The sequence below is a fragment of the Macadamia integrifolia genome, chromosome 8 (assembly GCF_013358625.1).
Source record: "Macadamia integrifolia cultivar HAES 741 chromosome 8, SCU_Mint_v3, whole genome shotgun sequence".
NCBI lineage: Eukaryota > Viridiplantae > Streptophyta > Magnoliopsida > Proteales > Proteaceae > Macadamia > Macadamia integrifolia.
Genome location: NC_056564.1, coordinates 22327353 through 22399441, shown reverse-complemented (window position 1 = coordinate 22399441; position 72089 = coordinate 22327353). Strand labels below are relative to the sequence as shown.

Sequence of the window (72089 nt, the reverse complement as noted above, 5' to 3'; positions counted from 1 at the left end):
TCATCATCCAATCCATATTGACAAGAAAAGCCTATATCATATGTTCTTGCAGCGCAACCAATTTTAATTCACAAGAAGTTTTTTATGGAAAACATTGCCATAATGTTGTCTGTACATCATGAATTAGAACATGTGTTTTCACATAGTAAATATGAAGGTCCATTTTTCTTCCAGAAAACATAACCTAGTTATGCTGTGCAAGATAATGATTGATCATGTCATTACTTTCTATAACAAATTAATTGATCTTCTAGATGATCTAATGAGCAGCTCAGGAAAAACATATTACTGTTTCTTTAATGTTAAATTCTTCCATATCTGAAAGATCTTCCACCATCTGTTAGTGATTTGATTATGTAGCGGACTCCCTTAAAAGCCAATAAGCAAAAGGGTATGAAGACATAGGAAGATTCATAACAAAAATATGGGAGCAATAGAAAAAAAAAAAAGGGGGGGGGGGAGAAGAGAAATATCAGGAATTAGGAATGGAAACTAATCATAATCCCATGAACTACGCTAGAGAACTTTCATAGTAAATAAGTAACTAGTGATAATGGTTACATAAACAGATAACAGAGAATAACCTTGAAACCTTTCACTCATACCTGATGGTATCAAACTGTCAGAAATACCTGACAAGTCCCAACAATTATTGGATGGCAGCGATATACAGTGACATAAAAGAACAACACTGTATGTGTCAAAAAGTCTGCACAATCAGAATAAATGTTCCCTATTCATATACTGGTGAGAGACATAATAAAAGGGAAAATATGATTATGATCCACTAAAAACTTCTAGATGTTCAACCTTCAGATGGACCCAAAAAACACGTTAGCCACTTTGTTTAGATATTGATAACCCCCGATTCAAATGCACTGGTAGAACTTGAAGATCTCAAGAAACAGTTTCCGTATCCCTACTCAAAGAGAAGGGGAACATGGAAGTAATTGATAGCCCCACTAGCAAGCCACACTCTCTGACATCTGTTCAGTGGTGATAAAATCATCTGGTACCCCTCCCCTACTGGTGTCTTCTCCTCCTTGGCTTGGGATCTAATCTGGAACCACAACTCGCCTTCCCCTTGGCACAAAATTATCTAATTTAAAGGCCATATTTCTTGCCATAACTTCATCACCTAGAGAGCCCTCTCCAACTGCCTCCCCACGCAGTCATTCCTCATCCACCATCACATTCACATCCCTCAAGCTTGCTGCATATGTTGGAATGGGGTAGAGGATTCAGACTCTTCTTCAGTTGCCCTTTCTCTTCTAATATTTGGAGAGAAGTCTTCAGTAGTTGTTGGCCCTCGAGAAGGCGTATCCTTCCCCTCCTGAGAGAATGGCTTTGGATTAACAAGACCTTTTCTTGGAACTCCACTTGTGACACCATTGGCAATTTTGCCTTTTGTGCAACAGTCAACCACATATAGATGGAACAAAATCTTCAAAAATGGACCTCTAACTCCCGTTCTTATATATGATTTGGAAAGCCATCTACTTTGATGTCAGTTCTAATCTCCATGTGCTTCCCTACAAATATGTTTGAGATTTCCCAAAGAACAGGCTCACTATTGTGTCCTGCTATCCATCCTCTCCCTGACACCCCCCCCCTTGACAGGCTGCTGCTGTGTTGTACTGGATTCCTATTCTATTGCCTTCGCAGGCTGTGGGTAGTTCATTTTTTCTTTTCTTTCCCTTCCAGGCTGTATATTCCCCCCCCCCCTTTCTTCTTAATGCATTTCTTATTCACCCAAAAAAAAAAAAAAAATTGATACTCTTGGACATGGAGCTATAGAGCATGAAACAGTGGGGCCCTTGTACCTCGCTATTATATTTCATCATACAAGGATCAGGACTGACTTTTAGATGGAGTCACCTAAGTAATAAACTAGACTGAAAATCATGTTCAAGAGATCATCCACACCTTGTATTTTTGTTAAGTATTAATCTAAATGGTCTACCCCGCGACCCCGCCCCCAAAAAGACATCTGTTAGAGCTTCAAAGAGCACATAAGAAATTCAAAGACATCTGATCATGCTACTTTCAGTCTGTGTAAGGTATTATCTGATCGATCAAATACTAGGTCTTGACCTTGTGAAAATGAGACTTAGTAACCACACCTGGGCCTGGAAATCTTGGCATGTTTGGTTGCATTTTGGAGCAAAATCTAACAAACAGGTTAACTGGTATAAATATTCTCAAACATTTAATGATTTGTTGATGGTTTCATGGTGCAACCTGTTTAACATAGTGGTAAAAACGATCAACCCAGAACCCACTAAACCCATGAGTGGGTCAGGTCAGAAAGAGGATTTTTGAGCTGAGACTTGATCACCAGGTATCATTGTAGGAGCTTTGTGGTGGGGAAGGCCAAGATAGGATCTCTAAGATTTCTTTTGCTGATTGAAGTGAAACACCACTATAGGTATAATGGCAATGCAGTTAGGAATTGAAGTAGCTATTTTGGAAGGTGATCTGTAAAACATCTAAATGATCCAACATGAGGATAACCATGTTGGGAATTTTTTTTTGTGTTTCAAGGCGGCATACATGAAGGAAAGGTGCAAGAAGCAGCAAATTAAATTACAGCCCATGGTAAAGAAATCCACCTAGAGTTTTTTTATAATGTCATTTAAGCTTTACCTTTTGGGAGAGCCAGTTGGCAATCTTCAGCATGTCTGAGTTCAATGTGTTATATGCTTGTTGTGTTTTGTCTTTTTGTTTTTTTTTTTTTTTTTTTTGATGAATTTCCTCTTAAATAGTGGTAATGTGACATTAGAATCACAAGTGATCCTAATCCCAGGCAAGATCTGTAAATTCTTGCTGAATAGGAAGAAATATGAGATCTCACCAACCGTAGCTTAGAGGGAGCTGAAAATTGGAGCAGATGAAGGTCCTATATGAGTCAGCAAGCCCTCAAAAGTTGAGCCTTAACTGATAGCTAGTTGGGAAGTTATACTTGAAAAATGAAAAGGAAAACTTTATGGAATTATGCAGTAACAACTATAGGCCTTCAACTGGTCTTTTGATGGAACTTCTGAACTTCAACAAGCTTGTAATGATCACTCAAACACTCTCTCACAGCAAACAAATAAAAGGAAAATAAAGACAATTGATGGAGGGTTGAGAAGGATGGGAGAAGAATTAGGGAATGGGCATCTCATCCCTCAAGTTTTGGGCATCTCACCACTCAAGGTAATAGCTATCTCAGCCACGAGTAGACACTCAATTTTCATGAACTTCAATTCTTTTTTTGTCATTATGATCAATGGGCTTTAAATAGCCTGACATAACTTGGACATAAAGCAGTAATAGAAAAGGAAACTAATGGACTGAAATAAGACTTTTTAATTTTTGTTTAACTTGCTAACCAAGCTTACAAAATTAGAAACTAACTAATTTAAAAAAGGAAACTAACCTAAGTTACAAAATAGAAACTTTTTTGACTAATAAAATAGGAAACTAACCAACTCATTAAGAAAATAGAAACTAACTAAAGTAAACTAAATAGGAAACTAAGAATAGAAGATTTTGACACAAAGTATTGTTCAAGTGAACAATGTTTACTGTTCATGTGAACAGTGTTTTCTGACTTGTTTTTTTTCTCTTCATCTTCAAGCTTTGATCTACATCAAGGGGTGCCAAAACATTGGATGAGATCAGGTCCGTGATGGTGTCCATGACTGTCAATCCAGACCAGGATTTGAGATATGTCCGTAATTCCAAGTCCATCCTGGTTTTGGTTCATATTGTTCATATGTAACTGAATGTGTCCAAATTAAAGCATACTATAAACCATCTTTATTATTGAAACATTGACTATAAATATTCAAAGCATTACATAGAGTATTTAAGAGATAAAAAACAAAACCACTATATTGGACAAGAAAAGCGTACACTACAAAGCAAAACATGAATTTAATGTTTTTTAGTTCTTTTTTCTTTCCCGTTTGAATTCAAAAATTTATTTAGAAAAAATAAGATGGATCATAGATGTGCCTCGGAATAGTTAAGAGGTTTGCTCCAAGCAGACATATAATGCAAAAATAAGCCACTAAGTCAAAGAAGTTGCACTCTCCATGTGTATGCATTAGGTAGACTTCCCGATCATAATGGAGGATCTAAATAACTCAACAGAAAAGAATGTCAAGCATCCAAAGATCTGAGCTGTAATATTTGAATGGAGGCAAAATCACTTCCCAGTATGACCTTTTAGGCTCTAGGTTTCTAAGCCAGTTGTAATCCATTTATTACATGTTGACACTCCAAGTTTTTCAGGTAGTGCAATTGCAATAAGGTGTTCAAAAAGAACGCAAAGAATTCAAAATGTTACGGTTCACATTTTCGTCATAGTAACTGACATGTAATATCATTAAAATAGGTAGAAAATAATCACTGTTTGACTCTCATCTCCTTTTCTTTGAAAACCAATTATGCACATTTTTTAACATATTTCCAATAGTATTCAATTTTTTCTATTGCATAAAACATCGAACTAAACACTCTAGTGACAAAATATTGATAAAAGTAGCAACCAAGGTAGCTACACAACAAAGTTAAGTAACTGTCAGATGGCTCGAGAGAGCGAGAAAGAAGAAGCTCTCAATCAGCGTGAGCTATTACGCATTCTTTCAAGGATAGCTGCTTCTAGGCAAGCCTCCTGGTTATCTCTGCACCCCTACCTCCTTTATCACTGAGCGGTCATTTAGGGGCCTCTTCCTTCTTTGCCTTCAATCACATTTGAAAATGACTTGCAAACTTTATTATGACCATCCCTCATTGGTTGTCCACGGATCCCATTATCAAGAAGTGTATCCACGGCTTCTTGTATCACTTTCTCCAAACACATTACTAATTCCCCTGGCGTAGATCTACTTGTTCTTAATAAATCGGTGATGGGGGCAACCAAATGGATGTTTTGGATGGACCATGCAATGTGCCATTTGTGAGAATTGTATCCATCAAATTACTCAATAAAGTGTTTATCTAAATTAATTATTGCACGATATTGATGGATTTTTTATTGTTCCCCAAGTCCTTGCCTAGAATTATTCACATATAGGGATAGAATTGGGCATTATATTCATATGATTATCACATGTATGCTCTCAAGGATGTTGATTCCAAGACATAAGTATGAGTAAAGATACATGTGTACATTGAACTGGATCACATGGAAGCTTGAATGGAATGTTGTCAGTCGTTTTAAGAGAAGATTTTCATTGGTAGCTTATAATTGGTCCCTAGACTTGAGAGGTCCTTGTCGTTGCAGCTAGACACTATAGGTTTTTATGTACCAAATGTTAATGTCTCCCGTACTATATATCGGGGTGATGGATTCATGATGTTTGGCGGTGAAAGAAAGAGATGGTCGCAAAGGAGCACTTACTTCAGGGGAGAATATGAAATAAAGAGACTGTCGAAATATGAGTTGAACAAATCTGGAACCGGTGGCAAATTTTAGAAATTGTTTATAAAATGTTTTGATAATATTAATTACTAATAATATTTATTTTATAAATTATTTACAAATATTTTGGTGATCCAATCAACAGTTTAAATTCTTAGTACATGAAACTACGACGAACTAGGGTGGTGATAGTAATTAATTTCATGCCTTAAAGGTCTACAACGTGATATTGTTAAGCAGAGAAGCCTAAGCTCATTAACAACCACTTTGAGAGATATAAGAGTTATATTTATCTTAGATGTATATATTTTTTTAAATCCTTGATTGGGAATTAAGGATATTATTCAATATGATATTTTACGTAGATATCCCAATAGGATCCTATCTCTTCCTTATTATAGAAACATTGGAACTCTTTAGTAGCATTATCTATAAAAAATATTATTGCAGCAACATGATTCTTTAATGATAGAGATAAGGAAAAGATAGTGTTATGATAGAGAGAGAGGTTGAGCATAAATAAGGAAACTCCTTTTAGAGTTTTCAATTTAATAAATAAGGGTAAGAAGCTTGGTTGACCAAGCTTGTTGCCACCGGCCTTTCCACCCTCTTACATTTATTGCTAAAAGGAGAGAGATAGTCAATAATAAGGAAACTCTTTTAGAGTTCCATCTCAATAAATAAAAGTGAAGGGGAGGAGAGTGTTACATGCACTACAAAACTAGCCCTTCTCTTATCCTCTCATCTTCACTAGGGTTTCTTTTCCTCTTCACACAACAGTGAAGCAACGGTTTTGAACCCTAGGAGTGAGTGAGTGCAAGCAACAAAATTGTTATAAGTGTTCCCTATGTTGCTTGGTAATGGATGAGCTAAGTTTCCTTGGAGGTATTGCACTTGTAGGTTTAAGTTACCTATTCCCCCTTTCCATAGGATAGAATTTTTGAATATCCTATTCCCACATAAAACTTGATTACAGGGTCAATATAATTACAAAATTAAAATTACTTTTCATTTGTGTTTGTCAATGAACCCTATTTAATCATTGATTTCAATTAAGAAATCTAAGTTTTAAGGCTAAAACCCTATCCTTCATGAGGGAGACTCTAATACCAGTTTTAATCATTGATTTCAAACCCTATCTCACATGAGAGAGGTTACCAATTTAAAGAAGGGTTTAATAATTGATTTTAATTAAGAAATCTCAACTTTAATACTAAAACCCTATCCTACATGAGGGAGGCTCTAATACCAATTATAATCATTGATGATTTCAATTAAGAAAACTCCATTTCAAGACTGAACCCTCTCTTATATGAGGGAGGTGACCAATTGAAAGAGAGTTTATTGAGAAATGCAACGGAAAAATAAATTCAACTCTCTAATCATATTAACCCTATGACCAATACGCATGTAGTATTAAGGTATTCAAAAATTTCATCACATGGAAAGGTAGAATAGTTAACCTGAACATCACAAGTGCAATGCCACCTAGGGACTTAGCTCTTCCACTACCATCAACACTGGGAACCCTCGTACCAATTTTGTCAGCAACGGTTGCACCAATGTCAAATAAACGGTCTCCTTCACTCACTCCTCAAAACCCTTACTACATTATTGTGTGGAGAGGATAAGAAAAACAACAACTACAATTGAAGAAACCCTAGTGAAGAAGAGTGAGTGAGAAGGAAGGAAAGAGAGTGTGTGTTAAGAGAGATGAGAGGAGAGAAAATAAATCTAAGACGAGGAGCTGGTTGTAGTGCACAACACACTCTCCTCCCCTTCCTTTTTATTTATTGACTTCCTCTTTCCTCTTAGCAAAAAATATAGGAACTCTAAAAAAGTCTACATTATTAATGACTACCTCTCTCTTCGTAGCAATAAATGTTGTAGGGTGGAGAGGATGGTGCCAACAAACTCGGACGACCAAGCCTCCTACCCTACTTATTTATAAAATTAAAAACTCCAAAAAGAGTTTTCTAATTAATGACAACTTCTCTTCTCTCTCTTATCACTATCCAGCTATAACTATTGTAATATATTTCCTTTATCTTATCATTGTAGAATCACGTTGCTACAATAATTCGTGTTAATGAGAATTGTTAGATCAAACACCAAGAAACACGAATAAAGAAAGACAATAGATCCGTACGACACAGAGATTTAACGAGGTTCACACACCAGGGTGGTGTGCTACGTCCTCGGGTGAAGAAGAAGATGATTCACTATGCAGAAGAAGGATTACACCCTAGCAGCGGCGAGGAAGAACTCGCCCTGAAACCCTAGCTTCGTGAAAACCCTAGAATACAATGACTCTCAACAAGCAACAGTACATTATATATATATACTCCAAATAGCGGTTCGACCCATCGGGTCGAGGTCGATCCGGTCAAACCATACCGCGGGGGCGTAGCCCCCGCACCCCCATACAAGATCAGTGATGGGCTCCGATAGGCCCAAGCCCTCTGCTTCCATCACAGATCTCAGAAAATTTCCCATTCGGGTCGCCACCAAAATATGTCGGATCGGGTCAATCTTCAAAACGGGTCAAGAATTCGAGACAAACTTAACAAGAATAATACTAAATAGTCCGAAGGTTGCTACGATAGGGAAGAGGTAGTATCCTATTAGAGTATCTACATAAAATATAATATAGGATAATATCTTTAATTCTTGAATTAAAGATATTATCTAATACATACATCTAAGGTAGATATAACTCTTATCTCTTCCAAAATAGGAGGTTACTTATGCTTAGGTCTCTCCACTTAACAATACCATGTAATAGACCTTAGGGCATGGAATTAATTACTGTCATCATCCTACCTCGTTGTAATCCATTTACAAAGAATTTGAACCATTAATTGGATCACTAAAAAAATTTCAAATAATTTATAAAATATAAAATAATACCTTTCTAAATAATTTACAAAACAAGCTTCTGGATCCAGATCTTTATCCAATCATGTTAAGACAATCTCTCTCTTTGATATTCTCCCTAAAAGAAATAGACTCCTTATCGAGCATCCCTTTCTCTCACAAACATAACATCATGAATCCAACACACCGATATATATTCCGATAGATCACCTATTGGCACACCAAGACCCATAATGTCTAATTGCAATGATAATGATCTCTCACATTTAGGGACCAATCATAAGGCTACCAATGAGAATCTTGTTCTTAAAACGACTGAAGTCACTGAATAAACTCCATTCAAGATTCCCATTTGATCATCTTCAATGTACACAGTAGCACATGTATGTACAATCATACCTATGTGTCGAAATCAATATCAATGAGATCACATAGTGTGACAACCATATGAAAGGAATGCCCAATTATGTCCATAGTCTTTTTTTTGGTAACTAATTATTTCCATAGTCAGGAACAATTCTAGGGAAGGACCTAGAAGCAATAAAAAAAAACCCCATTAATATCATGCAATCATTAATTCAAATAATGATTTGATTATGTGATTTGATGGACACAGTTCCAATACCATCTACCTGAGAGAGATGGCCTGGATCAGCCACGTCAATTTGTCAAACCAATGTGGCAAAAAGTCATCTTGGAAAGAGCCAAATACATAGAAAGTATTTTCCTTAATAAACAATAGATATGTCCGGCATGCTAAGATTGATCAATGAGGGACAGAATGTTGCTCAGATAAATGCCAGAAACAAGGAACTTTTCAAAGTTTTACTTAGGCAAGAAACTGACCATCAGGCACAAATCTAGAATTGCTGCTAATCTGTTAACAGCCTACTGATGTTTCATAGGTGTTTCTATATCATAAACCAATGTGTCAACCCATCAAACACAGCTTACCATTTAAGTAATTGGGACCACACGAATCAAAAATTAATAAATAAATAATGCCATTGGTCCCCTTGTCATACCAACTTCTCATCAATGATGCAATGAATAAATTTGGAGTATATCCTTGGAAAAATTAACAGAAAACACAGACCAGACAAAGCATGGCATATAATGCGTATGAGCTTCAAATGGCGTTACTATAGACTAACAAACAAATACAATCTATAGTGTGCAAGTCCAATGACCACACAGCTGTATTCCATAGAAAAAGGGGCCCATCAGAATAAAAGTTTAAGAAGCATAACAGTGATATCAATTAAGTTCTAAAACTGTGAATGAAAGGGAAAGATCCAAGAAGAGATCGATGGAATACCGAGAGCGCGGGACATGGCAAGGATTCCGAGCACTCGAGCTCCATTAAGGTAAATAACACGGCCGCCGGCTGCTTCAATTCTTCGTAGTTCATCAGGCCTGTCAGGCTGTAACAAGATTAAAAACCCGTATCTGAAAATAAAAATTGCATCAATTAAAAAAAAAATAACGCAGATTTCAATCTTCATTCTTCAATAACAATGTCTTCCCTTTGGAGAATTTTGAAACCGTTCCGTTTTGGTATCTCACGGCAATCTGGTCGGAGTCATGTATAATACCATTTTTCTCCCGTCATTGTGAGAACCAGAAATTGAACCGGATGGGCCATCTCGCTAGCGACCTTGAAATTCGAAACTAAAGCCCATTTCTGCGTTCAAATACTAGTAGACCGTACGACGAGCATGTTTGGTAAGGTAAGGACTTTTTTTTTTTTTTTTTTCGTAAGGGGTAAGGTAAGGACAATGGACTGAGTAAAAGTGGACGACTCACGAGCAGAAAAGCGTTGGTTAGGTAGGTCAAACAACAACTAAGTGGGGTCCAGAAACAGTCAACAATCAGATGGCTAAGATTATCTGAGGAAAAGTAGGGAATTGATATCTCGACCCCGCATGTGTGCCACGTGCATGCATTTAAGCAAAACTCCCGGAATAGTTCACTCTTTGTCTTGTCCATGGAAGGAATCAAGGAATCAAATCATCATCGGTCATGGACCATGGAGCTTCGGAGTCTAATGTTCATGTCCTCTCCTCGCCTCGAATCCAGTCTTGATTAACGTTTTATAACGATGAACTAACCTTGTGATCGGTGGAAAGAGGGATAGCTCTCCCACCGCGGCTGAGGACAGCGCGAGAGTCGCCGCAGCTGGCAACGACGATTTTATCAGGGGTGAGAACAGCGACGACGGCGGTGGAGCCCACGATCTCGGACGTCCCTCCGGCTTGTTCGCACCTACATGGATTGGTGACACCCCCGCAAGCACATGAGCTCAAAGCCACCTCGTCCATCCGCTCAAAGCATCTCCCCATCACCGATCTCCACCTCTCCTCCTGTGATTCTTCTTGTTGTGTAGCCGAACTGCTGCCGCCGTCACCGGAGTTTGACGCCAACCGCATCAACTCCTCCTTTAGAAGAACATGCATCCGTTCTTTACAGACTGTGGCCACCTACATAATCATCACACCCGTCCTTAAAGCAGCACAAAAACAATCATTACAGGAAGTTCCAGCTCAGAATCCGTACAAAGAAATTTGAAAAGTTTTTCACATATAGTAATAGGAGCAACAAAATTTACGTGAGAGCCACCATGGCCGTCATAGACGGCGAAGAAGTGCAGCGGTCGGCGGTCTGATATCTCCGGGCGGCAGAAATCCGTATGTACAGATATGGCGTCCTCCATTTCGCGGGATCGTCCTAATACCGATATCGAACCAAAAATCGGCACCAGATCCTTTGCCAGATTATGCCCTAGGGTAATCGACGGCACCGATGCCGGAACTTCTGCTCCTCCTCTTGGTGAAGATTGCGAAGACGATGAAGACGACGATGGCAGAGAGGATGGAGACTCAACGATCTTGGACGTCCTGTTCCGCTTGCCTTCGTCTGAGCGTTCCGAGCTGTCCGGCCTCTTCTCTGGACGCTTTGGAAGAATATTCTCATTTTCCGCTAAAGATGACTGCTCGGTGGCACCTGCGGAGGAGGAACGCCGCATCACCATTCGTCGCCGGCGAGCCTCTCGGCATTTGGCCGGAGACTCATCGTCACTCAACATTTTCCGGTAAACCTCTGCCATAGGGGGAGTCGTTTAGTAGTATGACAATCAGAGAACACAAGATCGAACCCATAAGAAGAGAATCGGTATCTGCCGTCTTTCATTTCCGGCGTAGAAAGAAAACAACAGTGAAGGAAGGAAGAAAGGGCAGAAAAGAAAACTAAACGGCCTGTTTGGAGTTTATATAAGAAAGGCGACATGGTTGGTTTTCTCTTTTTTCCGTGGAAGCAGCGATTTGTGCGTTTTGGCTATCACCGACCACCTGGTGCTAAAATTCGACACGTGTTGATAGTGATGTTCCGTTTTCCATAATCGCAAATCGTAACAAACACTTCCCGGCTCCCCGGTCGTTTTCTTTTCTTGCATTTTCGACACGTGTTGATCATAACGTTTCATTATCCATAATCGCGAAACGCTTGAAACGCTTTCCCGGTGGTTTTCAATTTTAGAGAGAGACAGCAATTCACTTGCTAGCCAACACGTGTCAAAAGAGCTGCCCAACCAATGACTCAAGTTAAATCGGACCACTGATATAGATAGCTCCATGGCCCACCGAATTAAGCCTCGTAATTCCTTCCCTCTACATCTACAGGCCTACAGGGGACATCTCCTCTATTCTTTTTCTCTTATTATACCTTTTCTTGTTTTGATGGAGTCCATACACGTGGTGTGATTTTGATGGACCAGCCACTGTCACCTTGTTGACACAACATTCCATCTCATCAGGCACCATTCCCAAGTTTGGAGAAGAAAACTTTTATTTGGAAAGCCTAATCAGTAGTGATGTGATTTTATAACCAAACTGTTTTTTAAAAATAATTTAATAAATGATGTGGTTATGGTTTCAACTTCAAGACTGATTAGCTAAATGCATTGGGTCAATTTTAATCACAAAACTTGTTGCTTTTAAATCGAATTGAAATCATTTAAACCATTTGAATCGATCCAATTAATCCGCATAATAATAAAATAAAGCAAGGACAGTAATTCTTATAAAAATTAATAATTAAATTAAGTGTACATCCTGTTTTTTTATGATTTATTGCAATGCAGTTCAAGTTTAGATTTTAAATCATGAAGTTGTAATCCATATATATTACTATGTTATTAGTTATCACAAATGGGGTGTTTTGGCTAAACCAACTGTCATTTTAATATTTCATGTTGTAGAAGGCTGGATTTTGATATTGTATGATATTAATTCTATATGTTTGAGAATGGTCATGCAAAGAAATTGCACTAGATTATCAAATTAAGACATACCATCGTTAATATAGATTCTCTTATTTGTGGTTACCAATTATTTTTGGATAAGTTTATGATCTTCAGTCTAAAGATGGTTGCAAGTTATAATAAATCGATTGTGAATCATTTTACAAACCGTATGGAATAAACCAAAATCAAAACCGTTTAAAACCGTGAAACCAACAACATTTAGAAACAGTGGAAATCGAAATCGTTTACTAAACGGTCACGGTTTTAAAAAGTGGAACGATTTAGTAAATGGTGCGGGTTATGGTTTTAGTCAAATAAATGTGAACCGAACCAATCCGCACAGTTTAAACCGAAACCAAACCGATTAACACCCTTAGGCTAATAGTATTGTGGCTATGTCCTATCGATGTTTATATTGAGGTTGGGTATGCCTTGTATTATGTAGTTTTATATGCCAATTAATAGTGTTAATTGATAGGTTTGATCCTATTTGAATTGGATTGAATTGATTTTGATTGGTTATTTTCATAAGGTTTTTTTTCTTCTTCAATTTTAATTTTGGTTCAATTTTTTATGATCTATTTATAATTGGACTATCATTTGGTTTGAATTTACACACACACACACACCACACACACATATATATATATATATATATGAAAAGTGCAGAAGAACTTTATCGATTTGGCATAGAAAACACCAGAGATGTGAACCAATGAGAGTATAGATAGAAGAATCTTCAACACACTTTGGAAGGCGAATATTGTGGTTATTTCATACCTATTGTGTCTCGATGTTACTTACGTTAAATTAACAATTTTTTTTCCATATAAAAATTAGTAAAAAGATTTTTATTTTTCGGATTTTCAATTTCTTATTGGATTGCTATCAGTCTAGTCTCATTTTTCTTATCGGGTTTCATGATTGATCAATGCATTCGATTGTTTCGATCCGACTCAGTTTCAATTTCTATTGGTTTCATACCCCAATCTGAAAGCAAAACCAATAAAAATTCATTTCGATCTAAACCGGCCCGATTGTTTTTCATAGACCTCATATAATGATATGGGTTTATCTTTTGCAAGAGATTTGGTGGGATCGAATTGAACTGGCTGCTACAGATCAACAGAATAGAGATTCTACCGATTCAATTTGGATTCTCGAAACATGGATACAAAGAATTGATTCCATGATCTCGACATATAGAATCCCTTATGACGAGCGGAAGGAGGAAGTACAATCTTTAGGGATATTGGAGATGTAAAATACTCATATCGGAATCTGGTGGAGAATTGGGGGAGACAATTTCGTATCGTGACACGTGGATCAGGACACAAGTCACGATCATATGAGAGATGGAGCACGAAATAGAACTGCGGTGTCTCCCTCCTCCTCCCTTTCATTCGAATGACAAAACTGAATCTTTCTCTTCATTTTGTACAATCTCCTACTTAAAAATAACAACACCCATCATAGCAGCAACGATGGACAAAGGCCAAATAGGGGTAACCCTGAAAACAAAGAATTTCAAAAGTTCAAAAGGAGTCTTCCACCATACAATCTTCTTCTTCCTGCTTTTCCTCCTTTCACCACATTGCAAGATACTACTCCCGTCCCTTCGGTAACTTCACCTCTCTCTACTGCAATATCTCTCATAGAACCTGAATCCGAGTCATTTGATCCCAATGCTCTAATTTCTTGCTCGTAACAGTAAGAGACCAAGCCAGAGTCTCCCTCAGAGTTCTCAACGTTAACAGGGGAAGATCCATCTCTGTCGAAATCACTTACAATGATATTGCAGAGAGAGCAACGAGGCTAGGACGCACAATCGATTATTGTCTTTGCGATTTGGAGAGAGGAGAGGAGGAAGGGAAAAGAAGAAGAGGGGAAAAAAGAAGTTCTAAACTATCGCTTTCAGTCAAAACTCTGTTGCATACTCCATCTCCCATATAATCGTGACATGTGTCATATATGACACGTGTCAGATTCGAAGTCGTCCCACCAGATTCCTCCGTAGAGCTCGATCCAAAATACTCGGGGACCACAAGGGTCACGAATTTAGGATTGATTGAGCTTGTGTTAAAGTGAGCAAATGCAGAGAACGTGGCAGCACCACACAATCCTGATTCAAAACGTGTCCAATTTGAGTAAATCAGGTCACTGTTTGTGTAATCATACATGTTAACTGACCATTGGCGGCAACTGAAGCATTGGAACTAACTGAAAGAGAGGTGTCCTGTTGTCATTGGCAAGGAAAGAATGACGAAAAATGTAGGGGCAACGATTAACTGACAAGTGGCATGCATTTTGGGTTTTTGGGGGTCACAATCTAATATTATTGTGAAAGGGATAGAATTTATGGAAATTCCGTGATGTTTTGATGATTCCCACTACTTAGCATCTTTTGACTTTCATACCAGTTTTGGCCGAACCGGAGTCGGTCCATTTATACTTGATTTATAGAATTTAGACCAGGGTTCTAAGTATCTGTACCGATCAAGGATAAAATTAAAAAAAAATAATAATAATAATAAATAATATTTTGTTTTTTTAATGAAGAATAGAGATAAAACCAACCAATCTAGGTCTATACAAATCAATCGATTCTCGAGATTTAAATCCTTGATTTAGACTGATTATGTTTTATGCCGATCAAATCAATATTAGATTGTTGATTTCCATCGTTTCATATTAGAATTAGGTCATTTCAATTTTGTTTCTACACTAGTTGATTATACTTGATTTCTATAATTATTATGGTTGATTCAGTAATAGAGGTCAATGAAAGATCTCTCTCTTTCTCTCTCAATGCCATGAATGTAGGAGATAGTATCAGTATCTATGTTTATTTTGATTCGATATTAATCCAGAAAGGATCAAATTGGATTGGCATGTATCAGTCGGTTTTGCCTTTCTTTTTCTTTTAGTACAATTTTTCTATTGTTTTACCTTTGAAACGATACGAATAATCGATCAAGGATTAGGGATCGATCTCAATCGATACCAATCCACTTTGATCAATGTGATACTGATACTTGAAACCATGCTCTCTACCCAAATCTTTGGTGTGAGCTTATTTATTTATTATTATTTAGTAAAATAATTGAAAACCAATCAAATTTATTTTGATGATAAAATTCTTAATTTCGTTGGATAAGAAATAAAAAATAGGAGTCATTATATCTTCCTAAAATTCAAATTCTAAGATTTCAATTCACACCGAAGATAATTTGGGTCGATGGATGCGGTGGGGTAGGGTAGGGTAAGGTAGGGTAGGGGAATGGGTATGGGTATCTTGCAAACTTCAAACTTCAAAAGTTCAAACCACCATTTCATCACGGAATCTCGTATGTGATTTGTATCCGTGATTGCTTCTGCCTATTATGTGGACAGGAAACATAGCAGGTCAACTCATATCCCATTTTATGCTTATCGCATCTATAACTTGCATAACTCTCAACAAATTAGGCTGAGGTATTCGTTTATAGAGAAAATGTAATTGTTTTTAAATAAATGATGCGTCTTATTACAATGATAAGATTATTCCATTATGATTTAATGGATGTAAATTTAAATTGCAAAACAATTTCTTGAAAGGAAGACTGTTTCATTTGCGATTTAATGGTTAGAGGTTCAACTTGAAAAACAATCTCTCAGTAAAATGAGAATAGTAATATCGAAAGAATCCTACCTAAATTTCTTGCTATGTATTGAATTGAGATGCAAATTGGATTGGTAAATTCTAACTTTATCATCATATATGATCATGGGTTGGATTGGGTTATTGACTCATTGTATGGCAGAGCGTGAGAAACACTAGCCTAATAATCTTTAAAATACTTGAGTCTTCCATATCATCATCATCTAATCAACCTAAGTTTCAACTCAAATCCATTTTTCTTGTATGGAGGGGTAAAGCTTTGAAAGTGGGTTTAAAAAAAAATTTCTTTCGGTGGGTGGGGTGGTTAAGATTCTTGAGACTTAACATTTAACTAATCCAATAGAAGGGTTGTTTGATCTAAGCGACAATTTGAACGTGACTTAATAAAGGAAGGCACCTAAGACTTAATCTAAACATTGCGGCAAGCAACTCTATACCCTATTTAATCCATAATTATTATGATAAATAAAGGACAAACAATGGTTGGCAATATGAATACAACCTACACCCTATCACAATGAGGGAAAAATGATTGTCTTGCCTCCCGTGACTGATGCCTTGGCTTCTCCTCTCATCAATTCATGCACTAATACAATGTGCATCTAAGCAGATGACAAATTTTTTCCCAACAAAAAAACAGAAAGTGTAGCTCTTTACCTTTATTCTTAAAAGTAATCAAGAAAAAGCATATGGGAATAAATAATTTAAAGTCAACTGATTCAACTTGGGATCGATGACATTGATCCAAGTTATTTGCTTACTAAGTCCAACTGATTCGTATATGATTTAGCACTATTATGTTTATTTGTTATCATTTGATTGTCATATAGTTAATTTACCATATAAAATAAAAGTTTGTGGCAAACATGGCAACATTAGCAACATTAACTTTTAAATCTTTTATTGACTCAGTTTTTTTTTTTCTTTTTGGTGAAGAGAGAATTTATTTAACTGTGAGAATTATTATGCCCATCCATACCACTGTTTTTTCAACCGGCCCTCGTTATACCTTTTGGTGGCGGCGTTTTTTCCCCTTATTTGAAAGTGGTGTTTATCTATCAATGTTAATTTGGAGTATAATATAAATTTTTAATATATAAACCTTTTGCACTGCATTTTTTTTTTCCTTTTTGGAAGTGGTGTTTCTCTCTCAATGTTAATTTTGGAGTCTAATGTAATATCTATATATATATATATATATATATAAACCTTCCGCACCTTTATAAAGGTTTCATTTGTTTCCAACTAAATCATGGTAGAAATTTTAAATTATGTTTGTGTTAAAAATGGAAAATTTCCTTTATCGTGTTTTTTTTTCCCTATAAACAATGGAGAGTTGAATAATTCTTTTTAATTGTGGATTTAAGAAAACATCCATTCAAGCAATCTCTTTGCCAACCTTCTTGTCAATTTTTTCAATACATGATGAAGCAAGCAATATCTTTATCTCAAGTTCCCAAGATCTTAAGCAATGTATCTCTCAAGTGTTAAATCTTGACTACGAATGTCAATTGGCATCTTATCTGATTGTGTGGATTTAATTTCACTTAGTAGGCCTGCGTCCGACAATATAAAGCCAACCAATAATAGGATTGGTTTAGGTTCATATTTTGTTTTTGTTTTCAAATCAATTAGGTTCATTTGTTGTGACCAAATTAGGTATTTGGTCTATTATTGTATGGACTGAGTTGAGGAATTCCTTCACCATGGTCATTGGTACTATCAAAACGCATTGATACCGTTGGATTGCATCGTGAAAATTTGTTAAATTAGCTTTGTAGAAACGCAATCTTAAAACGATGCAGAAAATAATGGAAAAACAAAAACAAACAATGCATGCAGATTTATGAGGTTCAATAAGATTGCTTACGTCTTAGGTAAGATGAGATCTCTGCTTCACTATCAGTGGAGAATATGATTACAACGCTTGTCCTTACACATCTCTTAGATTACTTACAGAGAAAGATAAATTGGACCACGATTCTTTGGGGGCCATGCACCAGTACAACAACAACAACAACCAAGCCGTTTCCCAACTAAATGGGGCCGGCTACATGGATCTGTGATTGGACACAAAATAAAGCCAAATAAAAAAAGGGAAAGTAAACATAACGGCGCAACACCTCCAGGAAATCCCACTTAAATTCGACCGGCAACATAGATCTTCGCCCTCCAAACAGTTATGTTAGAAGTCATACTAGGATTCAAGCGTAGTTTCTGCATGTATTTCATTAGCAACTCTTCGATGGTCATTTTAGGTCTGCCCTTAGCTCTTTTAGCTTATCCCATATGGATTTGATTGTTCTGCCTTACAGGTGCATTTAAAGGTCTACGCTGAACATAATCAAACCACTTTAAACAACATTCTCTAAGCTTATCCTAAAAGGGATAACTCCAAAATTAGCTCTAACCCGATCGTTTCCCACTCTATCTTTCTTAGTTTTGTCGTATATCCATCTCAACATTTTCATCTCTTCTACACTTAACTCATATATATTACGCTTCTTGATTTCCCAATATTCTGCCTCATATATCATAGTCGGTCTTAGGACTGTCCTATATAATTTTTCTTTAAGCTTTAGATATATACGTCGATCACACAACCTCTAGATGTATCTCTCCACTTCATCCATTCAACTTTAATTTTGTGAGACACATCGTCGTCAATCTCTCTATCTTTGTTTATGATTGATCCCAAATATCTAAAAGAGTTGCTTTATTGGATTTCTTTCTCCTCAAGTTTTACCATATCATTATCCGTCCGTAAGTGACTAAAGTTATACACTATATACTCCGTCATTGTTCTACTAATCTTGAGGCCCCTAAATTCTAAGATAAATCTCCATGACTTCAACCTATCGTTGATCTCTACCACTGTCTCTACCACTAGCACAATGTCATTGGTGAAAAGCATACACCACGAAACCTCCCCTTAATTGTTCTTGGTTCATCCATAATAACCGTAAACATGCAAGGACTTAAAGCAGATCCCCGATGTAACCCAATACTGATAAGAAACTCATTGCCATGACATCTTCTGGTTTTCACACTCGTCACCACGCCCTTATATATGTTTTTAATAATATTTACATATTTACTTGACACCCCTCTATTATCCAATACTTGCCAGAGGAGCTTTATGGGACTCTGTCGTAAGCCTTTTATATGTTGTAGGTCTGCACCAGTACTCTTTTGATTAAACTGTGACGGAATATAAGACATCGTACTCCAACAACCTCGTGCATGAATTGGCATAAAATAATAACCATTAAGGTGGCCTCACCCTGAAATGTATATCATGTCACCATAGGGCTGAATGCCATTATATGACATGTGATGGACCTCATGATCCTAAATTACTGCCAAGAGAAAAGTAACACATACTTCTTTTTTCTAAGAATGAGTTTCTCTTCATCTGTTACGAAAAAGGAATTCACTCCTCATACGCATCAATATTATTAGATTGGCATAGGGGAGGATAGTTTCGATTTTAGTCGGGAGTGAAAATGTAATAATGACCCAAGAGTTCAATTATGAAGTCACTTATTCCATGGTAAATAAATTCTTCCTTCCAATAAGCAAAGGAAACTTTTGCCTTAATCTAAACATTATTTGTTTTGACGTATCATGATAAGTTGAAATATTTTCCACCACATAGTCTTATTTGGTTTGCTCACGAGGAATCTACCCCGTAGCCATAGGGCTTGGTTTTCGTGAATTTTTTTTTTAGTAAATAATAAGATAATTTACTTATGGGAACATTAACTCTGTTTGGGAGCATGACTCCACTAGTGCCTTGGCCAATGAAAATGCACACATGCATCAACCAAGAAAGGCGCAATAGTTATTTTATATCCCTTTTTTGAGAGATCATATTCCCTTTACTTATATATTAAATTTCAGCTAAAATAAGATTTACCAATTAACAAAATAAAATGTTAAAAATATAAGACGACCAGAAAGAATGCATGTCTGATTAAATTTGGCTTAATTACCTTTATGTGAATTTTATTTTATTTTTTGATTTAAACTCTTTAAACTTTTATACATCTCATTAGCCATACAAACTGTGTCAGGTGCCAAACAAATGGGCCACCAAGGCTAGCTTTTATTTACAATAGACCATGTAAGGCGATGTTTCCCCTATTTCTTGTAGACCAAGTTTTTTCTAAGGTTGAAAAAAAGTTTGACTTTTCAATTAAGTTCTATACCTTTGTATTGACTTCATAAAACCAAACTAACACAAGGCAATAAACCAGTGCCATCATGGATTTAAGAAATTATGAGTCGGGAATTGGATACGGTTGATCCTTATCGGTATCTGCCGACATAAACTCTTGTCTGATCCTGCATCGGTTTACAAAAAAATATTAAAGATAAAATAATAAAAGAAAATGGGATTATTGGAGAGCATGATTGGAGAAAGGCTAAAAAAATGTGTGCATGAGATATCTCTTCCATCTAAGTGTAGTAAGTGTACGTCAATGAGGGAGAATATTATTTTAGAGGTGTTTAATATCAATCTCATTGTGTCAAGGCAAAGAGTTTCAATTCCCATGTTTTGGCTTCCCCAGCGACATCAGTCAAGTTGAATGTGGATGGAGCTAGCAAAGGAAACTCTAGTATTAGTGGAGGCGGAGGCCTCATCAGAAATAAGGAAGGCAAAGTGCTTGCGACTTTCTCTAGTTTCTATAATGTTTGTTCTAATTCAGTGGTTGAGCTGCATGCTTTGAGGAATGGGTTAAGGTTATATACGAACATCGGCCTCTCAGATTTTTTTTGTAGCTCTGATTCTACCTTGATTGTAAATCCAATGTCTAATAATTAATGTGAGCTATGTAGTTGCTGGCATTGTTTGAGGAAGTTATGACTATGTGATTCTCTTTGAACTCGAATCACTTTCTCTTTTTGGGAGAGTAACAAAGTGGTAGATTGGTTGGTGAACTTAATGTGTGCTTCAACTACAGTTTTTATATTTTCACGATGATCAAACTCTTCCTAGATAACTTAACTAAATCTTTAGGAAAGATAAAGCTAGGTGGCTAATTTTTAGGATGTAATTTTTTCTTCGGATTACTTCATTGTAATTTGAGAGTGGGAGTGCCTCTGTTATTTGTATTGGGATAAAGTGGGTTATGTCCCTCCATTATATCCCTTCCTATTTCATTAATAAAACTTTGGAGGCTCCATTGAAGACATAGTACTACGTTCCAGCCTCTTCTCCTGTGTTTTAGTTTCTTCCAATTTTCTCTAAATTTGCTTTCTCATTCTTTTAAGACGTGGAAGGGTGAAATGATCGCTTTGCCCTATAAAAAGCAAAATGATGCCCCTATCTTGCTTCCTCAGGAGTTCTTATTGGTCCCATGCACGTGTAGGGGCTACGCTACCGACAGGAAACCCTTCCCCTAAATCTAAGACGTTTAATGTGGTACTTATTAAAAAAGATCGAGAAGAGAAAGACCGATGGCATTTCTCAGGGCGCTAACGACCACAGCAGCCTCAGTTCTTCCCGCAGCGGTCGCAGTGGCTGCTGTCTCTTCTTCGTCCAACGGACCTTCTCGGACTTGTAACCCAATTTTCTCTAAACCACCTTCTTCCCTTCCTTTCCTATCCATATCCATCTTCAGCCCTGATCGTTCGGGTATGAGCCTTGTAAGAAACCTTAACCCTCTCCACTCCGCTCTTCACATGGATTCTCCAACGTCGGACCAGGCAAAACCTACGCAGGTATTCCAGAGTCACTTTCCTTTTCTATCTATTCTAAGTTGTTTGAATCACATCGTCATTTTTATTTATTTATTTGTTTAATTACTTTTTTTTAATTCGATTTGCAGAGTGATGGAGTTTTACCGGAGCTGATGGTGAGTTTGATTGCTCAGAGAAATTCTCCAAGTTTTTTTTTTATTTATGGAGCAATTCTGTATATTTGTGAAGTTGGGTTTTGGTTTGATCGCAGACAGAATTCATGGTGGACATGTCGTGCGATGGCTGTGTAAATGCAGTCAAGAATAAGTTAATGACTGTCGATGGTGAGTGGTTGGTCTGTCTTCCCCGCTCCCCACCCCCCCGGCCCCCGCCCCCTCCCCCTGCCCTCGCCTCTCTTATTGACCGAAATTTGTGGTTTCAGGGGTTAAAGGAATCGAGGCAGACTTGAGTAACCAAGTTGTCAGGGTAATTGGATCTTCACCTGTGAAGAACATGCTCGATGCTCTGGAACAGACGGGCCGGAAAGCTCGGCTAATTGGCCAAGGCATTCCTGAAGGTTGGTTTCTATGACCCCTGCTCCCTTATATTTCGAACATCGTATATTGCTTCTCTCACTTTTTTTCCAGAATGCATTTAACTTGACGTGAACTTGATTATATTTTAATTTGGTAGTTTTCATATTTTCTGCAATCGACTGAAAAATGGGGATTGAAATTTGAGGTACTTGTCTTTCCATTACGCAATTGCTGTGGATTGTATATGTTCTCATGAAAAAACCATGACCGTTTGGTATCAATCAATGTCGAGGACTATGGTAATGAGGGTATTAACAATCATTAGCCGATTTTACCCTAAACTCCCCAATTCATGTCTAGGGCCAACATGGTCTATCCTATTGCAATCTAGGGCTGTTGATACTAATCAGTGCTACGGGTTTCATAGTGAACATATGGGATGGAATTTTCCAGCATTTGGTTTTTGTAATAAGCAGATTTTCAACTCCCTTGCTATTGTAGTTGCAAAGGATAATTTTTTATACTCAATTCCACTCAGCTAAGCCTCATTCCAATTAATTGGGTTTGGCTATAGACATGTTCTGTCTTTCCACTCAACTATTTTTTTGATCATGTCAATTGTCAAGCCTAGGCCATTCAGGAAGAAGAAAGTTTGAAACAGTCACACACTTGAAAGACTTTTACAGACTCTTTTCTAGGGTTACATTTTTTAGCAAGCAACAATATTTTCCCTAGGAAAAGTCATTCAACAAACTACAAGCTATCGAATCTTTTATGGCATCTTCACAACCTAATCGACCATATTCTCCACCTCGGTGTGATTATGATATGGCATCTTTATGACCTAACCGGCCATATTTTTCACCTCAGCATGGTTTTGGCAGACCTCTTGTGATGCCAAGAGCACCTTGGTTTTGACTACTGATTTAGCCCCAGTGAAGTCAACGACAATGACAGTGATTTGGAACGACACTCTTATTATGTTCTTCGTCGTGTTTTGATCACTTATAAAGTCACCAAGGATGAAGATTGGTGCTGCAACAATATTTTCCAGACCTTAAGTGTAATGGTCAATCATGTAGCATGATGATCGATGGAGGTAGTTGCATTAATGTCGCCTTTGATGACACTGGTCGTAAGTTAGGATTGTAGACAAAGTCACATCCAAACCCCAACAAAGTTGCATGGGTGAGCTACATTAACCTCAAGATTACTGATAAGTGCTTGCTCACCTACTCTATTAGTGGATTCATGAATGCTATACATTGCGACATTCTCCCTTTGAAGGTGTCTCATATTCTTCTTGGTTGATTGTGACTGTTTGATAAGAAGGTATGACATTGTGGGTATGTAAATACCTATTCTTTACTCTTTCAAGCATAGTGACAAAACCATGAAGTTTTTTTCCCGCTTAAGATCTCCCCGACATTAAGCTAAAAAAAATAACGGGATTGTTCCTTCTCCATTATGTAGACTCAAACTACCTCCTTGGTCCTTTTCCAAAGTCAATGAAGTTGAGTTCTTTTTAGAGGAGGAGAATTGATGCAGTAGTAGTTGACTGGTTGGACCAACATGATTGAATTTGGAAACCCAAACCCAGAAAGAACCAGTCCAACTTAGGTTTTTGGTCCTTTATTTTTATTTATTTTATGTCTTTTATTTGCAAAGTAGTATACATAGGAATATGCTACTTAGTTTTGGAGTTGGTTTGCAAGTTATTTTTTAGTTTTATGGTTTGATTAGGAGTCTTGTTATTTTTCCTTTATATAGTTGCATGCATCCAATGGGATGGACAGATTTGAATATAGAAATTGTTTGTATCTTTGCTCAAAGTGGGTGTGGGGTTGTGTGCTTCCTCTTTCTCTTGCATCTCTGAGTATCTTCTCAGATTGTTCCCTTCTCCTAATGGGCCCTCCACCAATAAATAAATACTAATTGTTGAGAGAAACTAATAAACAAAATATGATTTTGAAGTTATTAAAAAATGATGTCTCAATGAACTCAATAGTAGGATGTGGGGGAATATTTGTGCAATTTTGGATGATACTATTTTAGTGGATGAGACAAAAGCAGGAATTAACGCCAAGTTGGAGTTATGGAAATCAACCTTGGAATCAAAAGGTTTTTAAGATAAGTAGAATGAAGATGGAGTATATGGTGTGTAACTTTAGCTGCACTAGGACAGATAATGAGGTGGTGAAAATTGATGAGAGAGATTCCGTGAAGTGATTATTTTAGGTATCTGGGCTCAATCATAAATAACGAAGGTGATATAGAGGATGATCTTTTATAGAGAATTAAAATAGGATGGATGAAGTGGAGAGGTGCATCTGTGATGTGTGATCGTCATATTCATTTGAAACTTAAAGGAAAATTTTATAGGACAATCATACGACCGGCTATGTGTATTGTGCGAAATGTTGAGCAGTTAAGAAGCATCATACAGATAAACTCAACATGGCTGAATTTTTTTTTTTTTTTCCACATAGATCCATGTAGCCGACCCCATTTAGTTGGGATAAGGCTGAGATGTCTTGTTGGTTGTGTGGCAAAACTAGGAAGGGTAAAGTAAAGAATGATCATATTAGAGCGGATATGGGAGTAGTTCCGATGCATGATAAGCCACGAGAAAGTCACTTGAGGTGGCATGGCCATGTTCAACGGAGGCCTTTGAATGCTCCCTTACAAGAGTGATTTGATTTATATTGAAGGAGCTTAACGAGACAAGGGTAGGCCTAAAGTGACTAGGATAAGCAGTGAGGATTGAGGAAAAACATGCACTACGTAGGCCCTGTATCAAGTATGAGCTCGAATAGAGCTGATTGGAGGGTAAGATCGATGTAGCTGCCCACATTTAGGTGGGATAAGGCTGAGTTGTTGTAATGGAAATTGGTGTCTACACTACTAGCAGAAATATGGACGAATTTAGCTTCAACATGCTTTATAAGTTTTAAACAGTATATGATTGCAGTATACTTGGAGGTGAATCCAACATACCGAGAACTACCCAAAGTGGTCCCCTTTAACCCACTTTCCATTTCCGTGGACCAGGGTATCAGCATCTTCGTGGTGGAGGGAAACTTCAGCAGGTACAACAAGAACAAAAGCCAAGCAGAGGATGCCTATTCTTCATGAAACTATGCAGGGTTATAGTGCAGGGATGGAATACTGAAACCAAAATTTTGCGGGAACTGCCTATTTTGATGGGCAAACAGAAGTGGTTTTCTGGCTGTTTTATTGAACCAGCAATTGCAACCAGGATGAAGCCAGTAGTATCTGACATCTTGATTCTTGCCTCCTAATTAGTACAACCTAGTAGGAACATACTCAATATTCTCTTTGCTTTCCAACCTATCAAACGAATTCATGTCGACACAATACAAGGCTATGCTTTCACTGCGAATCTTCAGTGACAGAGTAAATATAATATGGTGATGTCTGAAATCAGTCTTGGTTGAGTATCCAATAAAATGAATCTAATGACATGGTATCAAGTGTCGATATAATGCGGACAGATATGGCTGATACATATCGAGTTTAGCCATGTTGGTACGATACTGAGCTGATACATAAAAATTTATGTACAAAAATAACATGGACAGATATGGGTCAATACGGTACCGATATGAACCGATACACTAGATACATAGGCTGCCAAAACCCAAGATCCTAGTATTTGGCCAAACCTAATTGAATCCCATCTATACTCAAAAAAGACATAAGAGGAGTGATTGAACAAGCAAAAAATTGCATTTTAAGCTTATTAAAGTGGAGATTGAACATCGAAACTGCGGTTGTAGTATACAACTCAACTCAGCCTTATCCCAACCAAATGGGGTTGGCTACATGGATCATTTTTTTCCAATCAGCTCTATTCAAAGCCATACTTGTTTCAAGTCCTAAGCGATGCATGACTTTCCTCACCACCTTTCCTAGAGTCATTTCAAGCCTATTCTCGGCTCTTTTAGCTCTTTCAACCTTAATCAAATCACCCCTCCATTTGGGAGCATTCAAAGGGCTCCGTTGCACATGTCCATGCCGCCTCAAATGACTTCCTTGCAATTTATAATGCATCAGAGCTAGTCCTAAATCAGCTATAATTTGTTCGTTCCTTATTATCTTTCCTGGTTTTATTGCTCATCCATATTAGCATCCTCATTTCAGCTACATTAAGGCACCGTTTGACAATGTTCCGTTTCTGTCGTTTATGCATTTTCTTGTTCCCAGAAACGGAGAAAAAACCTAAAAAGCGTTTGATAAAGTTGTTCCGTTTCACTTGTTTCTAGAAACATAAATTAAAATTTATGCCTATTTACAATTCTAGAAACGACTTTGACGAAACAAGTTAAACTTGTTTCGTCGTTTCTAGAAACGAATTTGAGAGGAAAAAAAGGCATTGTGCCCGATAAATCTCTCAACTATTTAAACCTAAAAAGATGCAACCGAACCCTCTCTCCCTTTTGAGCATCCGATGATACTATTGGGGTTTTTAATGGAAATATGTCTACAAAAAACGTTTCGAGAAACATGTTTATCAAACATCAAAAAATCCGTTTTTGTTTTCGAAAACGTGAAAAGTCGTTTCTGCTGTTTTTAGACACAGAAACAACAGAAACGTTATCAAACGGTGCCTAAGTTTGTTTGTATGTTGTTTCATCACTATCCAATATTCAGCTCCATACTCATTGGCTCATTGCTGGTTGAATAACTATCTTATAAATATTTGTGTTAAAGGAATATGTTGATCACACAACACTCCATATGCACCCCTTCACCCTATTCTAATTCTTTGTGCAACATAGTTCTCTATTTCTCCTTCTTTATTTATGATTGAACCTAAGTATCTAAAATTTTCATTTTGCAGTATATCCCCATTATAAATTTTCACCGCCTCACTTTCATTTCTATTATTACTATAGTTATGCACGATATACTCTGTTTTTTTGTTTTTCTTATCTTAAAACCTTTTGATTCAAGGTTGATCTCTATAATTTCAACTTTGCATTTATCCCTATTTTTGTTTCATTCACTGAAACAATATCATCAGCAAAAAAATATACCCAGAGATTTGATCTTGAATGTCTCTTATTATCTCGTCTACGATTAGAGAAAACAAATTGTAATTGGGAATACGCTTCCATGCCCCCCAATATTTCTTACATTAGTTACAACACCATTACACATAACTTTAGTTTTATCCCCGTATCTACTCAAAACACTTTTCTTCTTTAATACTTGCCAAATTAACTCTCCAGGGACTGTATCATAAGATCTTTCTAAGTGTATAAAGACCATATGGAGATCTTTCTTACATTGTCTAAGTCTTTCCACTAGTCTCCTGAGAAAATAAATAGCTTTTTTAGTTGATCTTTCTAGCATAAATTCAAATTGGTTATGCGAAATATTAGTTTCTTGTCTTGGGTGGGTTTCAATTACTCTCCCATAATTTCATAGCATAACTCACACGTTTATTCCTCTATAGTTGTTACGGCTTTGAATATCACCTTTATTTTTATAAATTGGAACCACAATGGTTCGTTTCCATTCATCTGCATTTTTAGTGTCCTCATAATCTTATTAAACAACCTAGTTACCCAAGTTCCTATTCTCCTCCACATCTATTGGAATGCCATCTGGACCTATTGTTTTACTTCTTTTCATCTTCTTAAAGCTTGCTTTACTTCAGGCATTGTAATTTTCCATATGTATCAAACACTGGTGGTTTTTGATAGTTATTACAACCTTCAAAAACATTATGCTTGTATTGTTTCATTTAGGAAGTTGTAGAAATAGTTTTTCCATCTCTCTTTAATATCCCAATCACTTATTAATAATACTTTTTCATCTTGACTTTTAATGCTTCTGATATGGTTTAAATCTCTACTCTTCTTTTCTCTCATTTTAGCTAGTTTATGGATAACTTTTATCACTTCCTTTGTGCTCAAAATTATTATATGGATCCTTATATTTCCTAGTCCTTGTTTTCCCTACTATCTTCTTAGCTTTATTTCTAGCAAATTTATACCATAATTCCTCATCTTTAGTCCTTTACCAAGTTTTAAAACTAGAGTTTTCAACCTTAATATAGCTTGAACTTCATCATTCCACCACCAAGTTTCCCTAGATGAATGTCATGTTCCTTTAGATTTGCCTAGAACTTTTTTATCTACATTCTTCATATAACTAGTCATCTCATTCCACATCATATTAATGTTTCCATCAAAGTCTCATTTTCCATGTTTACTAATTTATCAATAATTGTCTTCAAGTTCTCTCCTTTTAAGTTCCACTTTCCATATTTTACTTTTTTATCAATAAGTAATCTCACATTTCCTACGATTCAATGTACTAAAACACATATGTATGACCATTAATCTATGTTGCCATGGTTAATCTCTCCCCTAGCATAACCTTACAATCTTTACATAATAACCTCCCTCGTATTGGTTGTTTCAGTTAGGAAGAAATCTATTTAGCTACTATTTACCCACTTTTGAAGCTTGAAGTACGTTAAAAAATGATTTTTTTTTGCTTGAATCTCTTATTTTTTCCAAGTGTTACATCTAAATTGGAAAACTGACCTAGATTTGGATCATATTGAATGATTTGTGAACTATAATGTATTATTTTATTTGTTGCTTTTTTTGGTGAATTATTTTATTTGTTGCTAAATGCTTATTATTAATAGTTTTATACCACTTCAGGTTATTTTAATATGTTATAGTAAAGTAGTAGTATGATTAATATATATGTTCATTACCGTTTCACCCAAAAGCTCAAACTATTAAGGAATGGCAGCATTAATGTATACATCAACTGTATATTTACTTATTCTATGTTACTTGATACTTAGTATTATGTTGCTTGTGGTTCTGAGTTCGACTCCTCTTATCTCCTTGGGGCCACTCACACGGGGTTGTTTAGTGCTCTCCACTGCTTGCTGTTGCTGTTGCTGTTGCTGCTGTTGTTGTCGTTGTTGTTGTTGTTGGGTTTGGATCTTTTGGGGTTACTATAAGCCAATATCCTAATACGTAAATAAATTTTTATTTTTTTGATCTTCTTTTTTAATTGCTTCTTATTGCTTATGAGTAGGTTTGACTTGCTAATAAAGATTTGAATGACATAGATGCCGTGAAGACTAGAGATACCCTGACATTGGTTGATTATATTATTTGTTGCTTATTTATGGTGCGAATGTTTAAACACTTGTTTTGCATGTATCATAGGCATGTCCATGCGTATCAAAGCATATATTAAGTGTATCTAGCATCTCTCCGAGACATCTTGATCTATCTTTTGAATGTTAGGACTAGAAATCAAATGGTTTTGTTTTGATTTATGTTCATCTCTCTTCAAAACAAAATACTGATCCTATGCAGAAGTCTTCACTCACTTGAGAAGAACTTACATAGTGTGATTAAATGTCCCTTTTCTTGGTTCACCCAAACTTCAGTAGCTGCTAGCTGAGATGTGCACCTGTAAGTGCAAATGTTTAAAGTTTTGGGTCATCAAAATGGACCCAAGGTTAATATTTTTGTCTATCATTAGAATCTTTGCACTTTCATCAGCAACTGAACAAGTAGCAGCTGAAACCTCTTCCATTTTTTACCTATTCTTGAACATCTTTGTAGCTATAATTTCTGTTTGATGGTCAAATTTAAATTTTCTGCAGATTTTCTAATTTCGGCAGCTGTTGCTGAGTTTAAAGGTCCCAAAATTTTTGGTGTCGTTCGCTTGGCTCAGGTGAATATGGAATTGGTAAGAATTGAAGCAAATTTTAGTGGTCTGACACCTGGAAAACATGGTTTGTCCATAAATGAGTTTGGAGATCTGACAAAAGGAGCAGCAAGCACTGGGAAGATATTCAATCCAACAAATCAAGTTACATCAGAAAAGGTATGCTTCTATGGTGCTTTCTTTTGGGGTTTAATGATTCTTTAGTCCTGTATGGAACCATTGTTAGTGGTTGTGAACAATTGTGAAAATTGAGCCCAATAGTAAAATATCAAGTAGGGGTTCATAATTCCTGAGAATTCCACGTATAGGGAAATACTTATGTTCATGGAGCACACAATATAAAATGTCGGAATTCAATCCTCTAAATATGCTTCTTGTATAAATAGGCCTTTGTATCTCTTAGGTATATGACCATCACCTGGGTCAAGGTTCCTAATTTTCATGCATCCGGATCCCCTCCAACCCTCCAGCCCCTCTAGCTTGCATCCAATGGCTGGGAGGGCCTTTGGGTGCGTGCAGGTCCCCCCAGATATTGGATGTGTGCTGAAGGGGCTGGGGTGGAGGGTTGGAGAGGATCTGGATTCAATGTTCATTCATGAAAAACAGATTTATAATCCAGTTTCACGTCTAGTTATGGTCCCCTATGAATGCAATTCCAGTTTTGAATCCATATACAGTTTAAAGCTTTTTGCTTTTTTTTCTCCCACTCTCTCTGAGAAAAGGTTAGATGTATTAATATTTCAAAACAAGCAACTTGTAAGAAAGATGAATAGGATGCTGTACAAAATGGAGCAGTCCACAAAGAGACAGTCTATACGAAAGAGCACCTCTACAATCCCTCATCGTTATTCAGTTGCTGGACATTAACTCATCCCCCATTCATAATATCACCCCAATTTCCCCCCACTCATAACGTATTCACCTTCCTATAATCGCAGAATGTAGACAGCTAAAAAGATACTATTATCTTTGATTTTCTTTCTACTACCCAAATCATTGATTTTTATTCTGATTTGAAAATTCACACATTCCTCTCCATCAACACACCCTGACGGAATCATACCCCAAATCTCCATGAACTGTTCAAGCTTCCATCTACTGGAGTTAACTGAACCTCCCTCGCCTTTCACTACGACCGATAAGTGAGAAGCTGAAAAATTCCATACCACCCAACGATTGACAAAATATCACCAGACATTGCTGGGAGAACTTGAATCTCAAAAATTATATAACATTCTGTTTCTGCCATGGACTTTGTTATCGCTTATCGGTATTGGTACCTGTACCGGCCCCGATACAGATACTGATAGAGATTGGCCATATCAGCCAGATCAGATCATTTTTCCCCTTAAAAAAGTACCAGTACTTATTTTTTTTGACCATTCTACCCTCCCCTGTTGATCTCACTGATTCAGTATCGGTATCGGTATCGGTTATGGCTGTTCTGATACTGACAACTGAAATTATGGTTTCTGCACATGGCTTGTACACATTTCTGAGCCGGTTATACCCAAGGGACCTGTCCATATGAAAGATAGACACCCCTTGAAGCTTGTTCAAAATTTGGTAGGGATTATAGGATATTCGACCCTACGAGCTCAAGTAAGATGGTCTTCAAGGTTTTGTTTGATCCAATGGAAAATACTTACTGTTATTTTTAGGAAAAAGAATGATGTATAGGCCTAAATGACCATAAATTATTTCACTGGAATAAAACACAAAATTGGAGAACGACTTCTGATTTATTCTTTTTCTTCGTCTTCTTTTAATGTTGCTCTTTCAATGGAAAATATTTCAGTTTCTTGTAGCGTAGCGTCATGGTTGTTTTCATGGTTTTTTCTTGAATGTCACCAGATCACCATTGATTGATAATTTGATAATCCAATGATCCTATTAGTTTTTTTGGTACTCAAATCGAATGATCCCTCAAGTAGGTCAAAGAAAGGATGTCACAAAACATTGTAGACGATGAAAGGGCAAAAGGTTAATGAAGGGAAAATAAACCTGCACATTCATTTGGTACTGCTGTCTTGGGGTTGTTTGGCTAACCAAATGTTGGCGTGGGGATGTCATTTGAATCTGAAATGTAGTGTGATTTGCATAGTGGTGGAATACAATCAATTGCATTCTGCGTGCCATGCAATAACTGCGATACTCATGTGGTTGAAAACAAGTATATTTGTTTTGCGCATTCTCTGTCCAAATTTAGCAGAGATACTTAACAAAGAATGTGATGGTATTTTAAAGCATTGTCATGCAACTCGTTCTAAGAGATTGTTTGTTTTCTTCTCTGCTGTTTACCTCATCCTGCAATGCCAGTGGTTCTCATTGAGTAATTCTCCTTTCATGTTATATTGTTTACTATCCATTGGAGATGGTGTTATGGAGTAGTTTCCTAAGTGAAGTTGCTTGATTTTGTTTAGCCTTTGGGTGACCTGGGAACATTAGATGCTCAAGATACTGGTGAGGCCTTCTTCACTGGCGTTAAACAGATGCTTAGAGTTGGTGATCTCATTGGCCGATCCATCGTGGTGTATGAAACTGAAGATAAATCAAACCCAGGCATTGCAGCTGCGGTCATAGCTAGAAGTGCAGGTGTTGGTGAAAACTATAAAAAACTCTGCACATGCGATGGCACAACAATATGGGAAGCGAATAGCAATAGCTTCACTGTCAGTAAAGTTTAATATGTAGTAGACATGCTTCTGTTTTGAATGTGAACATATTTTCCATTGGTGGGTGTTTGTATCTTGAGTTTTGCGCTATACAAGGTTGATGTAATAATAAACGGTGTAGTTAACACTATTCCTTGCGATTAAAATGAATGAGCCACAAGACCATTTAGGATACATTTTCACCACCTTGACAGGGAGGTTAGGTAGTCTGGATTTTGGATCGGATTTTCATTTTCCGCAGCATCTCAGTGAGGAACTTGCTGTCTTCTTCGACAGTCTCGGTTGCAGTGGTGGATTGTTGAGGCTGAAGAATCTTCTTGATGGCGATGATCTTGTCGATGCTTCCTGGAAACTCACCCTTGCAAACTTCTCCACAACGTCATCAACCCACCACCTTTCACGAGGAAGGTTATAGATTTGGCGTCTTTGATTAAGTGATTGAAGATCATTGAGCTTGAGTTTTTTCTTTGCCAATGTTGCTATAGGGATGTTATCAGGCTTGATGGATGCCTGCTATCCCTATGATAGCAACAATGGCAAAGAAAAAACTCGTGATTAGACTGATTGCTAATCTCTAACCCCTTGGTCAATGACTTCAAGATCATAGCTTTTCTCAAGAAAGGAGGTGAGTTGTTCCCCTTGGAGATTATTGGAAAAAGAGGTTGTGGAGAAGTTTACATTGCTGAGCTTTGAAGAAGGTAACACGAAGACCATTGCCATCAAGAACATACTTCAGCCTCAACAGCCCAACGATGCAACCGAACCTGTCGAAGAAGACAGCAAGTTCCTCCCTAAGAAGTGGCAAGTACAATCTGAAATCCAAACCACCTGACCTTTTTGCACAATTGAGCTGATGCCCTGGTAAAAAATCACAATCATTCTGGCCACTATGTTGATCTAAAGACTCCTCCAGACACTACAAAGTCGGATCAGGAGTTCATGACTGCTCGAGTTGCTTGTTTATTGTGGAAAAACTATTCTCTCTGCAGAGTTATATGTGAAGTGATTTATAATTTTTCCAGCCACGAGATTACAATTGGGCTTCTAACTCTGTGAACGCCGTCAGTCCACATCAAACCTCCGAACTCTGGCTTTGATTGCAGGGATTTTGCTGTGAATGTGATCTTGAAAGACAGTTTCTGGTATTTCCTTGTGAATTGCAGGATTTTTGGCTTCACTGTGATAGAAGCGCCGGTGAACCGGGAAACCTTCGCATGGTATGTTGATATGGGAGTCCCAACATTGGTGACAGTTCTGTGTAGAGTCAGGACAGTGTTAGAAGATTGATTTGGGAGTATTGTAGAGATAGCTGGATAATTTAGATCCCCTGGGTTTCCAAGAATGTGTTGACAGGACCGGTTGGAGGACTTGGTGAACACTTTGAGCTGCATAGGCGTTAGCTTCTGTGTGCAGAGGAATTCGAAGTAATCCTGCACAGCCATGTCGTAAACAAGGCCAGGGTCAAGAGCTCTTGACGGGTTAATGTGGCCAGCTCCATGATCGAAGGAGCTCGAAGGTGCACCACTGGAATCATCTATGATGGGGTTGCGTGTGTTATCATGAACATAAGCAGTGGTCATGAGAGCTGATCTAATTGCAGCTGGACTCCAATCTGGGTGTCTGGCTTTGAGCAGAGCTGCGACTCCACTAACATGAGGGCAAGACATAGAAGTTCCAGATAATATGTTAAACTTCACTCTCCGTCGATCCGTTGGCAAGCCCGAAGGCCCTTCGTCCCCGGTCCATGCTGCAAGAATGTTCACTCCTGGAGCCACCAGGTCTGGTTTAAGAATTTCTGGTGTTAGCAAGTTTGGTCCCCTTGATGAGAAAGCCGCAACCACAGGGAAGGGCCTAATTCCTACCTTGGTTCCAAGAAAAGCTAGTGTGGCAGTGGGGTGTGGATCAGTGTCTGTGTAGTGTTTGATGAATTTCCCAGCTCTTTCTCCAACTGCAACTGTTGGAAGAAGGTGGCTGTCTGCAACTAACTCCTCCCCGTTAATAGCAGTGTTTGCTAAGATCATGCCCACTCCACCTGCATTTTTCACCACCTGACCTTTCTGCACTCTTGGGCTGATGCCTCGTTCACAAATCACAATCTTCCCTGCCACAGCATGTGGATTTAAAGTCCCCTCCAAACACAATGAAGTCGGATCAGGGCTGCTGGAGTTGCTTCCCATGTAAACCAGTTGGTATTGCTTATTAATTGAGACGTTTCTCTGGCCTTTGTAAACTGAGACACCAGACAGAGTTTTGCCATTCCCAAGCTGCACAGTGGCCGGGAAATCCCTGTCCATGGTGCTAGCTCCGACGGTGGTGATCCATGGGGACACATTTGTAAGGGTGTCTGGGTTAGGTCCTCCATTTCCAGCGGAGCAGGAAACAAAAACCCCCATCTCCACAGCCCCAAACGCAGCAATCGACAAGCTGTCACGGTAGTAGGAAGAGACCCCACCTCCAAGGGAGATTGAGAGAACATTAACACCATCAGCTACAGCCTGATCGATTGCAGAGAGAATATCAGAACTGAAGCAACCACCAACCCAACAAACCTTGTAAGCTGCAACTCTCGCCTTCAAGGCCATTCCTCTTGCCGTGCCACCAGCGTAGCCCAGAAAGTTAGCACCTCGAACAGGGGACCCAGCAACCGTGGCAGCCGTGTGTGTGCCATGGCCATCTTGATCCCTAGGCGATTTGAGCTCTTCTCGCTCATTGATCTTCCCCGAGGCGGCTTCATACCCACGATAGAAGATCCGAGCTCCCACGATTTTCTTGTTGCAGTTGGTTTTAGTGAAGCCCCGCCCAGTCTCGCAGGCTCCCTTCCAATGCTTGGGAACTGGTGCCATGCCTGTATCGTTGAAGCTCGGGCTCTCCGGCCAAATTCCAGTGTCCAGAACCCCGACGACGACATAATGGTCGAAGAGGTTGTCAGCCCAGATACTATTACCGTTCTCCGGTTCGAGCCCGAGAAACAATGGGCTTCTCGTGGTGTGTAGTTGGTAGACAGTTTCAGGGTACAAGGCCACAACGCCATGTCCTTCTTCGAGTTTCTCAGCTTCTTCTTCGCTAAGCCGAGCTGCGAAGCCATGGAAAGCGGTTCCATAGGTATGGATTATCCTGTCATCCGCAGCTTCTTCGACTGAGATATCACCCACTGTTTCAGGTTTAGCAACAACTGAATTTACAGTGGAAGAGTACCAGTGGAGGTGGTCTGTGAAGGATTCTGGTCGTGCCGAGTTTTCCATTTGGATAACTTATGTTCTCATGGGAGTCGAGGCGGTGGTTGCCATAGAGGCAGGAAAGGTGATGGTTAGGCAGCATGTGAGAGAGAGAGAGTAAAAGCCACTTTACCGAATTCCCAGCCATTGCTGGGTAGAGAGAGAGAGAGAGACGACGAAGGAAGAGAGGGGGAAAGAGGAAGAAGAAAGGAAAGAGCAGGTGAGGTTGGGTTTCAAGGATTTGATGAAATGTAAAGGCGGTGATTGTTACCATGAAAGTGGTCTGTGTACCTTGCAGTGTCTCGGTTAAGGATCCCATTAATAGTAATAGTAGCTGGTGGGTTTCCTATTCCTTGTCTTCATTTGCAGGGTTTTCAAAATTCGGAATTGGTAATATTCGAATCGTCTGAAAACGGACAGTATCATGGATCACCTGGAAATTGCCAGAAATCTGTGGAAAACGATCGGATTGGGCTGGATTGTTTTATTCTAATACAATACAATCGATTCTATTCGAAATTTTGAAACCCTATTCGCAGGACCTTTGCCCTTTTAACCATAGCCGATCTCTCTCTCTCTCTCTCTCTCTCTCTCTCTCTCTCTCTCTCTCTATATGTATGGTTCAAGGGTAAAATTAGAGGTGTCAATTCCTAAACCAAACCGGTAAAATCGGTCGGATCAAACCGAAGCCTTATTGGTTCGGTTCGGTTTGGAGTATTGCAACCCCAAAACCAAATCGAACCGCATCAGAAACCGGATGAACCTGAAACCAAATCGAAACCGACCCAAAACCTGGATCGAAACTGAAACCAAACCGGTAAGAAACCGAAGCACTCCAAAATTCATTAAAAAAATCAAAATTTATATAGTTTTGTTTACATTTGTATGGAAAGTCGAATCCAAACTAGACCAAAAATCAAAACCAACCCAGTTACAAATCGATTTAAGAAACCGAAGACAAATCGAAACCAAACCGCACCGAAATCGAAACCAAATCGAAACTGGAATTTTCTTATTGGTTCGGTTTCGGTTTCAACTTTCCCACACCGAAACCTACTCAACCCAGATCGAAACCGAGCCGAACCGATTGATTGACACCCCTAGGTAAAATTGTAATAAAATTAATTAAAAATACGAATAGATTTGTTTGATATGGTTTGATCCAGACTGATTCTAAATGGTATCAAAATACTATGGACTTGGATCCTTTGTTGGACAATAAGATGTTGGGTACAATAGGTTCATATTGACCCCATAACCTCATGGATCGGATCATATCGGAGTTGAATGAGAATCATTCAACTTTCACTGAAAGTAGTGAAGAGCATTAAATATCTCTATGTGAGTGATCTAAGATGTGTCTAGGAGAGTCGAACTCAAAATGTCTAAGTTTACAGTTTGCACCAAGTTCGTTACTTACCAATTATGCTACATTCTTAGGTATTATGCTTCACTATTTATCACAAGATAAAGTATTATGCTTTGTTATTTGCCACATGATATGATAATATATGTGTTTAAGAAGGTTGATGGTAGAAAATTGTTAATTCATTATGGTGGTGGGGTGGTGGAAGTAAAAACCATCCTCTCCTTTCCTTTCCTTTCCTTTCCTTTGATGGGCGAAGACTCTCTCGGTCAAGGATATGCCATTAATAGTAGTTGGTGGGTTTGAAACTCTTTTGCCTTTCTTTCGCAGGGTTCAAAATCGATAGGGGTCTGAAATAGGTCAGAATCATTGGGAAATTGTCAGAAATGTGTAGGAAACGATGTGACGGCGAGGATCTGGCCTCTGAATTGGGCTGTATGTAGGACCTTTGCTCTCTTCAACCGAAATAGAACCAGCTTATATATAAAGAAAAAACAGCATAATATAGAGGAGAAAGGAAGTTTACATCCTCTGTAGCGAGGATTGAGGTACGGTGAACGATGACTTACTGATAACATTTGGAGAGCGGAACATCTGCTCGTACAAGTAGATAATTTAAATTGGTTTTATGGTTTAAAGATACCATATGTTCAACTTTTGTATGGGAGGTACCATTCTGTTAATCTATTTATTCAAAATTTTATATTTTTTATTATTTTTTTTATATTTAAGGAATTTCAAATTATTCAGATTTTATTAATCTATTTTATCTCCTTTATTTAAGGGGAGTCTCAAATCGTGGATATATATCCCAATTATTTTATTTTATTTTTTATTTTTCACATTGCTCCTTTTTTTCTTTTTAACGTCTCTTTATATTATAGTAATCCGACTCATTAACTTTCTACCAAAAAAAAATCCGACTCATTAACCCATCTCCCCTCATTTATCCCACTTTAATTGGAATTGGAATTGAACGTTAGGAAAACAAGCTCTTAAGATAAACCATTACCAATTAATTAATTTATTAAAAATTTTACATTTTTTTTTTGTTTTTCCTATTTTTAAGGAATTCCAAATTATTCAGATTTTATTAATCTATTTTATCTCCTTTATTTAGGGAGAGTTTCAAATCGTGGATATGTATCACAATTATCTCATTTTATTTTATCTTCCATATATATCACGTCTCTCTCTCTCTCTCTCTCTCTCTCTCTCTCTTGTTTTTCTTCAATTTCAAACCTTTTTAGTAATTGGCGTATTGTTTTTCATCATTTTCTTCAATTTCAATCCTATTAGTAACAAAAAATTTCCAAAGGAGTAGCGGATCATGTGCGTGTTTGAGTGCATGTTGATCATTGTCTTTGTGGGTGAAGATCATCTACAATGAAGCATAAGAAATTTGAGAGAAGAACTGGCTAAAGGTACGCAAAATCTTCTTGAAGATGAATTAGATCACTCATTGTCAATTCTTATCTTGGAATATAAATGAGGGGAGATGGGTTAATGAGACGGATTTTTTTTTGGGTAGAAGGTTAATGATTTGGATTACTATAATATAAAGAGACGTGGAAGATAAAAAAGAAGATATGTGGAAGATAAAAAAAAAAAAAAAAAAAAAAAATGAGATAATTGGGATACATATCCACGATTTAAAACTCCCCATAAATAAAGGAGATAAAATAGGTTAATAAAATCTGAATAATTTGAAATTCCTTACAAATAGGAAAAAAAAAAAAAGATGTAAAATTTTGAATAAATAAATTAACGGAACCCCCCGCAAGGAGATTGGACACATGGCATCTTTAAACCGTAAGACTAGTTTAAATCATCTGCTCTCTAACATTTGGGTATACATTTTAAAGGATTCTCAGTCACTCGATATTCATTACGTCGGTGCAATGATTGTAGATGATTTTCATGTAAAAAAATATATAGATTGTAAGTCACTTTCAAGTTTTCTTTTTTTCTTTTTGGTAAATAAATGAAAAGTCCCTAACAAGCTTTAAGATGAGATGGTTTAAGCCTTTGAGGTATCTAGCAACTAACTCTTCATTAATGCTTGGTACTAGGTTAGTATAAAGATTTTGGAAAAGAAAAAGGGAAAAAGACTTGGAAAAATGGTGGTCCTAGTCACATGGCTGAGATAGCTCTGAAATTTGATACTTATTTTACCCAGGTTGTTTCCCATCCCTATCCAAATGCTCAAAATGACTGACCTATAACCCTTGTAACATTACAAGTTGTTTTAATTGGAATACATTCCACTTGTTTTTTCAGGTGGCTAAATTTTCATGTTTTTCAAAAAGAGGCTTCTATTTGTGAATGTAATTAATGATTTTTTTTTCTTAAATTATGTTGATGTGACGTAGGAAAATTGTAACATATGTTTCAATGAGAACACAAGCGAGAGCATCTTCAATGCACATACTATGGGAGGGGGGTAGCATGGTCATTTTGTGCCTGTTATATTTGGATGTTTCCTACGCTAGACCGGGATGTAGATGGTGAGTGGAGCTCTCTTTCTTTACCCTGCACCATTTGGGACCATAATTAGTTGGTTCATATTTTTCATTCCATTTTCAAGAGTTTATAATTTTTTCAAGATTTGTGTTTGTTCATCATGTTCTTTCACTTTATTTTGTCGTATAATTAAAAAAAAAGTGTTCAATTTTTTTTGGGAGAGGCTTCCCTAGAAGGCAACGTGACCCCTAGAACAGTGTGTGGGCCAATGGGAGCATTAATAGAAGCATCAACAGTGGTGGGATAATCATTTCACCCTCCCTATGTTTGGGCATGAGGGCTCTGGTGCCTTTAGGTTTCTTTTTCTCTTTATCTATAATTCAAAATCAAACTCATTTTGACCTTGTTTCCATTTTTTTTTATACCTAACCCTTGTATGTCTCATAAAAAATTCGACCTACTTTTTTTATATGAATAAAAAATTAGACGTACTTTTTTTATACCCACCCCCTGGAGAATGCCACATTTATAAGATCACCCCTTCTATTTCACCAAATTAGACTCAGATCCTTTATCGTTAGTCACTGTTAATGAATGCTATGAAATTACACTATTGTTCTCGTGAGTAAAACACTGATAAGTTACCCATTTTTATTATCCCAAAAATACCCCTCTTTACCATTTTTACCATTTCATTCTCCTTTATCTCTCTCTCCTTCTCTCCATACCTGCGACCAAGGTTTCAAACGAGTTCCAGCCAAGTACTGCTGGTTTTGTCGCTAGCAAATACTTCTCCTTTCGTCTCTAACGAGAAGTGTGCTTCGCTGCCATTTTAGGTCCCCGGTGAGAAGGTTTGTTTTTAATTTTTTTTTCCTTCTCTATCCCTGGGTGAATCTCATTGGCTGATATCAGCAAGCCCTTGATGGTTCCAATCCATTGGCTGATATCTACCTGTAAAATCTTCACTTTGTTCACTGTACAGTTCTAACTTCATGCTGATGTCTACCTGTAAAATCTATCTACGCAGTAATGTGTATATTCTCCTAAGTCCCATTGATCTCAACAAATCTCTGAAGCACAAATTGGGCAATCATTCATGGTAGGAATTATGAAATATCACACTCAACCATGCTGAGGCGGGTAGAGTCAACTTCTTAGTACAAAATCCACTCTTAGGCTTAAGCAAGTGGTGTAAACAGAGTCAAGACAATGGCATAGCAAATAATTGAAATTATCTTTCATTCTCTTAACACCCAACAATATGGTATGGGCTGGAAAAGAGGGAGGGAGGGAGGGAGGGTTGAGAGAGGAATTAATAGTATAACTTCAGAGAACCCAACAGTAATCAATCAGCAATAGGTAAGGTAGAAAGAACAGAGGCTGGAAAAGAGGGAGGGAGGGAGGGAGGGTTGAGAGAGGAATTAATAGTATAACTTCAGAGAACCCAACAGTAATCAATCAGCAATAGGTAAGGTAGAAAGAACAGAGAGAGAGAGAGAGAGAGAGAGAGGTGAGAAGAAGGAAAAATTAAGCCAGTGATAGACTCAGAAGATTTCTATCACTGGACTCTACTTTCTTTATGATAAAAAGAAAACATACAATTGTAAACCACAAATGAAACACATCTTAGGCAGGAAATTATGGAAGCAATGAAGGTGTTCACATGGCCCTTTAATTCTGAACTTTGATGGCCAGTTGAGTTGAGAATTTTTTGATACATTCTTTCTGAAGACAAAACAAAAATCAGATTTACTAACTTAAATCAATACTTCCAAATCTCTTAGATCTCAAATACGTTTCACTCAAAACAGAGGCGATTACAACGAGTGGCTGAAAACAAATTTCCGCCTACAGAGGAGAAACACATATAAGTTGGCTGAAAACTGCATTTTAGTTATTCCTTTCCGAAAGCAGAATATGGGATTGAAGCCGGAATGAGAAATAGATCCGCTCCTAGTTATCCCAATGGGAAATCAAAAGGATTGCTTACGATCCTTATTAGGAGTCAGAGCAGCGTTGGGCTAGAACCTGATTGACTGGAGAGAGAAGAAATAAACGCAGGTCAGAGGGGTTTTGCCTGGTTACAGCCTATCGCCGATGCCACTGCTCTGAACGATAGCCGGTGGTCTATCTATTTGGGAGAAAGGTAAATTAGGTCTTGGAATGAGATCCAAATCTATTGATTTGGGAGAAAGAAATGGTAACTTATTAAAGGGTATTTTAGGTACTTCATATTTAATAAGGGTATTTTGGTATTTAAAATAAATTATAGTTGTTGACATTAGCATATGAGGTATATTTATGAACAGTAACTAATGGTAGGGGGTCTGAGTCTCATTTGGTGAAACAGAAAGAGAGATTTTATAATTGTGGCATTTTTCAGGAGACGATGTTGTAAATTACCCATAAAAAATTAGACCTACTGGTTCTCTCCCCAGTGGTAACCAGTTGGTCCCATGGACGAAATGAGATAGGGTTGGATGGTTACCATGTGGGGAAGAGGATCCCCACTCATTAATAAGAAAGAGCTTGCAATCGGTTATCTGTTTCTGTTCTTCACTTCTTTACTGCTCTGAGCCCAGTAGAGTGAGTCGTGTCAACGTTCTTCACCTAACTTTAATGTCAAGCATTCAAAGCTTTGGCCACTGAGTTCGTCCCCCCTTTCTTGAAGAAGGTAAATAAGCATTTAATATGCTTTTTGATCTTCCTTTCCAGATTTTCCACTTGCGTGAACCACCTATTCCATTCAATTCATAGAAAAGGGCCAGCCAGCTTATTTTCCAAGTTACCATTTTGTCCCTTGGGGAGTGGGGGGTGTTCTGGTAGAAGTCCATGGTTATAAGTATTGGTATTGAATTGGCCTTATTGAGGGATTCAAATCAGTTAGACAGATCTCTCATCCCGATACCTAGACCATTCCGTAATGATTGAACAGTATAGATCAGGGTTAAAAATGTCAAAAATCCATTTTCTTAAGAAAATGAGGGGTATTTCTATCTAATGGGCAATCCAATATCATATCGATTTTAAGGATTGCCAATAGTATCCAATACTGTGCACTTAAAACCTTGGGTAGGACTCAACTCCTCTCCCCGCTGGGTGTCCTAGTGCGCATCTGACTACTGAAAGGACTTGAGGATGCATGCCTATGTGTGGGGTTGCATGTTCAAGTCCTCCCCATCATCGGATGCCTAGCATGGCATCCCCCATGGTTGGAGTCTGAAAAGGATCTAAAAGTCATTTTCTTCATACTACGTTTCACAAACCCAAGAAAGGATAAAAGTTTTTGTGATGTGATTCTATGATTCAATTCTCCGTTCATCATTAACTCCTACCCTCAATTGGTCATGTTTTGATAAACTTTTTTCCAATCCAATCATACCATCATAAGATTAGATGGGGTGGACGAAGAGAGAATCTCTTCACCATGTGATCATTTTCCCTAATATAGTGTGTTTGAAGTTTGAACACACCATTGCCTCCACCAACATCCCCTCTCTCTATCACTCTCCTCTTCACATTAAAAGACTTATTTGGCCCTTATCATCAAAACTATTTGCCGCCCTTTAACCATCGCATGCTAGTTGTTGTTGGCTGATCCAACTGTTTTGAATGGGAAATTACCTGAGTAGGTTTACATTGTTGACCCTAGTCAGATTGAAACAAAACCAATAAGGTGTTCAACCTACAAAAATTAAATTGAAACCAATAATGTGGCAGAATTTTGTGAACAGTCAAGGAAAAATAATCTTGAAGAGGCCATGGAGTGATATTTTTTGCAAAAGAATTCCGCGTGGCATGTTGGATGAGATCATTTTTTTGGACAAGTACACCCTTTCACCCCTTGTTTATCTGCTAAGTTTCAATTCAAATAAAGTTTACCAAAGTGACAAATAGAGATTTCAAATTTGAAGAGTAATGAAAAAGTAGAGTAGATGTGAATCAACTACATAGACATACATGCCAATGCACAAGGTTACCCTACACAATTCAAGAAGTGACCTATCCAAACCATCCACTATCTATCCAACAATAGAAATTGCCTCATTATTTTACCATGAAATAAAATTTATGCACCATCAAGAGAAGTTTATCTTGTTGCTAGGATTATGATGTGGCGTTTTCACAATGGGACAAAAGTAAAAGAGAAGGATCGAATCTTCCTTGAGCCACCAAGAAATAAAAAAATCCTAATCCACTGGATCTGACCCTTTGATTGAAAAGAGGAAAGGTATTTTGGACTTTCGATAATTTAGTCAGGTATTAATAGTAAAATTCCCTATTACTAGAGTCTAACGAGAGTATAAAAACAGGAGACAAACTTTCGTCGGAGAAGAAACCATTGAAAAATGATTTTTAAGTTTTCCTTCATGATTGTATTAGAGAAATCTCCTCCCCACTGGTGACCATATGTGACATCATTTAAACTCTCACCTCTTATTATATAGAATAAAAAATACACTTTCAAATGATAACCCAAAAGGTTAGAATGTCCCTAGATGTGGAAATTTACCTCTTCATCATGGATGTAGAGAAACTCGGTCTTTCAAATACTTAGATTGGATTGGACTAGACCGGACTGGACCTTTGGGTGAATCATGTCTGCCATTGTACACACTTTTCAGTTATAAGCAACAATAGGCAATCTTCACATGTTAAAGAGTCACAATTGTGCAACAACAACAACAAATCCTTATTTCAACTTAATGGGGGTTGGCTATTAATCGAAGCAAAGACAAGGAAAAAGAAAGATAAGAAACAAATTGCTAAAAACATTAATGAAATAGGACATGATCCTAGCCCTTCAGCCTGCTCTATTTGAGACTATACTTGGGATAATGGCTAATCTATGCATATCTTTTCTCACTACCTCTCATATGATCATTTTTAGTCTGTTTCTAGCTCTTTTGGACCCTTCTACTAAATTAGATCACAATTGTTCATGTATAGAAATTGCAATCAAGACTCAGGACTGACCCCAAGCTAAAGCCCAATATACCTTGGTTAGTATTAGGGGTGGGCTGAATTTGGACTGCTCCTTTTGCCAGTCTTACAAAATCCTCAGAAAGAAGCAACAGCGGGTCATCTTGGATTGGCTAGATTGACAACTGGGCTCCCAAACTAAACCCAATTTGAATATCATTTTAGATTATTAGTACCAAATAATGGAGGGTGGGCAACCCCTAAAGCATTAGCCCGAAGCATGGTTTTAAAAATTAAGAATCAGTTTGGTGCATAGGCTGATTTGGAGAGGAATCGGCTGTGACCGATCTGGCCGATTCCAGCTGGTTTTGCTTCAGTTTCCAGCTGATTCTGGCTCGAGAGAGTTCTAATGGAAGGACAATAACAAGGAAAAAAGGGGAAAGATTTTAATGATTAGTACAACCATTAGTGGCTGTAAATGTTGAGTGGGGCTCCTCTATAGGGCAATAGAGGCGGCACTTAGATCCAACGCCTTGGAATGCCTCGAGGCATGCATGTTGGTGTACGATGTCTTGTATTCCATTACAATTTAATCCTGGGAGTACTGATGCAGGGGCTCGACAGAACAGGGATATTAGGGTTTTTCGCTATATATTTGTAACAAGATTTACATTATCTGTAAGTAATCTTGAGAGGTGTGAGGACGTGCATTGTAACCCTATTCTCCATTGATAGTGAAGCAGAATCTCATCTCACTGAGGAAGTGGCAATCTTGTTGTTTTTCCATTACCTTCTACATCACTTTTAGGGTTGCGCCCGTGTGTTGAGTTCCATGCCAAGGTGCTCCAAGACATTGGATTTAAGCTGCCGCCTCTATTACAGAGTAGTGGAGCCGAATCCATTAATGTCTGTCCCTATTTAAGAATGATAAAAAATTTCCTTCCTCACTGTTGCATTATACCCTCTTAACATCATTCGAAGGCCTTCATCAAGGGATTCTCCCTCTATTCCAGATGCCCTGCAGGTAACCACCCCACCCCACCCCACCCCACCCATTTGGTGAGTTCTTTGAGCCTCCACATAGGGGTTGGAAAATTAGGGATAATTAGAATCGATTCCAGAGAGGGATTTGAATATGAATCGGGTGACAGACTCATGATTCAGGATAAAATGACATGTTGACCTGGCTCTGCTCATTGGGAATTGGCAATGAAAACTTCTTTACCAGACAATCAAGAGTCAAGACTGACCCACTCAGACTTATTCATCCATTAATCACTCTATATTTTGCAAGTTTTTTACTTCACGAGTCAACCTTTTTACGTCATCAACTCCACTGCAGAATGCAGACTTGGTCGCCTTGTTTCTTCCTCCTTGGAGCTATTAGCTTCAATGCCGACAGTGAGCTGTGACTTCCTTTCTCCTCTGTGATGTGTGAAATTAATTAGACCGGTCATAAGTCAACCTACACAGTTGCAGACTTGCAGGCTCATTATAATTTTCCAAATTGCAACATTTCCACGTTCCCTCTCTCCTCTTCTATTCTGCGTGTGTGTGTGTGTGTGAGAGAGAGAGAGAGAGAGAGAGAGAGAGAGAGAGAGACCTGTATTCTGTGGATAAACCATACCAGTACCATAGTTGCAGCTTTGAGCCTTTGCCTCGTCATGATAAAAGCGTCCGTGCCACAGAATAGCCCCTACCACATTTCACCTCCTCCATCCACAGAAACCCCCACATTCGTTCACCTCTTCTCTACTCATGGAAACTTGTTCCAAGCTCGACCAGATTTTTCAGACTCGTCACTTCCTTGACTATCTTCCCCATAATCTTCAAACAAAGCATGTTCAATCTCTTCTTTTCAGTTTCATTAGACTTACTACTTTCTTAATCGCGATCTTCATGGAAGCTTTTATTTTCCTATACAACTTGAACCTCATATCCCACCTCCTTCCCTTGTCTTGCTTATTCGCATTCTTCGCTTTCGAACGCTTCCTTACAAGATCTCATGGAACCTATCTGGTCGACTTCTCATGCTTCAAGCCTCCAAGCTTCTGCAGAGTCCCTTCTTCCACCTTCATCGAGCACACCTCCATGTTTGAATGCTTTAACAAAGAAAGCGTCTCTTTTATGAGCAAAATCATTGCTTCTTCAGGACAAGGAGAGGAAACTTATCTCCCACCTGTACTTCACTACATTCCACCAAGAACCCATCACCAAGAATCCATTAACGAAGCCCAAATGGTTCTTTTCCCTGCCATGGACGATCTTCTCTCTAAAACCAAAATCTCACCTCACGATATCGACATCCTTATAGTGAACTGCAGCGCCTTCTGCCCTTCCCCTTCTCTGTCTTCCATTGTGATCAATAGATACTCCATGAGGTCCGACATTAAGAGCTTCAATCTCTCCGGAATGGGTTGCAGTGCCAGTGCTATTGGTGTTGATTTAGCTAACAATCTCTTAAAGATTCACAAAAATTCCTTCGCTATCGTTCTCAGCACCGAGATTGTCTCTACTGGTTGGTACCCAGGCAATGACCGTTCCAAATTGCTCCTCAACTGCGTCTTCCGAATGGGTATACATAAGAGACTAAAACCCCCTTTTCATCTTCTCTGTTTCTATAGTTTCCTCTGTTTTTAATCTCTTTACTTCTGCAGGTAGTGCTGCAATCTTGCTTACAAACAAGAAAGAGGCTAAGTGTAGGTCCAAATACAAGCTACTACGATCAATTAGAACCCAGAGAGCGTTCGACGATAAAGGGTACATGTCTGCAATGCGTGAGGAGGATTCCAAAGGCATAACAGGGGTTTCTCTCAAGCGAGACTTGCTGGAGGTCGCCGGTGAGACACTCCGATCGAATGCTTGGGTTCTGGGTGCATCTATATTACCGGTATCAGAGAAGCTCCGATACGGTCTTTCAGTTCTGCGGAAGAGATTCGGGGATCCGTCAAAGGAGGTGTACATGCCGGATTTCAGGTCTGCTATTGAGCATTATTGTTTGCCAACATCAGGAATGGCGGTGATAAGGGAGATAGGGAAAGGGTTGAAGTTGGAAGAAGGAGAGATGGAGGCGGCAATGATGACGCTTCACCGGTTTGGGAACCAGTCGTCGGCGTCGATGTGGTACGAGTTGGCGTATACGGAGGCTAAAGGGAAGGTGAAGAAGAGGCATAAAGTGTGGCAGCTTGGGATGGGAACTGGACCAAAAGCTTCAAGTGTGGTGTGGGAATGCGAGAGGGATTTGGGTGGTGAGTTTAATAAGGGACCATGGTTTGATTGCATCCATCGCTATCCGATCATAACCACTGCAACTAATCTTTAGATCGCAAGATCTCTGTTGGGGAGATTCTATTGAGTGCAATAGCCTTAGGTTTTGTTTTCTATGTCATAGTTATTAAGGATCTGTTTTTTTCATATTAACCCAGATTAAGGGAAAATGTGTTTGAAATATGGTCGGGTATTTTTCTTTGGGATCTTTCTTACTTATTTTGGAATTATTCATTAGGTTGAGGGGTTCAAAATTCTCTATGGTGAGTGGTGAATGACAAGAAGGATTCAACGGATGAGAGGGCCTGCATGCTCCCTTACCATTGGATTGTTATCACCGCTCATTGTCTCATTGCAGAGGATTTTTATTCTAGGCTCTATGGCCCCATCAACGAGTGCAATGACTAATGTCTAGGTGTGTGTGTGTGTGTCCCTGTGGCCTTTCGTAGACAAAAAATGTTGTCTTATTTTAGTTTATCTTTTTTTCCTTCACTAACTCCTCTCGTGTTAAAATCTTCTATATATACTCTTAAGTTCGCAATTGACAATTATTTCCTCTGAGAGATCTCCCTCACATCATGCACAATTATGTTAGGTCTTTCTAACTCTTTCTTATCCCCTTCGGAGCACGGTTTAAGGAATCAAATCGATTAATTTGGAACAATCAGATCTTATTGATATTGATTTTGTATGAACTCGACTCTTGGCCAATAGGATTGATACATATGAAGGATAATAAAGATTGATTCTTGTATCTTAAACCATATCTTCGGAGCATGGTTTCAAGTAGGGGTGTCAATTCTAGGCCCGACCGAGTGAGACACGTTTATGGCCCCGACCTAGACCGTCTCGATTAACAAACGTGTAGGGGTTTGAGCTCGACACATTTATAATAGTTAGTACACGATGCAGCTGTTTACCCCGACCAGCCCGACACATTTACAAGCCCCACTTGAACTGACTCATTTAAGCCCGACCTAACCCGACTCCTTTAATACTACTTGCATTTTTTTTATTTTCTTAAATGCTATTTGTATTAGTGTTAATGCTATGTGATATGTACAGTTGAGATGATGGTGATTATTATCTGAACATTCATCTTTTTCAAACATAGTTTAATTTATTTAAACTTGCTCAACTTGGATTGTGTAGGGATAGTTTAATTGATTTGAGTTCCGGGTCAAAAATCGAAAACCTTAGGAACTTAGCTACTTCCATCTTTGGCTTAATCCATTTTAACTATGTGATCTTTCTTTACTATGCCCATCTTTGTCTCATTTTATTGGTATTCAATTCAAGCACATATAAAAGACCAATTTTAACGAAGATCCATTTAAAGTTAAATAGGTCTATAGCCCGGTTAAGGCCCGCTTATGGCAGTCCTATTAAAGTCAGAGACCGACAGGCCCAATAATCAACCGTACCATGCCCGTGCTAGCTAAGCCCGTTTAGCAAAATGGGTGTTCACGGTGCAGACCTAGAAATCGGTCGAGCCCGATTAGGCCCGACCAAGGCCGGCCCGGACCCAACCGATTGACACCCCTAGTTTCAAGTATCGATCTCGTATTGGCTGTATCGGTTGTATCGGATCAATACTGACTTAGACCGATCCCTGATCCCTGACCGATCCAGATATTCATATCATTTCAGGGGTAAAATATTAAAAAATAGTACTTTTTAAAAAAAGCATGGGCAAAACCGATCGATATCCACCGATTTGATCCGATCCAATCATTATCGATAGATATCGATACCGATACTGATACCAGTACCAATACCAATACCAATACCAATACCATCCCCTAAATCTATGCTTCGGAGTCTATCCCAGATGTCATCTCTTGTAAAAGTATTTACAAAATACGAAACTACACTAAATAGGAGTACTATACTCAAATAGCGACATGTCCTTGAATAATATGCGAGGTTTTAATTCACCGTCAATGCCGGCACTGGTCACTATCGATACCGATTTCAATATGGATCAACTGTATCACCAAAATTAATAATAAATACATGGTAACATATTTTTCACCTGTCATTTCATTTGATTATGGACACCAAACTTATTCAAATTTGGTGCACTACTGAGTCCTACTATCCTATATATATTCTTTTTTTCCTGGTAATCTATCCTATATATATATATATATATATATACATATATATTCAACCTATTAATTTTTAATCCAATGTGAGTTTCAAATATGAGGAAAGAACAAAGATAAAAGCAAAAATTATTGTTCTTCAAAAATACAACGGGATAACGGATTAATAGTACTTGAGCATTCATGAGATAATTGAATTTGATATGTGCGTAATCCATTAGGGATAACTACTATTCATATAATTCTACCCAAAGAAAAAAAAAATACTATTCATATAATTGGAAACTAGCACATCAATACACTATGAACATAATAAGTTGGGATGTATTATTTAGGAGTGTAAGTTTGGTCTTGTGAATGCGAGCTTACACGTTGCCCTAAGCTGGGTCTAGGCTTTTCAGCCCAAAAGATGGGTTTAGGTTAGGATTTTCAAGTCTGAGATTGGGTCGTGCTTCATCTGGAGTCTGGACTGAACTCGGTCTGATAACAGTTAGGTTGAGCCCGATAGGATTGGGTTTGTATTGAGATATCACAACCCAACCTCAAGGCCGAGTTGGGCTTGGGTTGATCTAAGATAAGAGGACTTAGGTTTGGGGGTTGGAGTTCTATAAAACTCAGCCCTATTTCACTTCTAAGCTTGGCAAGAATTCTTGCTTTCACATTTTTGCCAAAAATAGAAGGGAAATTATCTGATACCACCCCTAAAATTGAAAATAACTTGGAATGACCCTTAAAAATGAAAATGATATCCACCGCACCCCTAATTTGCAACACCGTTAATTGAAAGTAAAAAATGACATTTTTACCCTTCTACTTAAGCTCTAAAAAACAGAGTTCATTCCAAACCCTTACATGCTCTCCCCGTCAGTGATGGTGAGTGTAAAGAGGATTTGAACAACTTTCCTCTTTCAACTTGAAGCCATGATTGTGAATTTAAAGCATAAAGCTGTGCATCTTTACAGGACTGAGAGAGGAAGAGATTCTTCATGGGGCATATCAGAACCTAAAGACCAATCGGTTCCCATTTTAGAACTTAACCTTTCAAAACAGAAACCCAATTCAGAATTCTAGCCATGAAAGCTTTTAGAGTCTTTCTGCAGCTTCTTTTCTTTTCCTGTGTAATTGCAGAAACCAGTTTCATCTGCAATGGGTTTCACAATGTAAATTTGAGCTTATATGGAGCATCATACATTAAACCCGATGGCCTCTTATCCGTAATCAGTTATTCACCAAAGAACATTGGCCATGTATTCTATCCTTCTCCCCTGCAATTGAAGCTTAACAATTCAAACACCTCAATCTCTAAATGGGTTTCTATCTAAGATGGAAGTTCAGAAACTGAAGAAAAGTTGGGATTTTCCAATGGATTACAAAGCTCAAGCAGTGAAAGAACCACTAAAACCACCGGAACCGGCGAAATGCCGTTGAAATTAATGGAAGGAGAAGGTTCTGCTCGGTCACTGGTACTAACAAGATGTAAATCAGAGCCGGTGAGAAGAACAGAAACAGGAACAGGAAGGTTCGATCCAGAGATGTCCATCTGGAAGAAAACAAGGTTGATTTTCATGGGGCATGGCAGATTTCACTTCTGCAAGATTTTTCTGATCTACTCCTCTTCCGGTTAGGTTCTATGTTGGGGGTTTCGATTCGTCGAGGAATTCCAGTGCCGCTGTTGCTCCTGCTTCCGTCGCTTGGAATCATGAAGGTGATGTGGGTGTTGGTGGGTCAATTATAGTTGCAGCAGGTGATTCTGCTTCTGGTAGTGGGTTTGGAGGTGGTAGAGGAGAAGATGGGAAGCTGAGAAGTGAAGAGGGTGACCAGAATTTGGCTGGAAACCGGTGGCCTCGTCAAGAAACTTTGGCTTTGTTGCAGATTCCGTAGGATATGGAAGTTGCTTTCCGTCGATTTGGGTTTCTTGCTTTCCGTCGATTTGGTTCATATCGTGGTCGTCTCTGGTGATGTATCGTGAACGGAGGTTTAGGTTGAGAAAAAGTAACATATTTCACTAATTTGGGGGTTTTTTTTAAGTGAAGATTATAATTGTAAGTTCATCCATATTCAAGGGTAATTTGATCATTTAAATAATATAAAACTGATGACATCATCACTTAACGATTTAATTCTGACGTAACAAATTTTTTAAAAATAATTTTATGAAAGTGAAAGATGTATGATAGATATTTTTTTTTTTTTTTTTGAGTATTATTTTAAATAATTTTTAATTTTAAGGATAGTACCAGATAATTAACAGAATTTTCCAAAATAGAAAGAATCTTCTCATGAGAAACTTTCTTTTGTTATGTTGCAGTAAGGTGCTCAACACTTGTCTCTTATGCTTTTAGAAATTATCCTGTTTTTCTTTGTTGTAGTAAGATTTGTGCTCAACACTTGTCTGTTTTTGCTTTTAAAAAAGAGATTCCTGCATGTGCTCTCGATGGGGCAACGATAATGATTGGAGCAAGTGTCAAGCTTTTAAAACCGAGATTCCAGCCTCTTTTAATTTCCTCAATAAATGACAGATTTCATCTCCCCTCTCCAGTCTCCTCTCAATTGAAAGTCTACATTACCCCCAAATTCTGGTTTTCTAACCCTTTGTTGTTTGGGTTTATTTGTTATGCCCTTCTTATTTCACAAACCTTTCCTTGACTCAGTTTGTTCCTGACGAATAGAAAGTTCATTGATCAATAAGATTGCTTCAAATTTCGAGTTGAGCCATAAATTTGATTTATGTATCCAACTTTAACATCTAGAATGACTAAAAGAAAGAGTTTTCCTTTAAAGGAAGTGTTCTCCATGTAACAATACGAAAAAAATACAATCTTTCCAACGGTTTTGATTTCATTGCGTTCTGATTCCGTATGAGAAAGATACATCATTAGAAAGGACTAGGGGCATTTTGGTCTTTTTACATGGATGATTTAGATGATTGAGTCTTCTGAAAAGTCGTAGAGCATCCAGTTATGATTCTAACGCACTTTGTTTCATCTCGATCGGATATCGTATGAAAAAGTTATAAGTGTTTCCATAAAGTTGGTTCGAAAATCCAAACCGAAAATCCATCAGTTGCTCTTGGTGTTGGGTGGATTTTTTAGAATTTTTTTTTGAAATTTGAAGGGTTTTTGTGTAATTTTAAGATTTTGAAGGTCTGAGTTGCAATGAGTCTTTAAGCACTGAAATATATAGAGACAGGGGCTTAACTCTAATAAAGAGGAGTAAATGGAAGTGAAATGGATGGTCAAGATTTGACCACGTAGGCTTGATGCTCATTCAAAGGCGGTTGAGATTTTGCGCTGACATGGATGAGATAGATACTTGCGCGTAGGATTTGATTGGTTAGGTGTATAATTCTTGATGCACTGGCGCTACACCTTATCAAGGCATATTGGTGTGTTTCGCTCGTGTATAGAAGATATAAAAAAGATTCAAATCTTAATGATCTCATGAAATCTGATTAAAACTAACATGGAGGATTCGGATCTAACGGTCAATAAGCCTTTCACTTTTGTGAGTGGGAGACAAGCTCCCTTAAAATCCGAAAAAACAACCAATCATAGATCGACAACAAAAAGTGCATGCTGACTGCTGACATCATCATAACATCATTTGTTGACTATTTTATTCGAATCTTGTGGTTGAGATTTACTATCCGTTATTTTAATCGGACGGTCTATATTAAGAGATTCTCCTTGATGAGATCTACGACCAGATTTGCGCCACTGTTGCGCGCGTCGCCGGTGTAGCCTACGCCACTCCTATGAAGATTCTATTTCAGGTTATCTCATTGCTCCAACTTCAAATGGTCATATCTCCCTCATTTTAACTCGGATTTGGGTGAACCAAGTTATAGCTTCTTCGTGTTTTCAAACCCTACACCCTAGAAGCAAGAAAAATGAGTTTTGAGTAAAAGAAAGCTATGATTTTGGTAGGACAAGCTTTCCCCTCTTTGTTGGTCCTTGAATGAACATAAATACTTGATGATAAATGTTCTTAGGCCATTAAAGGAGGTAAAAGAGGTGGTTGAAGTGTGTTAATGGTACATTAACTCAAAGCCAGGGAGGAAGAGAAGAAAACAAAGATGTGTTTGCTTTGAAGAGCAAGAAGCCAAGGAGAGAGAAGGTGTGAGCACCAAACTTGTCAGTACAAGTTTTCAGTCATCCCAGGCAATCGGTTGTGAGATTCTCTAACCTTTGACTTTACTTTATATGCATGTATGTATGCTAGAGGTAGTTATGGATGAATGTATACATGCTAGGTTAGTTGTGGATGAACTGTAAGCATGCTAGCTAGTTGTGAATGTATTTGCTAGGCAAGGCTTAACTGTAGAGCATTGATATAAGCCCCAATTTACTGTATTATTTATTGTGTGCTTAGTGAGTGCTAAGCACCGGGAGTGGGTGCTCCCGTGTAGTAGGTGTTACACATCGTATCGGTACTATGAGTGTCATCTCAGCTTTGACTTGAGAAAATTAGGTGTGGGTGCTCCCGACTGTGGGTGCAGTCAAAAGTAGTGTATTAAATAGGTACGAAGCCTTTACAGACACTACTCCGGGGATGTAGGTAAATTACTAAACCTCATAAAAACCCTGTGTTGTGGGTGCTTGTTGTTTGCATTTTATATTGAAGTGCGTGAAATGTGGAATAGGTGTGCACACTTGGAAGTGCCTATGAGAGACTGAGTGTGTATACGACTGTGTGCAAACATGGACAGGTATATCAGGTTTTTCTTGGCCAGACATCTGACAGGTTTTTAGGGATCAGAATTGGACTACTGATTCACCCCCCCTCAGTGACTGTCGGGTTACAACAATTGGTATCAGAGTCGATACTCAGTGACAGTTTGATCAACAACTGAGTGATCCAAAGGCAAAGGCAGTGGCAGTGACAGTATGACAGGTGAAGGCCATTCAGGACATGCATCAAAGTTTGATGGATTTGATTTTATCTTGTGGAAGAGGAGAATGCAGTCGTACTTAGGTTCACAAGGTTATAATGTTTGGGCATCAGTTCTGATTGGGTACAAGGAACCTGAAGGAGGTCCGATTGACAATGAAGCTAAAAAGGCTTATTGTTACAATCAAAAGGCTATGAATGCAATATTCTCAGCATTGGATAAGAGTGTGATGGCTAAGGTAATGGATTGTGACTCAGCCAAGGATATCTGGGGAAGACTGAAGAGCATTTATGAAGGAGATGAAAAGATAAGAAAAGCAAAGCTTCAGACCTTCAGAGGCCATTTTGAAAGTCTACTAATGCAAGAGGGAGAGAATATTGACACCTATATGACCAGGGTAAATGAAGTGGTCAACTCTATTAGGAGTCTGAGAGCCAATCTAGAGGATTCAGTTGTTTTTCAGAAAATCCTGAGATCTTTGTTGCCTAAGTATGACTCCAAGGTGTTAGCTATTGAAGAGGCAAAGGACCTAGACACTATTACTCTTGATCAAGTGCATGGCACTTTCACAGCTCTTGAAATAAGATGGAAAAAGGGCAAGTCCACTGACAAACAAGCTGCTTTCAAGGCAATGAAAAACTTGAAAATTAATGAGAAGAAGAAGCAGTGTGTAGAGGATACTGATGAGAGTGAAGATGAGGTTACAACTCATTTCACCAGAAAGTTGAAAAGGGGAACATGAAAATATAAGAACAAGTTGCCTTTCAAATGTTTCAACTGTGGAAGGGTTGGACATTTTGCAGTCAAGTGTCCTAACCAAGGAAAAATAGAAAGTGATGAAGATGAAAGTGAAAAGAAAAACCATTTCAAGGGAAAGAAGAAATTCTTCTCAAACAGATACAAGAAAGGCAAGGACAAGAAGAAAAGTTTGGTTTCAAAGAAATGTAGTGATACATCTGGGTTCAGCTCTAATATAGAGAGGGTGAAATGACCGCCCCACCCCAATGAAAGATGAAAATGCCCACCCTATTGACTCTTCCAGGTATTTTTCCATTGGCCCCACACTTATGCAAAATCACCATTCTAGATGGACAACTCTTCTCAAAAAAATATTTTTTAATTTTTATTTGCATAATGGATTCGACTTCCAAAGAAGGCATTGTGGACTGTTGTTTTGTGAGTTTTTACAGAGGAAAGTGAATATTCATGTACGTGAACGATCCTAGTCCATGGATATGACATCTATTAAATAAGAACAGAGAAAATATATGCCATATCCACGGACCAGGGTCATTCAGGTATGTGAATATTCCCTGGTCTCGTTTTTACATGTGTGGTTGGTGTGAAGGTGTTTTTATCTCCGGAAAAGAAACCCAATATGGTCCATTTGATATTTTGATATGGACTAGGGTAGAAATAAAGCCAACCCGTGATGATGGTTCACAGAATAAGAACAAAAGTACTATATAGAAAATTACTCGTGATTCCTTCCAGCGAAAGTTCCTTTACCAATTCTGGCTTGGCTTCATTTCTTAATCAAAAGAATCCGCCCCACTTCTTTTTCTCTTTGGTTCCATTATCTTATCATCTCCTTTCTCCTCACAAACCCACTTCTTACCTGCAAGTAAACAGAGTAGTATGGGCACGGCTGAGCTTTGGTTTGCTCTGTTCTTGATGGTATCAGTTCAGTTCTTTGAATTGGTAATATCTAAAAGGGAATTGGTAACGACACCACCATTGCCTATTCTCCCAATTCCCACCTCAGCCCAATTGAAATGGCAGCAGAGAGAACTAATAATGTTCCTTCACTTTGGAATGAACACTTTCACCGATTCAGAATGGGGGACTGGTCATGAGAATCCATCTCTGTTCAAACCAACAGGACTCGACGCCCATCAATGGGTCGACGTCGCTTCCAGTGCTGGAATATCTTTGGTGATCCTCACGGCCAAACATCACGATGGGTTCTGCTTATGGCCTTCTCAATACACAGAGCATTCCGTCAAGAACAGTCCATGGAAGAATGGCCATGGCGATGTGGTCCAAGAGCTGGTCGATGCTGCGAATTCTAAAGGTATAGATGTGGGGTTGTATCTCTCTCCTTGGGACCGCCATGATAAGAGATACGGGCATGAGTTGCAGTATAACGAGTACTACTTAGCCCAGTTGCAGGAATTGCTCCGAAGGTGAATAATTATGATAAAGAAAGCTACTTTCGTTCTAAAAATTGGATCTTTATTTTTCTTTCTTTGAATCTTGGTAGATATGGGAGCGTTCAGGAGATATGGTTCGATGGAGCCAAAGGTCCAAATGCCCCCAACATGAGTTACTACTTTCAAGATTGGTTCTCCATGGTGAAGGAATTGCAGAGCTCCATTAATATATTCTCAGACGCAGGCCCAGATGTGAGATGGGTCGGAGATGAGAAGGGATACGCGGGGAATACTTGCTGGTCCACCATTAATCGAAATTCACTGAGGATTGGAGATGAAAGCATTGTTGGGTAAGTAATCTTTGTCTACAAATCCAATCAAAACTGAACAAATTAAGCTAATGTTTTTGATTAATTGCAGCTATCTGAACATGGGTGATCCAAAAGGAACTGATTGGGTTCCTCCTGAATGCGATGTTTCGATCAGAACTGGTTGGTTCTGGCACAAATCGCAAGAACCAAAGCCATTAAGTCAGCTACTCGAAATCTACTACAACTCTGTTGGAAGAAACTGCTTGCTCTTGCTCAATGTACCACCAAATTCAACTGGGTTGATCTCCGATTCCGACGTCCGGCGATTAGGAGAATTCCGGCGAGCCATTGACACCATATTCTCCACTAATTTAGCAGAGGGAAGTATCTGTAAAGCCAGCAGCCAAAGAGGAGGTAAGGTTGGTGGGTTTGGACCCGAAAATGTTCTTGATGGAGACCATTTGTGGTCTTATTGGGCCCCCGACGACGAAAAGGCCCATGAAGGGCATTGGATTGAAATTGTAGGGAACGGCAAAGTGTTTACATTCAATGTAGTGAGGATTCAAGAAGCAATTGGTCTGGGGCAGAGGATCAAGAGCCATGAGATCTATGCCGACGGGAATCTATTGGCAACGGGGACGACGGTCGGGTACAAGAAGCTACATAGGCTTCAAATGGGTACGGTTCAAGCCCATCGGGTTAGGATCCGGATCAAGAAATCGAGAGCATGGCCTTTGATATCATCCATTGGTCTTCATTTTGATCCTTATTGGCACCCAAAGAAAGCTAATAGGTAGCTTTGGTCAGCTTTGGTAAGCTTCTTCACTCTTTAGTCTAACCCTTCTTTGGGTGAAGAGATATGAAATTGTTCACCTAATTGTCCAAATAAAGGTCGTTAGATGCTTGGTTCTCATATCTTGAAGGAAAGGTAAAGTGGGTCATATAGAAAATGATCCTACCATAAGAGTCATATATAAAATCCACTTTAAATTGCGGCAGATCTATTGTGTCTTGCTTTTATTTTCTTGTTGGAAACTTTTTCCTTTCTTGATTATGTTCAAGAGATGGCCGGTGCCCGGTGGTGGGGCTTCTTTGATAAGCTCACAAGACTACCAAGTTTACAGACATGGCGCATGTCATCCTCAAAGTCTCTTAGTAGGAGAACATATAAAACAAAGCACAATGAATGGAGGAGAGAGAGAGAGAGAGAGAGAGAGAGAGAGAGAGAGAGAGAGAGAGAGAGAGAGATTAACACGTAGCTATTATTGGTGGGGGTGTGCCCAAGGGCCACAAACATCAAGTGCCAAAATTACCGTCTCAAAGGGTCATTGGACTGACCCATAAGCTAGTGTCTTACATATATTGGTACAGCCGAGTTGACAGAGATTGCCACTATTATCTCAGAGGGTGTCGGTGGGGAGTGAGTGGGTGGGTGGGTATGGATTTGGTTTATTCTAGGATAAAAAAAAAACAAAAGAAGAAAGGCACCTCCCAACTGACACAACTCTCTCTTCCCTAATTTTAATTCATGGTATCAGATCGGGTAACTGTAATAATATGATATTGATACGTATCAAATATTAGGATAGATGAAGTGGAGAGCTGTAATTGGAGTATTGTGTAATTAATGTATTTATTAAAATTAAAAAAAAGGTTTTATAGGACTGTTGTACGATCGGTTATGATGTATGAAGCGGAATGTTGGACTACTAAAAAATTGTGTAATAGAGATGAGAATGTTAAGATGGATATGTGGAAAAACTCAAAAAATAAAGTATAGAATGAAGATATCAGAGCTGATTTGAGAGTTGCACTAATCAATGATAAGTTTAGAGAAAGTCATTGAAAGGGTATGATCATGTTCGGCAGAGGCTTTGGACGTCCCAGTAAAGAAGAATAATATGATTCCAATTAAGGGAGCTAAAACTATTAGGGGTAAAGTCTAAAATGACCACAGGAGAAATTGTGAGGAATGATATGCATGGTTTGGGTCTTGTACCAAGTATGATTGCGAATAGAGCCTATTGGAGAGCAAGGATCCATGTAAATCGACCCCGTTTAGTTGAGATGCTCTGTCTTATTGGGCTGTCCTATTACCTCGTACTTTCATCTTTCATTTTCATCTTGCATTCTTCATTTATTTATTTTCACCCTCCTTTTCTGTTTAGACCCTAGTTTGTATCTATTTACTTTGGTCTGGATCCATGTAGCAGGCTCTATTAAGTTGGGATAAGCCTGAGTTTATTGTTTGTTGTATATGTATCAAATAGTATTGGTGTGAAACAGTTGCAAAATCCAGAAATAACATGTTTTTTGCCGATACTAAAGATATAATGAAGAATTCGTCCACCAAGCGGAACAGAGTGCAACCCCCAAGCGATGTTTAGTTCTCGCTCATCTCTTGAGGATCCATATCTTTTGAAAACTATTTCTGTTCCATTAGCACATTCTTCGATTAAGATGACTTAACTTCAAGAAAAGCAAGTCTCCCTTTTTTCCTTGATTGAATTTGGCTAAAAGGGAAGAAAGTCGACCTAAGTGTTCCAAATGTGCATTGTGGAAGGGCCATTGCTCAACAGACTAAAGTTTCTCCATAGATAATAGGCTGATCTTCTTCAAGAGTTCACATTGACACCTGATGTTGGTTCTTTGTCATTTGGGGTTGTAGTACTATGTTCTAAGGGTTGGGTTGTCCGCCCATTGAAATGGTATGGGAGCTAGCTTTAGAAACATTGTGGGACGGTTCAATCCATATCTGGTGTGCATCGATCACAGTTGATGCACTTAATACCTAAAACTAATTTTTTTTTTCTCTTAGGACCCGTATCACCCAACTGCACTGAAGATCTAGTTCCACAAAAATGTAACTTGGTATTTTTTTTTTCAGGAATTAGATCCTCTTCAGCTATCAGGAGACCCAGTGTGGCATCCGACGACTGGGAAGGCCTAGGCATGCATCCTGACACATGGGTGCACAACCCAGATCCTCCCAGAGTTATCGGATGCACGCTAGGACCCAGTGGCTGGAGAGGATCTGAGTCCCTTTTTTTCAATTTAAAAAAAAAAAAAATCCAAGGTCCCATTAAAATATAAGATTTCATTGGATAACTGATAAAAACACTGTTAGTGGAATGACGGAAACTATCTTAAGTTTTCTTTCTCACCAAACAGCTTCTTTTGTCTAGGTAAATTATAAAAAAAAATTGTAGAAAATTACATAACAATAAATAGAGATATGAACTATTTTACTGAAATTCAATGCAAAAAAATGGAAAATAAGTTTTATTCGGAGTGTTCTCCACAAAATAGTTAAATTTTTATTAAATTTATCATTTGAGAACCCCACCCAATCGTGTAGTTGGACTCCTTTCCTCAATCTCTCATCCCCCACATACACTTATTTTTCATGTAGACTAATAAAAATAGTAAAAATTAAAAATGAAAACACTTTTTTTTTTGTTTGGTGGGGGGGGTGGGGGTGGGTGGGGAAGAGGCCCGTATGGCCAGTGAAGCCTTACCTGAGTTGGGGTTGGGTGTTAGTTCTTGGATGGGCCAGATTTCTGGGCCTGATGTTAAATTGTAAATACATCTTGTGCTCTTATTAGGTGTTAGTTCTTGGTGAGAGAACCGAGAACGCTATAAATAAAATTGATGATGCAACACAAATTATGGTCTTATTGGGCCTTTGAGGATGAGGAGCCCATGATGAGCATTGGAGTGAAATTTTGAGGACAGGGAAAGCGTATAGATTCAATGTGGTGAGGATCCAAGAAGCAATTGGGCTGGGGCCTGGGGCCTGGGGGCTGGGGCAAAGAGGATCAAGAGCCGTGAGATCTACACATGGATAGTGTGTAGGACTTTTGCATGTCAACACAGTAAACACTCACCCCTTATTGACAGATTCGAAAAGGAAAACTTTTTTTCGCCTGAATTATAGGAATCTGTCCTACAATTCCATTTTAAATTGTGGCTCTCTTGTCTGTTTTTTCAGTTCTTCTTGAAAACCTTTTCCTCTCTTTAATATGTTCAAGAGGTGGGGCTTCTTTGATAAGTTCACAAAACTATAACTTTACACTACAAGAAAACGTATTTTTTGTGACGAGAAAAAAGCGTCGCAAAAAATAAAAAACCATCGCTAAAAATAGAGGTGACGGTCAATTTTCCGTTGCCTATACTATTGTGTTAAAAATAGGCGACGAGAAAACATGGATTGTTGGGAAAAATAATATTAGCGACATAATTATATATTCAGTTGCCAAATATATTTTTAGCGACAACAAATGCCGTCGCCTATAACTATATAAATAATAGACAAAATTTATTTATTGCAACCGTATAAAAAAATCCATCGTAAAAAATGTATATACCAACGGTAATTATCCGTCGCCTAAGCTTAATAATAATCTATTTATAGTAACGGAATAATATACCCATCGCCAAATATAAATTTTTTTTTAAATAATATTTATATTAATAAATTTTACATATTATCTATAAATTGTCCCTATAATTACATCAATATATATTGTCCAATTCAAAAAATAAGATCACTCTAGATATCCATGTAATAATACATTGCTTTCATTCAACTTCCAAAAAGTCTTACAATCATAATTAAAAGAGAAAAATTATTGTTTTCATTCCACTTTCAAAAAGTCTTACAATCACAAATAAAAAGTCATCGTTTTCATTTCACTTTAAAAAAATTCCTACAACCAATACATCAAACTTCAGACTTTGCATTTTTTATCGACTGAGTTTGTCTTACATATTCCTCTAAAGGATGTCCACAATCTTTCATAGCCTTACCTTGTTGAATCAGATTTAACAATATCCTGCAATATAGAAAAATTAACTTATGTTCTGCTTGAATACTAAGAAAATAAAAAAGGACATGCTTTTCTCATTGTTAAAGAACCATGAAATAAAAAATATAAACAAAAAGATTTATTATTTCATGAAATTTTATTGACATCTCATTACACTCATTTGTTTGAACATTCAAACACATAACTAACTCGTAGTATTGAGTATTGCCTTTTACAAATGAAAATAATTTTCCATCATCCTTTCAATGATATACATTTTAGACACCACTTATCATACCAAAATATAAGAAAAAAGAGAAAAAAATAAAATAAAATGAAAAGGTCAAAGCTTTTTAGTTAACAAATTTTTATTAAAAAGAAAAATAAAAGATATTATTAAAAGTTGTAGACTATTTGTGTTTAATAAGATGATTAATTTCATCCAATATTACAATGTTATTATCGACTTAATTTCTCAATGTAATATCTATAAGGTCACATTTTTAAAATATATTTTTTTGGGGTTACTTTGCAATGGATAAGAATGAACAAAGAACAAATTTATTGAGAATTTGTATTATTTCTACTAGTGTTCTTCCTAGTTTTTAAAGGTGAAGATTCATTCAAGACATTAGAACAAAGACTTAGTGTAAGGCTATCCAAGAAGTTTGTCTTCTCCCAACATCCTATAATCTTATGTTATAACCTCACCCAACCACCATCATTTATATATATAAAGCCAAAAAATGAACTTTAGACTGTCACTATAATGGAACATGATCCATCAATCATTAATACATAGATCATAGATTGCTATAGATGGTCATTATGGTTATAAAAAAATGTCCACAAAAAATATAATATATAGATAACTCAATTATGAATATATAGAAATTAAAGTATAAATTACCTATCCTTGAAAAGATTGGAATGATGTCATGAATTGCATAAGCATAGCTATTTGAGACTTCATCTCATTCATCTCCACACCCTGTTGAGAAATCTGCTCTTTCAATTGGCTATTCTCTAATCTTAATTCTGAGATATGTTATCCTTGCCTCTGAGTGTGTTGTCTTTCTGAGCCAAACACTTGTTTTGGGGTTACTCCAGCCCCATGCATGTGCACATACCCACGTTTATCACGTCTCATTACTTTGATGAAGGTTTCATCAATAACATCGTTGTTCTGTTGCATTTCTTCAGGTTGCAAACTTAGTTTACACTGCATTTTTTCTTACAGGTGAAATAGAACATGATTTCATAAATAATCACAAATCATAATGATAAATAATTAAATAAAAGGTTAATCAAATAGTTAGAGAAACAAAAGATCAATATCGACAACTTGTGCTCTATTTGATAATATACCAATTTTTTCGTCGACTCGTCATCCATGAGACGTCCAGGCTTTTTATAGGTGAAGTCAAATATTTTAATACGATTTGGAAGCTTTTTCTCTGGGTCCTTATTACGCTGAATATAAAACAAGAACAATAAATGTTAAAGACTTTGAGATAATAAAAAGCTAAACTCGATGTAAAAAATATGATAATATAAAACAAAGTACTTACTTGTTTCTCACCTACGACGGCATATGAAGTTTTACCTATTTTATGGAATATTTTTTGTTTGGACTTATTTTTCTTATTACTGTAAAAAAGTTCCTACAATAAAATAATGTATCATTTATTAATTTTAGTTCCTTCAGGCACTTAATGTTAAAACCAAAGTCGTATATATATTCATGTCAAATATGTCAATCCATTCATTTCAATGCCTTACCCAATACTATTTATGTGTCATTGTCACAACCATTCAATTAGTGAGAATATATCAATAATTTGAAATAATGTAACACATTTATATATTAATATTACCTTATGTTTTTTATCATTCCACAATTTCATTAGCGCATTCCATTGCTCAAATGGTATGAGTTCAAGATCAATATTTTCCCTTCAATCAGAGGGTGAATCATACTTACTGTAGTATTTGGCCTTCAAGTCACACTTATGGTCCTTCAACCATTTAGCTAGCCTATCTAAGACATCATGTCTTGGAAATTTCATGGATGATAAATTTGGCCTAGAATAATTTTTAAAAAAATTAATAAACATCACATGGTTAGTTATTCAAATAAATATTTTTTATAAGATAATATATAAATATAATATGTGAGTGATATTATCGTTATTGCTTTCCAACAATCTTCTTTGTATACTTGTGATATATTTGTCCACTTAGGGTATGTCAATGGACAATACAGATAGTTTCTTGCTAATGTTCCAATCCATGTAATTAATTTTGTTGTTGACTTGCCTTCACATGGTTGTCCGCACTCATTTACTTCAATTTGTATTCTCTTGCCATCATATATATTTAAAATATCATAAGCCTTAGTTCTTCCCCTTTGGCCTCTTCTATTTTTTCCTGTGAAAGATTAATAAAAGAAAACTATAAGTATTGAGAATCATTATACTTTATATCAATTTTTAAAGAATAACCTTACTACATGTACTAACCTGAACCACTTGTATTGCTATTCCCACTTGTACTTCCACATACATTAGGATTACTCATACTTGTTTTCCACTAAACAATCACCATAAGAAAACTAAATTAAAAGAACAATAACTAATAAATAAACACAAACTTGTCAAAGGAATAAGAGAACCAATATTAATAAAACTTCAAAGTTTCTTTATTATTTCATTCCAATAAAAGGAATACATAATCTAGAAAACAAAAAATTCAATAGATGCAGAGATTAAGAGAAAGATCAATCAATTGTTATCTTGTTTAATGGTCAATCAATTTCGATATATTGTCATTTGAACTCTCCATTATATTGATTAATTCGATTGGTGTGTCGATTATAATACCTTCCACATCAGATCTGACCTAAATCACATCGACATCACCGTTACCATATGAATGTTTTATATTTTGTCTATCTTGTAATGTACTTTGTCTATTTGTCTGATCTAATTCATGATGCTTCTTCCCCTCCCATGTCAAAAATATCTTTAATCTTTGTATTTATGACAATTTGCCATTCAGGCCTATGTGGATCAGTGATGTAGAACACTTGCTCTACTTGTGACAGCAATATAAATGGGTCGGTAAACTGATCTTAGTTATTGTATTGTAAATGGTTAAAATTGATAAGGACAAACCCGTGGTCATCTTTCTCCACTCCCTTTTTAAGATTAACTCAATCACATTCAAATAACATTACTTTGAGATCATTTGCATATTCCAATTCAATTACTTTCTTCAAAAATTCATAATACATGATATATCCTTCAACAGAGTGTGTATCTTTTGAACTTGAAAAACCTTCTATCAATGCCGTTAAAAGAACTCCACTATTTTGAGTTTTTCTATTATTCTCATGTACCTCACTATGAAACTTGATGCCATTAACAATGTATTCATCATAACTTCTTGCATCCAAGTTAGGACCTCGAGCCAGCCATCTGATATGATAAAGCACATTGACTTCATTCTCACATAGATTCAATATCTAAATAAACAGAAGTATGATATGTATAATTAGAGATCTAAACATTTAATTATGATATAGTATACAATCTAACTCTCTTCAATTAAATTTGGGTTGAACTTACATGCTCATTGAACCATTTTAGAAACTCCTTAGCATGTTTTGTTCTTACCAAATATGGGCAAGCTCTACGACCCATCGACCTTTAGATTTGCGCACAGTGAAGTCTACATAGTAAGAGAAGAATCTCTTATATACTATTATTTTCTTATAAGAATATAAATTATAAATTTTGTGATCCAACATAAATATTTTGTACAAACATAATTTATATGCAATACTTACTCACGATATTCTTCTAATCCTTTAGAGTTCTTGAGCACGTACCGATGTGCCTGGTCCCTTTCTGTAATGTCGAGTAGTATCATCTCGCACTTCCCTATTGGCCTACCTGCTCTTGAGAATATAGAGGATGGGTCGTATGTTTCTGTTGACCCAACATTTCTTGGAGGTCTAGTTGACCTTGTTTCCACATCTTCAAGGTATCTAGAGTAATAGGACAAACACTCATCTGCAAGATATCCTTCTGCTATAGATGCCACTGGCCTACTAGGGTTATGTATGTAGTATTTCAGTCGTTTAAGAAACCTAATTACAACCAAATTTATAGTTAATGTATTTAACATATTAAGAAGCCTACACAAGTTATCATATTGTTTAAGAAAAAATAAAAATTTAACACTAACCTTTTTATTGGATACATCCAACGGTATTGTACTGGACCAGACAAGCTAGCTTCATGGGCTAAATGAATAATCAGGTTGAAGGAGAACCTTTAGGGAAGAAAGAAAAAATTAGAGTAGGAAGGGGAAGGAGGGGAATCACACACTTCACTGGTGCACAAACTCAACATCTTCATTCAATAATAAATCAATCTCTAAATCTTCAATCGATTACAGCCAATATATAGGAAAATAGGAACATAAAATTAGAAACTTAACTGAAATGGAAACTAGGAAACAACTATAAAAAGGAAACCAAAGCAAGGAAATAAATCCTACTCCTACGTTCAAGTTTGGAAAATAAAAGCATAAAATAAAATACTAAGTAAACTACTAATTTTATTTCTAACCCTTGTTGAACCAAAACCCTGGGCTGGACCGGATCTTCTTGGCTCTTGGCTTCCAAAGCCGGTCATGCTGGTCCAACCAAGTAAGGGCAGCCGTATCTGCATCAACTCTCCTCCTCTGAAAAGAACTCGACTCCATTGAGTTAGGGAAAGGACAGAGGAGACCGTCTGAAGGAATACGCTGAATAAGGAACGATCCCACCATCTTCTTGAGCTTAATTTCAGGGAGATCTTTGGCAAGATAAAACTTCATAGTCTTGTTGGCATGGTTGAAGGCATAGGTATTGGCATAGCCACAATGTTGTACTTTCTTATCAAACAACCAAGGTCGACCAAGAAGGAAATGGCACACCTTCAGAGGGAGGACATCACATTGGACTATATCCTTAAATCCACCAATAGAATATGTGACCAAGCACTTATATGTGATTTTGAGATTAGTGTTGTTCACCTAAACAACCTTGTAAGGATTAGGATGTGGTTCTATATTCAATCCCAGCTTAGGAACATCGTCTTTAGAGACAACATTAGTGCAACTGCCTCCATCAATGACCAAGGTTAGCAACTGATCATTGCATTTCGCACGAGTCTGAAAATATTACTGCTGTGCCAATCTTCATTTTCAGTGGCCTTTTGAGTGGCCAACACATGACGAATGACATAAAAAGGATGTTGGTCTTCGTCACTGAGAGTGTCATTGACTTCACCTGTTGCACGCTCTTCTCTTAAATCAACTGTGTCAGAACCAAGTTGCTCTTCGAGAATATATGGTATAGGAGAATCCTTATCAATAAAAGTAACCAAACAGCTGGGACATTGAGCACTGATATGTCCAAATCCATGGCATGAGTAGCACTGAACTGTAAATTTTAAAGAATCAGAAGGTTTATCTGAACCATGCCGAGGGGGTGAGCATGGGCGAGTAGGCCGTGAAGATGACATTTCAGAAATATGTCGAGGTGGAGAATACGGCTGACTAGGTCGTGAAGAGGCCATAGATGTAGCACTAGCCTGTGGTTTACTAGATGACCTCTCTTGAGTAGGAGACTGTTGCCAAACAGACCTAGTACCTCGAGAAAAAATATCTGCAAAATTTCTTCGGTTGTATGGGCGTTTCAGACTTTCCTCAACTTGATATGCTGCTTGTACGGCGTCTTCCATGGTAGGTAGTCGACTAGATCCAAGGGCAGCAATAAGTTGAGGGTGCAAACCATTACGAAATTGGGCCACTAATACTTCTTCATCCCACTCAAAGTCAGAACGAGTGGCCAAATAATAAAATCTAGCAGCATATTCTTCAACGGTCAAATTCTCTTGTTTCAACTGTGCAAACATGAGATGCATGCGTTGCTTGTAATCAGAAGGCAAGAATTGTCGATTCATAATTTTATACATTTCAGCCTAAGTAGTGACCAAACCAATGCCTCAGGTTCAGTTCTGTTGTTGTTGCTTGATCCACCAGACTCGGGCCGTGCCTTTTAGTTTGGCCTCTGTAAATAGGATCTTTCGAGCCTCAGTCAACCCGCACCATCTGAAGAATGTATCTAAACTATGAATCCAGTCAAGGTACAATTTTGGATTATTGTCTCCATAAAAATCAAGGACATCCAATTTTGCTGCTCTTTCTGCTCCGTCATCATGTCTACCAGTGCCATATGGTGGGGGAGGTGGTGGTGGTGGTGGCGGTAGTGTTACTAATGGATCCTGTGGAGTGGTGTTGGAAGAATCCCCAGATTGAATGAGACTCTTTCCTTTATATGCTTCCACCAAACGATCAATAGAAACTTACATGGATCCCATGAAAACTTGCATAGATGCCACCATTGTTTTTAGGGACGTGACCATGTTAGTGAGAGGATCAAATTTTGTATCAGTTTCTCCATTATAAGAATTCAGCTATTGAACAACTTCACTATTGGCTACCATGGTGATGATTAACGAAATAGCACTCAAGAATATATGGTAGAATAGTAAATAACATTTTTTTTTTTAAGGGCAGAATTGCAATTACTTGAGATTCAATTAAACCACAAAGGATATCAAGTGTGGGCAGGGATCTAAATGTAAATATGAAAAAAATGAGGGATAGAAGGAATTAATAGATAAAAGAGGGGTAATGTGGAAAAAAAAAAGAAGTGGAAAGGAGAAATGAAACAAATGGGGTTGGGGTTTTGGATTACCGACAAAAAGGAAGCATCTCTCCTTGGAGAAGTTGGAGACTGGATTGGAGAATTGGAGTGGGCTAGCAATGGGAGCAATTAGCGGTAGGATTTGAGGCGAGACACTTCAGGGGTCCGACGGAAACCAGGTATGCGTCTCTCTCTGTCTACTTCTTCTTCTTCGTCTTTTCTTCTTCTGTTCTTCTTCTTTGTCGACTCTCTCTTCTTGCTGCTCTTTTTCCTTTTTTTTTTTTGGGGGGGCTGTTATCGAGAGTGGTGGAGATTGGCCTTTTTTTTTTTGTGTGGTCGGAAGGAACAGGGGGGGAGCAGCGTAGGCCCGTGGGTGGCTCGAAAAGAGGGGCGGAAGGTGAGGCAAGTGGAGGCTGGGGGTATTTTTTTTTTTTTAAAGTTTCTGTCGGAACCCTAGAAAAAAATGGGATCGACCAAAGAAATTGGGAGAAAGAGAGGGGCGGTGAGAAAATGGGCCTCGATTCTTCTCTGGACAGAATCGATTTTTTTTTTTTTTGTTCTCAGTATCGGTGGAAACCAACACAGAGAATGGGAAGGGAAGAAGAAAGATGGGGAAGGAATAGGATCCTTCGGCTCTAATACCAAGTTGAAGGAGAACCTTTAGGGAAGAAAAGAAAAATCAGAGTAGGAAGGGGAAGGAGGGGAATCACACGTTTCACTGGTGCACAAACTGAACATCTCCATTCAATAATAAATCACTCTCTAAATCTTCAATCGATTACAGCCAATATATAGGAAATAGGAACATGAAATTAGAAACTTAACTGAAATGGAAACTAGCCTAAACTAGGAAACAACTATAAAAAATAAACCAAAGCAAGGAAATAAATCCTACTCCTACGTTCAAGTTTGGAAAATAAAAGCATGAAATAAAATACTAAGTAAACTACTAATTTTATTTCCAACCCTTGTTGGACCAAAACCCTGGACTGGACCGGACCGATTCTTCTTGGCTCTTGGCTTCCAAAGCTAGTCATGCTGGTCCAACCAAGTAAGGGATGTCGTATCTACATCACAGGAGTACCATAACATCAAAGAATGAAGGCTGGAAAAACCTTTCCATCTTGCATAGTGTTAAGACAACACTTTTACCAAGCCTCTTGAAATCTTCCTCATTCCCAACTTTACTATACAACTCCCGAAAAAATGCACTAACCTCCATCAAAACGATGCTGACATTCTTATGCAATATGCTACGCACTGCAACTGGAAGAAGTTGTTGCATCATAATATGAGAATCGTGGCTCTTCATTCCAATAATCTTACGTTCTTGCACACACTGTGAAATATTACTACAAAGTCCATCTGGAACATTTACACCCCTTAAAATTATGCAAAACAAATCTTTGTCAGTGGTAGACATTGTGTAGCATGCTGGAGGTATGAACAACTTATTCTTGCCTTCAATGATCTTTGGTTGAAGATCAAATCGTATTTTCATGTCTCTTAAATCATGTTATCCTTTGATTTTTCTTTTTGATCCAACAAAATGTTAATGATATTATCACAGACGTTCTTCTCAATATGCATCACACCTAAATTGTGTCGGACTAGATTATCTTTTTAGTACGGTAAGTGAAAAAATATACTCTTTTTCTTCCAGTTGTATGGAAGTTCTGGTTGTTTTAACCTCCTTTGCTTCTTCTTCCTACTTTGTTTATTATTTTTTTTTATCAAATGAGGAAAAATCAACATATCGTAACTGTTCCAATATGTCATTCCCTGATAATTGCTTTAGCTGGAGTCTACATTCCTTATGGCCATCAAAACACCTTTTGTCTCGTCGAAATCTATGATCTTGTGGAAGGAATCGACGATGGCCTAAATAACAATGCTTTATACCATATTTTAGCCAACGAGAAGAAGTTTCACTATTGCAACATGGACAAGCATAAGCACCTTTAATACTCTAACTTGAAAGGACTGCATATGCTGAAAAATCGTTAATGATCCATAACAAGCATGCTTTTAGATTACATTTCTCCTTCTTAAATGCATCATAAGTCTCAACCCCATTGTACCATAAATCTTTTAACTCTTCTATCAATGACTGCAACTATATATCTATATCATTCCTAGGTTGTTCTGGTCTAAGAAGAAGCAAAGTAAGAATGAAGAAGTCTGGCTTCATACACATCCATGGTGGCAAATTATAAGGCATCACCACAACAGGTCATACACTATGATTTGATCTCATATGTTTGTATGGGTTGAATCCATCACTTGCTAACCCGAGTCTGATATTACGAGGCTCCTCACTAAAAGGTTGATGCAGTCTATCAAACTCTTTCCATGCTTGACTGTCAACTGGGTGTCGTAACCTTTGGTCTTCTTTAAATCTTCAATCAATCATTCAAATTTATCTGCCTCTATACTCGCTCCGTCTGTACGATCGCCTATGTCACCATCCTCAATATCTTCATTTGTATGTCTTCCATGCAACTCATTTAACAATGTGTGTGTGCCATCATATGTTTCACCTTCATCTTGTATCACAGTATTAACATGTAGACTTTCATGTGAAGATGTACCTTCCCCATGAAAAATTCATCTCATATAATTCCATCGAATTCCATCATAAACCAAATGTTCATACGCTATGTCTCTAGTCATCCACAGTTGGTTTACGTATTTTACACATAGGCATAGGATGCGATCCCCTATGAATGCATTAGAAAATGCAAATTCTAAGAATTGTTTTACCTCTAGTCTATATTGTGGAGATAACCAATTTATTGGATCCCATGAACTTCCAATCCATGACCTAGACATATTTTCCACACGAACTGCCAAAAAGCAAAAGCAACAATGTTAGAAAGATATCTAGGTATATGCTAAGAGTACTAGCATTAACCATTCAACATGATTAACCTTATA

At 37.7% G+C, this 72089-nt stretch overlaps 5 protein-coding genes across 5 annotated transcripts in view; 3 read left to right on the top strand and 2 right to left on the bottom strand.

Moving 5' to 3' along the window:
- LOC122087002 (probable protein phosphatase 2C 75) overlaps positions 1-11565 on the bottom strand; it is a 12527-nt gene extending 962 nt beyond the window's left edge. Inside the window, exons 1-3 of the mRNA XM_042655954.1 lie at positions 10899-11565; positions 10402-10770; positions 9609-9714 (exon numbers count right to left, since the gene is read on the bottom strand). Of these exons, the coding sequence (XP_042511888.1) occupies positions 9609-9714; positions 10402-10770; positions 10899-11396 (973 nt within the window). The 5' untranslated portion in view covers positions 11397-11565. The remainder of the gene's footprint in view (positions 1-9608; positions 9715-10401; positions 10771-10898) is intronic.
- Positions 11566-21667: 10102 nt separating this feature from the next.
- Positions 21668-33058, top strand: LOC122086557 (copper chaperone for superoxide dismutase, chloroplastic). Its single transcript, XM_042655471.1, has 6 exons — positions 21668-21978; positions 22086-22112; positions 22208-22280; positions 22379-22513; positions 30145-30368; positions 32633-33058. Exons 1-6 carry the CDS (start codon positions 21715-21717, stop codon positions 32894-32896), a joined length of 987 nt encoding a protein of 328 aa, XP_042511405.1. The 5' UTR covers positions 21668-21714; the 3' UTR covers positions 32897-33058.
- Positions 33059-33535: 477 nt separating this feature from the next.
- LOC122086556 (subtilisin-like protease SBT1.3) lies at positions 33536-36612 on the bottom strand. The gene is given in 1 exon segment (XM_042655470.1): positions 33536-36612. A coding segment is annotated over 1 exon segment (2280 nt). The 5' UTR covers positions 36172-36612; the 3' UTR covers positions 33536-33891.
- A 9741-nt stretch (positions 36613-46353) lies between these two features.
- On the top strand, positions 46354-48301 carry LOC122085915 (3-ketoacyl-CoA synthase 5-like). The gene is made up of 2 exons (XM_042654529.1): positions 46354-47426; positions 47509-48301. The coding sequence occupies exons 1-2, from the start codon at positions 46610-46612 to the stop codon at positions 48171-48173; spliced, it is 1482 nt and encodes a 493-aa protein (XP_042510463.1). The 5' UTR covers positions 46354-46609; the 3' UTR covers positions 48174-48301.
- Positions 48302-56622: 8321 nt separating this feature from the next.
- Positions 56623-58579, top strand: LOC122085685 (alpha-L-fucosidase 1-like). The gene is made up of 3 exons (XM_042654191.1): positions 56623-57303; positions 57381-57620; positions 57691-58579. The coding sequence occupies exons 1-3, from the start codon at positions 56756-56758 to the stop codon at positions 58376-58378; spliced, it is 1476 nt and encodes a 491-aa protein (XP_042510125.1). The 5' UTR covers positions 56623-56755; the 3' UTR covers positions 58379-58579.
- The last annotated feature ends 13510 nt before the right edge of the window (positions 58580-72089 follow it).

Excerpts from the sequence above, each read along its gene's own strand:
- LOC122086557 (XM_042655471.1), top strand. The coding sequence starts at position 21,715 with ATGGCATTTCTCAGGGCGCTAACGACCACAGCAGCCTCAGTTCTTCCC. Across the intron at positions 22,113-22,207 it reads GAGTTTTACCGGAGCTGATG|ACAGAATTCATGGTGGACAT; the intron begins GTGAGTTTGATT and ends GTTTGATCGCAG. Across the intron at positions 22,514-30,144 it reads TGGCCAAGGCATTCCTGAAG|ATTTTCTAATTTCGGCAGCT; the intron begins GTTGGTTTCTAT and ends AATTTTCTGCAG.
- LOC122085915 (XM_042654529.1), top strand. The coding sequence starts at position 46,610 with ATGGAAACTTGTTCCAAGCTCGACCAGATTTTTCAGACTCGTCACTTC. Across the intron at positions 47,427-47,508 it reads CAACTGCGTCTTCCGAATGG|GTAGTGCTGCAATCTTGCTT; the intron begins GTATACATAAGA and ends TTACTTCTGCAG.
- LOC122085685 (XM_042654191.1), top strand. The coding sequence starts at position 56,756 with ATGGGCACGGCTGAGCTTTGGTTTGCTCTGTTCTTGATGGTATCAGTT. Across the intron at positions 57,304-57,380 it reads TTGCAGGAATTGCTCCGAAG|ATATGGGAGCGTTCAGGAGA; the intron begins GTGAATAATTAT and ends GAATCTTGGTAG. Across the intron at positions 57,621-57,690 it reads GGAGATGAAAGCATTGTTGG|CTATCTGAACATGGGTGATC; the intron begins GTAAGTAATCTT and ends GATTAATTGCAG.